Source organism: Vigna unguiculata, chromosome 6, assembly GCF_004118075.2.
Source record: "Vigna unguiculata cultivar IT97K-499-35 chromosome 6, ASM411807v1, whole genome shotgun sequence".
NCBI classification, from domain to species: domain Eukaryota; kingdom Viridiplantae; phylum Streptophyta; class Magnoliopsida; order Fabales; family Fabaceae; genus Vigna; species Vigna unguiculata.
In genome coordinates this window covers 8,758,687-8,830,775 of record NC_040284.1, presented here as the reverse complement: position 1 = coordinate 8,830,775, position 72,089 = coordinate 8,758,687, and the positions used below count along the sequence as shown (strand labels likewise).

The following is a 72,089-nucleotide window of genomic DNA, read 5'->3' as shown; positions in this document are numbered from 1 at the left end:
TATATTGGAGAGAGTCACTACACGTAATTAAGAAAATTTAAATATGATTAGTCCTTTCTTTTATTTTCACCTAACTAGCGACTTTCTAAGATTTGGATTTGATGAATTGTGAATTCATCCAAAGACCTAACATCATTAGTAAATCAAAACCTTTAATCAATAATTTGTATATATTTGTAGATGTTTCTCCTTATATATAACTTATTTGATGTATCTTCACTTAAAAAATGAAACTTTCAATTCCTAATTTGAATTCTTTACTAGATAACTTCTACAAATTATCTTATACCAAAATTAATTTTAATTTGAATTTATGTAAAAGTTCACTTTATTGTTTTTCTACTTTTTTTTCATAATCTATATCAAAAAAATTCAAACATATTCTTAATTTACCATTTAAATAACTCATTAAAACTATTAGATTAAAGGTTGCCAGGGAAAAAACTTACCCATTAACACTTTTAAAAGAGGAAAATGGGAAATAATACCCAATCAATTTCTTAATAAACTAAAATTAATTTATATACAAACATTAAAAAAAAAAAAAACTACTAGAAACTATGTTCTACAAATTAGCTCATAGATAACCTAATTTTAACTTGTAGAAAAACTTACTTCATTTTTTTACTTCTTTATATATATATATATATATATATATATATATATATATATATATATATATATATATATATATATATATATATATATATATATAAAGATTTGTTTAAGCATACCCTATTATGAAAAGTAAGTTTCTTAAATTATTTAGGACTAGTTTAATGCATCATATATTATTGTATAATAGCAATAATGTTGATGGGTGAAAACTTTAGTAAGCAATGTCTAAATAAAGGAGGAGTGTTGGGGTGGAGATGTTGGCATTTGCAAGTGAACCCAAGGAATCTTATCTAAATGCAGATCATTTGTTCGACAAAAGGCCAATTTGATTCTTCACAATGCCATTGGCCATTCACATATACACTCTCTTTTTATGGAACTAACTTTTTTGTTTTCTGTTTTCTGTCTTCTTTTCCTCCATGGGTTATGGAGCAAATGGCACAAACAGGTTTTCATTTCTTTATAAAAAAAATATATATATATATTTTTTCCTTTTGGTGTTGATTGAGAAATGCAAATAGTAGGCATATTAGGGTTTTGGGATTTGACCTAGGAGATGCAATGTTTTGGTGTTTGTCCCCTAAAGTGTGAACAATTGAGCAGTCAAACCCCACTAAGCTTTGAATTTGGGTGCCCCACCTACCTTCTCCATATGAAAAACTCTCTCACTCTCACTTTGTATTGTATGGCCAGATGCCAAAACATTCTCTTTCATCTTCGTTATTGCTTTTTGTACCCCACAATTACTAACTACATCCCCACGATAATAAGGAAAGACTCAAACATCTTTCACCACTGCACATTACATCATTACTGTTTTCGTTACTGCCATTATCACGTCGTTATTGTTGAGGAAGAAGAAGAGAGAAAATGCTACAAAGGAAGAAGAAGAGAGAGAATGAAGAAAAAAAAAAAACTCGTTTTGGAACTTTTTTGGAAACATATTTTATGTGTTTTGAAAAGTTTTTAGACTATCATTACTAGCCCACTACGTTGGTCTAGATACCTGCAGAAGCCCACAATTAATTGCAATAAGGGGAGGCTTTTAAGATCAAATTTTTACAACATGAACCTATGAAGCAATTTACAAGATCAAAATTTAGGTTTCACTTCTGTAAGAGAAACGATATTTTAGTTTAATTTTTATGTGAGAAATGGCATTTTAACGCCCAAAAGTTAAAACACTGAATTAAGAAGAATTTAGAGGTTTAAGTGTGATTAAGTTCAAAATTAAGAACAAATCCTAAAATTAGGAACATAGTTTGTGAAGATACATCTAATTGACTTGAATGTATATAAAAGAAAATTAAGACTCTAGACAAAATAAATTCTTCTAATTAACCCAATTGTTCTTGTAATATAATATAAAAGCACAAATTTCCTTTATAGCATTTTAGTTAAGTGTATGAATATTACACTTAGGGCCGGACATAATTAACTTAACAGTAATGTATTTCAGTTAACTGTATTATTTTGTACTCAAATAAACTGAATTGGTTGTATTAAAAATTGAACTATACTGTTTTCGGTTGGGTTTTTAAAAATTGAACTTAGAGAAATTAACTGTTCTATGACTGAACTGAATTGAGCATTTTAGTTTATCCTTCTTGCTTCACACTTTGCAACTGAATTGAGCATTTTAGTTTATCCTTCTTACTTCACACTTTGCTAATAATATACGATATCGTATTTCCTCATCTCATGTACACTACACACAAAATTTATTGCTCTTTTTTGATTTTTTTTTTCATTTCATATACAATAATAAATAAAAGTATGTAATATTTTTTAGATTATATTATAATAATAGATTTAAGCGACAATTTTATATTATAAGCTACATTTTCATTGATATTAATTATTTCATTTTATAAAAAATAGTATGTATGTAATTTATATTAATTAATGTAATTATCTATGATAAAGAAAATTTAATACTTTCAGCACTTATTTTCTAAATATTTTTTCTGATATCGAACACAAAATACCTGCCTCTTTTAATTATTGTTCCCTCTTTTCCTATTGAAATCAAATGTCTCTTTTAATTATTGTTCGTTCTCCCTTTTCAAATGTGTTTTTCTTATATATCACATAATTACTATTATTCATGGAATAGAGTATAATAGTGAGAGACTTAAATTTTAGAAATAATATTTTAAGTTTTATTTTTATTATTGCTTTAGTACGTAACAAATTCACGTCATATTAACTAAATTTGTATATTATTTAAATTTAAAAATCTTGTAAATACATAAAATACTCTTTACTTATATAAAAATGTTATTTCAAACTATTGTACATGAATAAATATTATAGAAAATACTTTAAGTTAATTCATTATTAATATATTTTTTAAGTTTATTAGCAAAAAAATAAAAAGGATTTGAAGTAAAAATTCAACAATTTAAATTGATGTAATAATTTATTAAGAATTTAAATGATAAAGTACATTTTGGTTCAAAAATAGTATATTTTTGGTTTAAAATTAGTGTGGTGTAGTTCAAAAATGGTTCAAAAATAGTGCAGTTCAATTAAAGAATAATGTAGTTTGTAAAACATTTCAGTTTATAACAGTTTAGTTCAAATTAGAGTGCAGTATAGTTCAGTTCAATTTGTTAGAGAAAAAAAAAACAGTTTAGTTCAGTTTGTCTGAACTGTTTCTCAGTTCAGTGTAATTTAGACGAACTATTTTTTAGTTTAGTGCAGTTTTTAATTATGTTTTGCCCAGTCCTAATTACACCATTGCATAATCGTTAGTAACAATAAAAAAAATTATTAAATTATGAAAAACATTTTTAATATGACTTAGTAACATTATATTAAATGCTAGATATATCCTAACTTAATAATGACCCTTTAGTGAAACTTTTACTTATCAATTAAAAAATTTATAAAATTGTTACTAAATATTTTCAGAAATATTTATTTAATGAAAATATAACATTTTAAAACATGCTACTAACTCCTTTTAGTAATAATTTTTTATAAAAAAAAGTAACACTATACAAATGTTACTACTACAAATCTTTAGTAACATTTTTTCAAATATAGATATTTTCAAATTGTTACTAAAAAAGTTAGGTAATATTTTTTCTATAAAGACATTATAAATGTGTTTCTAAAATAAATATTTGTAACATTTCAAAAAAATGTAACTAAAAACAATACACAAGTAATGTTAAATTTGTTCACTTAGCAATAAGTAAAAAAAAATCCAATTATTATGGAAGCATTCATGAAAGTCCCAAGATAGAATTATTGTCGTCAGTTAGAAGTAAGAATAAATAGTTTGAAATAAAATATTGCACACCAACATGTACACCGTAAGCATTATAATATGCAGCTTCTTTATTTTAGTGTTGCAAGAAATGTCACAAAAATCAATTATTTTATGCAGTTTCTTTATTTTAATAGCAGTGATATAGCAGAGTGGACAACATGTTAGAAAATATTATTCAAATAATACTAATAATAATAAAAATATAAAATGATATAATAATAATTATTAAATCAATAATAATACTAATATATATATATATATATATATATATATATATATATATATATATAAAACAATGAATATTAACAAGAGATCAACGATTATAATAACAATAATAAATAAAAAATAAACAAGGAAATGAGTATAAATATTCTGGGTTGAGGCACGCATAGCGCTATCCTTAGAGAGGAAACATCTCTACTGCATAGGGTTAAATAAATACACAATCATGTATTTTTCAAATCATATGCGTTTCTCTCCCAAGATACAACAACCTATCAGTTTGATCGAGTGCAACGAAGGATCTTCGAACCTTATGAACACCACTGTTTTAAGATAATGTAGAGAAGAAAAGAAGAAGACTTTTAAGAAAAACTTTAGTGTTTATTGTTTCTATTGTTGTTTTGTTGTTGTATCTTTCCCCATGCACCTATGTAACATTCCGGTCGGATATTACTAATTTAAGTAATAAAAAAAAAGAAATATGATGAAAACCTCATTTATTATACTTCGCTTCCCAAAAACGCGGGAAATTTTAAAACATTTATTAATCGGAAGTTATCCAAAAATCCATAATTTATGAAACTCCAATATTGTATCCAAATTCACAAATCAGTAAAACATTGTTTACAAGGTTCATGAAAACAATAATGATAAAATTCCAGTAAAAGTTTTTCCCAACTAACCCTCTCTCCGATGCTATGCTTCATCAACACCACCTGCAACATCATCTGCTCCCGTGTAACGCATTACACGAACATCGCCAAACACAAGCAGATAGGGTGAACTCATAAATAGATAACATATAAGTTAATAAGAAAATCAAGATACACCCATCTATTTTATTTTAGTTAATTCTTGGCCAAGACCTTCATCCCCAAGGCTTTTCAACCTTCACAACACACAAAATAGTTAGTCTCGGATTCAGGGTTTATAATGCTCACACGAACCTGGCTGCTTGTGGTCCTACCTCTACGAACCTCCCCGCTCGTAGTCTTTCTCTATGGATCTACCCGCCCGTAGTCCAACACACGTGATCCACCAGCTACGTACCTCCTCGCATGCAACATCTCTCAAGTGTGAGCACGGAACATACGAACCTACCTCGCTCGTATCCCCACACAAGAGTAATAGGATATGAACCTCCCCGCTCATATCATCACGTGTTCACCACTATCCATGAACCTACCTGCTCATGGCACAACATCCCCTGATCCAAGTTTCACATCACAACATGATAACGAAAACAAGCAAAGCACACTATGCTACACAAGCTACATACTCAAGCTAGTCCTAGGGATTCTAATGCTTCCACGAACCGACCCGTTTGTGTTCCAACTCTACAAACCTCCCCGCTCGTAGTCCAACTCTATGGACCTACCCGCCCGTAGTCCAACACACGTGATCCACCAGCTACGCACCTCCCTGCACGCAGCATCTCTCAAGTGTGAGCACGGAACATACGAACCTACCTCGCTCGTATCCTCACACGAGAGTAATAGGATATGAACTCCCCACTCATATCATCACGTGTTCATCACCAGTCATGAACCTACCCGCTCATGACAAGATCAAGCATATCCCAGACCAGGACCAACACAACAAGTCATGCAAAACATATCACAACACACCTTGCCACTACAACATCGCCTAGCGCAGCCTAAGCGCTGCTAAGCGAAATAGCATCGTAATGACCGCCTGGCGGTTTCACATCACCGTCGGGCACCACAACTCACAAGACATCCCTTTGCATGCTTACAATTTACAGACTCCACATAAAACACCATCAAAGCTATATACTTATTTTGCATGCCCTTGCAATTCTATTACATTTAAAGTATGATTATCATGTTCCCATACTTTCCCAAAACCCGTCATGATCATGCAACACTCGGTCATAGTGATATCATCAATAGTGGCCTTATTCACACACTTATAACATCATACATTCGAGCTAACATATATAGGTTCATATATTCAACATGCCTCAGCAAGCACTACCAAAAACATACTCATCATTCACACATTTATATATTTATATATATACATTCACCAATCAAGGCCATACCACTTGAGAACACTTAATCAACCATTAGTGATCATACTATTAGGGAATTCAAACAACCAAACATGCGTGACGTATATCTCTAGCTATTGTCCTCCAAATCAAATCTCCACCCTTAACAGTGAAGAACTACATGTTATGGACTACCTGTCAAAATTTCACCTAGATTGGACGGTTAACGAACCAGGAAATGCAATTTTACGAAAACTGCGCAAACCAGAAAAAAAAGTTGGCGCCTAGCGCCCAGAAGTGAGGAAGGTGGCGCCTGGCGGGACTCTACTACCGCCGGGCGTTTCCTGTTCCGTGAAAAATATGAAAAACAACGTTTTTCGTAAATTAAAGCGCCACGCATCACTGGTATGGCGCCTGGCGGCCAATTAGGTGCCGCCAGGCGGGTCCTACTGTTCCAGGAACCCCAACATTCTTCTTTGCACATGCGAACCTCAACCCACTCACAACAACTCTGAGTTCAACCAATTTATGACTCTATAAGATACGATCCCATCTTTTAGGATTACAATTCATTCTCTAACACTTCCCATTCCGAATTCATTCACATTTTCCATTTAGATTAGTGTCATTTTCGAAATACGATGTTTAGTCATTCATCGAATTGCCAATGAAATACGATGTTTAGTCATTCATAAAGATTAGAACGCAATTTCTCCCCGATCAGAAACCTCCCAGAACCTGAGAAACATCAAAATTGAGCCAAAAATTGGTTCGCGTCGCCTTGCAGGTCAATCACCACCGCCAAGCCCTTCATAAAAACTGAAAAAATTGGGTAAAACTGGTATGTGTCGCCTGTCGATCGGGAGCTTACCGCCTGGCGGTTCTTCTTCAGGAACCCAGAAATAAGCCACAATGCATGTGCCGCCTAGGGCTATGAATAGTCTGCTAGGCGGTTTTTGGAAATTTCAAGAAACCTAGAAAAACACGAAAAACACAATAGAAATGCATACAATTCATATCAAACATTATACAATTCATGCTCATACATAAAAACTAACGCATAAACTCCCCTTTGTTTCACCACCAAATTGACCCGAAACATGCTGATAATGGTTGCTTTGATCACTTCCCTTCCCAGTGCAGCCCCTAGGTTGCCTATTTTGCAGCTAGGGTTTCTCTCCCCTTTCATATTCTTGCCAAAAGAAAATTAGGCAAAATGAAAGTTTAATTCATTCTTAGCAAGGTTTGAACACATAACCCCTTAATTACAAAGTCAATGCGTAACCAATTCAACCAACACATGTTTCATGGTATTCTTATAATATTAGGATTACATTATCACTACTCACATTCAATCATAACATTAAAATAATGCACATTTTAAAATATCATATAATTAGCATACTTAGGACTTGAACCCAAGTCCTTTCACACAACCAAGTACTTTCAACCACTTGACCTAGTACTATTTCACATCATATCAATTTGCATTAAATATCATAAAGGCTTCTACTACCCGCATTTATTAAATAATTATTTATTTAATTATTCAAATTTCTCGGGTCTTACAACCTATGTGGTATTTATAGGTAAAAAGGGAGACAAAGAAGTAAATTGTAATAAGAATATAGTCGTTAGCCATAAAAAACATTAACCCATAAATTAAAGGTCTATAAAAGCTTCAATAACAGTAGAATTTTTATTTTTATTATTTATTTTTTAAATTATAATAATATATTTCCAATAATCCCCACATAATTTAAAAACTAAAATAAAAAATATATATTATCTTTTAAAACAAAATATTGTAGTTTAGCGTAAGGAACCTTTCGGGTTTGACCCTTACACCTAGTGCTTATAAACTTCCACCCGAGAAAATGCAGAGACTTAATTGCCTTGAGCTACATCCCTTGTGACCGGGTTTCAGTAAATAACACATATAATATCGGTGTTCATTATAGGTTCTAATTAGTGGGTGCATGTTACGGCCTTGTGCATGTATCTTGTTCCATGAGTGTCACTTAGAGACTTGCCTAGGTCTCACAATGGCGGTCCTACCATCACACTCACTAGGTAAACCCTCAAATGGTGGTTTGTGACTCACACCCCTACAATAATTGTCATTGGGTTTATTAAGAGGTATTTTATAAAATAAGCATAATGATGCACATACCTCAATCATTAGGTTTATTAAGAGGTATTTTATAAAATAAGCATAATAATGCACATACCTCAACCTTATTATTGCCACAATTTATAGTACACTTCGCCATAGGAATGAGACATAAAATTTAATCAAACTATTTGGTGTACTTTAGTCAACAAAAACTTTGTTGTTACCCATTGAACTCCATTCCATGGGATCGCCATTCATGTGGAGATGGGTGTCCATTGTTGTAACTAATTTATGGGCTATAGTCTCATTCCCCTCGACGACTTAACTACTTGTTGTTGATGCATCAACCTTTTGATAAGCAGATCTGCAATATTTCTTTTTAACCTGACAAAGTCAATAGAGATAACCATGAGTAATTAAGTATCTAATACATTTGTCTATCATTCTCATATGTAAATTTCATTGACATTTTTACTAAAAACTTTAAATATAACAATTTGATTGTCAGGATGCATTGCAAATAGGAATAATTTATGCTTGCATAGTAGATCATGACAGAACAACAACTTTTTAACATATTCCATGATCGGGCATCTTCATCCAAGGTTAAAACATAACCATAACCAATAGTTGGTTTTGTGACCAAAATCAATATCCAATTTACATTATCCTTCAATCATCTCAAGAAATTGGACATATTACCATAACTAGAAGAAACATAAATAATATTATCATTAGATGGAAAAACAATACTAGAGGTATATATATATATATATATATATATATATATATATATATATATATATATATATATATATATATATATATTCATTCCCTTTATAATATATAACCAAGATTTTTCTATTAACAAGTATGTTACTATTGCAAGACACCCCTACACTTTGAAATATTGTAAATGTGGTTCTTTTTTTCTTTCATAACTCATAACAAGTTTTATCACAATCTTTTGTGCTCAAAATATGGTAAACAGGATATAAAATTTTACTATATAGTTAGGTAAGCTAGAACTTGTAGAATAACATTTACCATATCCAAGCATCTTTTTTCTTTCTTTCGTTGCACCAATCGATTAACACTATATAAAAATGTTGCTTAATGAATTATACCATAAATTTCACACAAAACACTCATTTATAAAGACATGTATCATCACTTCTCTATTTAATTAATTTTGTACCTCAAAATTTCATAATTTGAATGGTCTCTGACCAAATTTCTCAACAATTATAATAATAGCATGTCATATAACATAACTTTCAACATTTGTAATAATCAAAGAAAAACTTATAAATATTTTATTACAAGATAAAGGTGTTTAACTCAAACAAATCATCACAAATATATCATTTATCAACCAAATAACAATGTCTAGAAATAATAATCATATTGCACACAAAAACCACTCCATAACCTTGTTGAACAAAAAGGAAATTTCTAAAGTCAGAAACATGAAAAACTCTTTTTTTTTTAAACAAATTTCTAGAAGACAAGCTTAGTTTTTACTTGACCATCCCTTCAATTTATCATATGGAGATTTCTTCTTTTATCAACATTTACATGATCTTAAACATGATGTAAATTAATTCATTTTAATTTCATGTCATAAATAATATTTTTAAAATCATTAATTTGATAAAGATTATATTTATTATCAGTCATTTTTTTTTCATATAAATATCAAGTCAAACTTCTTCTTTTTTTCCTTTGCAAATGCATAGTTTTATTCAAGTGTTTTCCATAACGCAACAGTAGTTTTAGTAAGACAAATTATTTTATAATTATTTTCATACAAACTACTTTAAATATATACATGATATAGCACATATTTATCAGTGGTAAGAGTATACAATATTAAAGCATAAATTAATATAACAACAAAAATATGAGCTATAAACATCACAACAAATTATTCAATGAGCAGGAAATTCATTTATCCATAATTTCATTTACTGTTACCAATAGAAGTAACCACAATTGTACACATAAATTTTTAGGCTTAGTTGAAACTATTTTAATTATAATCATAACAAACACTTTAGTTGATAAAATGTGTTTTCAGTCTTCAGCTCTATATTGTTTTTAATTTTAGAAATGAATGCAAATGAGTAATCAAAAATAGAAATAACAAGATAAAATTTTCTCTCTAAGAATGTTAAAAAATGATTACTCAAATAATACTAATAATAATAAAATATAAAATGATATAATAATAATTATTAAATCAATAATAATACTAAGACTTATATACAAAACAATGAATATTAATCAGAGATCAACGATTATAATAACAATAATAAATAAAAAATAATCATGGAAAGGAGTAGAAATATCCTAGGTTGAGGCACGCATAGCGCTATCCTTAGAGAGAAAAGGCCTCTACTGCACAGGGCTAAATAAATACACAATCATATGTGTTTCAAATCATATGCGTTTCTCTCCCACGATACAACAACTTGTCAGATCGATCGAGTGCAGCAAAGGATCTCTGAACCTTATGAGCACCACTGTTTTAAGATAATATAGAGAAGAAAAGAAGAACACTTTTAAGAAAAACTTTAGTGTTTATTGTTTCTGTTATTGTTTTGTTGTTGTTTTGTTGTTATATCTTTCCCCATGCACCTATGTGGTATTTATAGGTAAAAAAGGAAGACAAATGAGTAAATTGTAATAAGAATATAACCGTTAGCCATAAAAAACATTAACCCATAAATTAAAGGTCTATAAAAACTTCAGTAATAATAGAATTTTTATTTTTATTATTTATTTTTTAAAATTATAATAAAATATTTCCAACACAACCTACAAAATTACAAATTTAACCGAGACTACTACCATGAAGTTCGAAAATAGAAAATCCAATTATATACTTAAGAGAGGCATTGATGAAAGCATGTGTCACAACCCAGGGTGTCTCAACACACTTAAAGTGTGTTTGGTTTCGCGTTGATATGACGGACAATTAATTTCCAAATACAAAAGCTATGTTTGATTTCAAAATTAGTTTTAAAGTAAAAAATTCACATTAATGTAAAGCAAATAGTATTAGCTAGTTTCAAAGAAATCAATTCGGCCAAAATTAATTTTTCAACGCATTACCAAACACACACTTAGTAGAGGATAGGAGAATAAAAATTTAATATAAAAAAGCAATGAAAAGAAAGCAAATTATCTAACAATGCATTCCATAGAAGACATTCAAACCTTCTTATTCAAACCACTTCTTCATCTTATTTGTCGGTAACAATGTATGTGGACTTATTAGTAATATCTGATTGTGAATACCCCTTGATCAATTTGAAGAATTCCTTTACATTTTCAGTCTTGGGCATATATGGTTTTCTGCCATGGTCATTCGCATCGAGTTCAAAGAAAACTTGTTAGACATTTGCCAAGCCTCATAAAGAGAGTTTTCATTTGTTGTACTGGTCTCATTAATGGCTAGAGGCATCTCATCCATAACTATAGCTAAATCTAAATCAAACACACATAATTGAAACTAGATTTGTTTATACCAATCAATATAGTTTAAACCATTGAACTTGACCACTCATATTCATGGAAGTTGTAAAGAATATATAAGCTCACACACATTAATGCTTTGACAAATTTAAAGGATTCAGACAAATGACTACACTAGTCATGCATTTAAGTTCACCTTTGGCTGACACTTAAACTAACATATAACCATACAAGTCATTCTTTTATGCTCTCACCTTATGCTCTCACCTTTGAGTGACACTTAAACTAACAGATAACCATACAAGTCATTCTTTTATGCTCTCACCTTATGCTCTCACCTTTGAGTGACACTTAAACTCACAAATAACCATACGAGTCATTCATTTAAGTTCACCTTTAGGTAAACACTTGACAAAATTCATATAATTAAGATGCTAAAATAAATATAAATATACTTTCTTAGGCAACCAATCATACTTAAGTTTAGATGTATGTTATATTTGGATATACAAACATATTTCCAAGTATTTAATGTCATTAATTATAAGCAAGGGTCCATCTTTGGATAATCAATAATGCCTTCTAATAAAGAACTTCCATTAACATATAAATCAATCATTCATAATTTAGTATCCGGATAACTAAAATAAAAACATTAATAATTTAAAATCAAATAACTTTAAAATTTTGACCATTTTAATGACTAACAAAATTTATCATGTTTGATTTAAAATAAATGACATCTTGAATTGCTATAAATCATACATAATATTCTAATTAATTTTTACTTCAACACTTTAAGAAAATTAAGCAATCATTCAACATTTATTCATATTGGAAACATAACCAATAGCATCAGTAAACATGAACCCAACTAATTTCATAATCACGTAATTTGCAATTAAGACACTTAATTCACGTCATTAGGAACAATGACATTCAATAAAACAATTCAAAACTTTCACCTAAAAGTGAAAATCACTTTTCAATTCAAAAACTATTCGCAACTGAATACCAACTGCATAATCTATGCCGCAACAGAAAGTACCTCTCAATAATGATAAATCAATTCATAATAGCATGTAGTGAAGCATCATCCAATTCAACTCCGGTGCATTAAGAATATAATCGTAAACCTAAGTTACATATTGAATATAATTGAAAAAGTAGAATAATATAAAATTAAAAATTTATAGATTCATTGTCTTGAAGTTTTGAATCGAGAATGATATCAATACCTTAGAACTAACACAATGCACAACGAATAAACAAGGCACCTTATATGCTATTAAAACGTTCTAGTTTCAATTCACCTTACATGCTATTTGTAACACCCCATTTAAATAATAACGTAATTAAAGGAATGTTGTAAGACCCGTAGAATTTAATTAATTAAATAATTAATTAATTAATAAATATGGGAGGGAAAATAATTATGACATTTAATTATGGTTGGTATGACGTGGAAAATTATTAGCTCAAGTGGTTGAGAGTACTTGATTGTATGAGAGGACTTGGGTTTGAGTCCTATATGCATGATACTTTTTGTGTTATTATTATTATTTCAATCTATGAAAGCATGTTCTGTTATGATATGATGCTTGAATTGTGATGGTTAGCATGAAACATGATTGGTTGAAGTGGTTATGCACTTGAGTGGTAACAAAAGGGTCATCGGTTCAAACCTTGAAAATTCTAAATGGAACGTATGCTTATTTTATTTTTGCTAATGGTGACTTTAAATGGATTTGGAAAGGTTAACAGAAACCATGGGAAATCAGTACGGCCAAGGAGAGGGCTGCACTCACCATTCATGATGAGAGATGAATGGTTATTAAAATTAAATAAGCTTAATTTCGTTTTAATGCTTTGGGTAACCTAAAGTACTAGTTTAAAAGGCAAAAGTTAGAGTTTAGGAAAGCTTTTGGCAAGGCTGAACTTAGATTTAGAAAAACAGAGACAAGGGTGAGTGAGAGGGGTCTGACGTGAGGGAGTTTGGAGGCAGAATTGAGAGAATCCGAGGTTGGCTATTGGTGATCAAGGGAGAGCTTCATCAATTGTTCAAATTTAAGCTAAAGGATCCAGGTTAGGGGAGCTGGTCTCCGATTTTATTATTCGTAATTATAATTGCATGATTAGCATGATAATTGGATGTGTGATTCTGTTAAATTCTGCGTTTTCTGGTTTCTGGGAATTTTCCAGAAACCGCCTGGCGGACTACACATAGCCGCCAGGCGGCTCATGTTATATTAGCGGGTTTCTGGGTTACCACGAGGGACTGCCTGGCGGTGACGCCCTATACCGCCAGGCGACGCAAACTGATAACGATTTCTGGGTTTTTCCTGATGAATTGCCTGGCGGTGATGAATACCCGCCAGGCGACGCGAGTGGAATGGGCTCGGTTTTGGTGTTCTGTGTGTTCTAGAGTGATTATGATCGGGAGAAAATGTAGTTCCAACAAAGGAACGATGAATTGAGTCATTATTTTGTAAGAATCCATAGGGTAGAATGCCAATATGATAAAGTGCTATGAAATCTTTGTTTGATCGAACACTGTGATATCCTGTGGTATGATTGAACGCGGAGTGTTATGAATTGCCGTAGAAACTGATGATTAATGGGACTAGATTTTGGATTACTCTGAATGTGGTTGGAACCTGAATGGAGAATGAAGAGAATTATCAAAGTAGGGTAATTGGCAGGGGCACAGGTTCTGGAAAAGAACCTGGAGTTGGCAGATTTAGTGTACCACCTGGCGACACGCACCTTGCTGCCAGGCGCTGACGCGGAAGTTACCACACTGCGTTGACGAGAAGAGTGCTGAGGGGTTAGAAAATTGGTCTCGGAAGAATTAGTTCATTAAGAGGAAATTGGGGTCGAGAAACTAAGAGGTCATGAGTTGTTTTATTATATTGCGGTCAAGTATGTTGGGATAGGTCATATGAATAATTGAGCACAAGAGTTGTCAATAACCAAAAGAAAACTTAAGTCTGGGTTAATCAGATGGTTTGATTATTGATAGGTGGGTGGATTGGGATAGCGAGTATAAGAATTTAAAATGTTAGGGGCATGGGAGGAAGCGTTGGTTTAGCATATACGCAAGCCTTGAAGAAAGAACCTGTGAGCAAGCTACTAAGTAGTAAACTGTTAGAGCTTAGAGTATTGAACAGAATACTTAAATTGGCATTAGTCACTCTGTTAAGCCTAGGGTTTCAGGCACGACTCATAATAACGTTTTAGAATAGGGATTGTTGGGATTAAGGACATAGATGGTTGGAGTACATTGTTGCTGACTGAATTATTGAGACACAATATGGTAAGGTAATATGGTAAGTTTTACATTTAGTGCTAGAAACTCATTGGTATTGAGATAAATCTGAGACAGAGAACCTAAACCAATAGAGATCACTGTACTGATACAACGGCTGGCGGGAGGTAATGACTCCGCCAGGCGGTAGAGGAGAAATCAAAGAGAGAGTCTGATGGTGCAGCGCCTGGCGGTCGGGCCTGTGGCGCCAGGCGATAACGGTGCAAACAGTGAGCCATGTTACATAGGTGCCTGGCGGTCAGAATAATACCGTCAGGCGGTACCTACAGCGAAGGGAATTTTGTGGCGCTGTGCACCTAGCGTTACGCGACACCCGCCAAGCGGTCTGGAAGCTGGCAGCGCCTGGCGGCACGTGTCCCCCGCCAGGCGATTTATACTGCTGCAACTTTGAGTTTTGATTATGATTTTGTGATCTATAGTGCATCTAGTGATGCTTTAAGGGTGAAATTGCTGGTGTTCCTTGAGTTGTGGCTCAGAACGCATCCCATGAGTTGTGGCTCGGGATGGGGGTTAAGCACGTGGTATTCCTTGAGTTGTGGCTCGGAATAGCATCTCTTGAGTTGTGGCTCGGGATGACGGATGAACACGAGGAACCCTTGAGTTGTGGCTCGGGTTGGCGAGTGTTGCTGGTGTGAGTGTGCTGGTTGTGGCCAGTACGAATGGGTCCAGAGAGATTGCCCTCCTCAGTTGTTGGCTGACGAGTTTGGTAGTCTTGGGACGATACGGACTATGTTCGTATACGGAAACTCTACCTGGCGTTGCGGTGTATAATCCGTAGCATGTTTTTCCCGCACGTGCTCTATCGGTTGTGGCCAATAGGTATGGCAGCAAGTCACCCTGAAGTAATCATCAGACGATGTAGAACACGAATAAACTGATTGGGGGGATCGGATTGCAGGAATAAAAATATAGGGCAATGTGGAAAGTTAAGTTAAGTGTTGTGATATGTATGCATGTTGTTATATATATATATATATATATATATATATATATATATATATATATATATATATATATATATATATATATATATATGTTTATAGCGTTGTATATATGTGATTTATCTGTTAAGCTCACCCTATCTGCGTGTGTGTGGCGATGATCGTGTACGCGGTACACGGGAGCAGATGTTGGTGATGCAGGTGGCTCTGGTGCAGCTTAGTCGCGGAGAGGGGATTGACTTGGGGGAACTCTTACGTTTATCTACTTGTTTTTGAAAACATTTGTAAACCCTGATGGGTGACTTGATAATATTGTGGTTTTGGTTTTGTAATGGATGTTGTAAACTTTATCCGCTCATTTAATAAAGTTTTAAATTTTCCCGCGTTTTGGGAAAATGAGGTATTATTAAACGCACTGTTTTATTTATTTCATTTATTTATTTATAAATCAGTAATATCCTAACGGGATGTTACAAATGTCACGCGAAATAGTATTAGAAACAAAGTCCTAGAGTGTAGACACTACTCCTCACAATTATCCAAGAGAAAACCTAAATAAGAAAATGGCACACTACAATGCCATAACACAGTATAAAATATAAATCAACAACATTTAGAATTTTAAGCCTAAAGACCAGCAGTACACGGGCCATAGCCCTAAAGGAAAGTCCAAGTAAACTTAGATCCAGTCCAAGCAGACTATGCAGCGGAACCTCCATCACCTTGACGATTACGGGGAGTTCTCACCTCTGCTCACATCAACAAGTTGATGATCATTGCAAAAGAAAAGACCACACCACAAAACATACAACAAACAACAGAAGGGTAAGGTAGAGCCAAAATTAGTTTTATCATGCAATCAAATATACTTTCACAGTCCAATATACATACATCATCCGAGCATGTTATGACCTTCCAATCAATACACTAAGACTTGACTCGACTCATCCGGATACATATAATCTGGTCAGATTCAGTGGATGCTTGCACTTGTGGTGGATACCTCTGCTCACCCCCGAGATATGTGTTACAAGTGTTACAACGAATCAATTCCCTCCCACACAAGGTTAACCCTTAATGAATTTCAGGCCTCCTACTACTCTCACCACAGGAGTTAGTCCGCTCTAAGTGAGACTAACTGACTCCTTAGAGTGTCAGGATGCAATCCTTACCAAATTATATAGATGTGGCACCACCAATGACACCCACTAACAAGGGCCATGGAATTACATCCCGACCACTGAAGCACGACCCTGAAATCCCACCTAGAGATTTCAAGGAATTACGCACTGACCACATACCAATCATGTTCAATCAATCAAGTAATGTTTACCATACACAATATCTCATGCCAACCTTTACAACCCATTCTCATTCATAACCAAATGTTGAATCCATACCAACCTATCCTTCCCAAACAGTGAATATATATTTGTATTTCATATAGATACCATGTCTCCTTGATACCAACCAACTCATTTAAATGACATGCCAAGTTCATACCAAACCCATCATCCACAATCCATGAATCACATCACTCATGCATAATCATTTATCACATGCTTTTAATATAACAATTAGATTCAAGCCAGTAATAACCATTCAAGATCAGAGAAATAACCAAACTACAGCGATCTTGCGATCATAACTGCTCTCACTACAGAGCTCTAGTTCAGGATCGGACCGGTCAAAGTCGAAAGCTATGTGTTAAAGATTATCTGTTAAAATATCAGCTTCATCCAACGGTTAACGAAGTAGTAACTTTTATTTTACGAAAAGTGTGCAGTGTTGTCAATAACGCAAATTTAGTGACCTTGTGATAAAAATGGCTCTCACTACAAAGCTCCGATTAAAGATCCGACCGGTCAAAGTCAAGAATTATGTGTTAAGGATCAGCTGTTAAAATATCAGCTCGATCCAACGGTTAACGTAGTAGAAATCTTCATTTTATGAAAAGTGTGTAATGTAGAAAAAAGAGTAGCGCCGCATCAATCAAACATAATCGCACACCATACATCTTTATTCGACCAACAGCCTCATTCGAGCATCACAGCCATACAAACAGACCAAAAATCGGCAAAATAACTTTAAATGCATAAACCCTAGCTTCCCTTACCTGGAAAAAGCTAGCAGAATGTCCCGACACCCAAGCAAGTGAGTACTACCGACCACAGAGCAGATTTACGATCTGTAAAACAGTGAAATAGATTCAAAATGGGTTACCATGGTGAACCCTAGTTAGAATCATGATGACAGAGCTAGGAATGAAAAAGGTACGGTGGAGAATAGACTTTCATGGATTGAAGAATAGGGTTGAGTTAACGCAAAGAAGGGTAAGACCCAAACCCTAGCAGAGCTTCTGTGGAGGGAAAAGGGAAGAGCGAGAACATTGATTTTGGCAAGTGAATGTAGAATGAGGGGCCTTGGCTGCTTTAGGGGCCTTTTCACCCTATGGGCCAGCCCTTAGGCCCATTAGATTAGGGACATCCTTTTAAAATTATGGCAGAATAAAAGAGGGTTTTACATTCTCCCCAACAACAAAAATTTTCGTCCTCGAAAATTCACCGATGGGATAGGAAGAAAACTACGTTTTCCTCACGCCCTTCGACAATCACTGCCTAGACATGACAGGTGTGATGACTCCAACACCTATAGTCACTGGAAACTTTGCCTTTGTGCTATGCGATATGTGTTCAACAATGTAGATTGGTTTAGTCACTACACTCGAACTAACTTCCAACTTGCAACCTTAACAGTGGAATGCTCCTTCATACCTGCCCAACTAACTTGTATCTGATATACTGACTCACCCACCATATGCTCTCCACTACCTCTCAGATCACTGTAAGTCTCAAACTAAAGCATGTTCGTTATCAGTTCTCGTCACCTTGTTCACTCCTTTATGCATCACTCCACTGACTTGATCACGATTGAGTTCTAGCCTACTGCCTCACCATCAACACTCTTGACCACTTTTATGCATAACGACACTCATAACATCTTTCCTCCTTTACTGACTTCCACCAATGGTAACAAGGTCCACAACCAAGTCATTCCATTTCCAAATTAAACTTTCCCCTGTTACAATTACCAAATTCATTTCGGCACCTCACCTTCATTTCTGATCTACTAACTTGTAACCATCCTTCCCCAAAAGCTTTAGAACCATGTCTTTCCTCGACTTGAAATTTCTAGTGTGATTTATGCATATCAACTCTAATATACTTCTCAAACTAAGATTTTTTTTTATGAATTGCTTTTTCCTCAACCTTGTTGAGAGACTCACTAGTTCTAGTCAGATGATTAGACCAATGAAATCTCTTCACATCTTCTCCTCCTAACTCAAACACTTACTCCTCCACCAACTCCTTACTCTCACCTCGTTAAACCCCGATCTTGAGTTCCCTTCTTTGGCTAAGCACCTACCCCTTCTCCCTTACTTTTAAGTTGGTACCCTAACTTGAAATCATAACTCAAATCATCTCCTACTTCTCTTGCCCATTGTTCTCTGAGTAACTCCATAAACTCAAACTTTAAATGATCACTAAACATCCTTACTTAATACTCATAAGAACGACACTTTCACTTCCTCCAAAACCTCTATGGAACTTGCAAAACCCTTTGGACTCACCTTTTTATAGTCTTAACGTCCCATTTTCTCAACATCGTATCCACCCTTTTTAAACCATATGTCCTACTCACTCTAACCTTTGTCAATACCCTCCTTGCACATTCTAAAGACTCTGTTCGCACTTGGAAGCTCGCCGCTAAGCCTTGATCATGCCATTACCCTGTTTGAAATTCCATACCTTCATCATGTTTCCACTCTTTACAACCATAGGCCCGAAAAGCCAATCTTCCATTATCCAACGTTTACCCTTGAACAGTCTATCCTACCACTACCTCTCCTCTAAGGTTCACCAAACTTGCAGTCATCCTTGTGGTTATACTTAGTATAAGCCACTACTTTTCCAACATCTCCTCCACTTCTGTATTTACTTCAAATTCACAGTAGTAACCATTCCATTAGGAACTATTGTCACAGGTTCTTCCTCAGACACCAACGCAGAAGTGAACTCCACCACACCAAGGTCAAAACTCTAGTATTTGTTTCAGAACACGTCTATAATCCGGCTCTTAGTCCAAGCATCAATTTGTAAGGTGCATCTCTGGAGGAGATTATTCGTGCTAACCACTTTAGCATCAACCATCGTAGACACCATGTCAACCACTCAAAACTTTTCTTTCCACTCCCTCCATCATTGTGCTTCGACATCAGTTGGGTTGCCCTTCCTTACGAGAATAACCTTTAAAGGTGTGCCCCTCCTTCTGGTATGTGAAATCTTCCACTTTATACCCAAGGTCAAATGTCCTACTCATGGGAACTACTTTTCCTTGAAACATCCCACTATTAGTTTGAAAAGACTCATCCTCACCTGCTGACTATTAATCCTAGTATGAATCCCTTATGCCACTTCTTCCCTAACCATAAATTGTTCTTTTCCCCACTTAGGAACGTCATCTTTCCTGATTGATCAGTGAACCCTTATCCATCTCAGCCTCTCACTAGAGGTTTGCCATCTTTTCGCACTTCACAATCTCCTCCTATCTTAGCTTTCTGGTTGCCATGCAATCTCTCCACTCTTTACAATCTAAAATTTGCCAATTGTTCCTCTTCCACTACTCTAAGAAGCACTAGGTATGACAATATGACTATATTCAAAGACACTTCTCCTAACACTGTATGCATTTGCATGACTATGAACTTCAACATTGTCGGGATGTAGAATCAGGTTGACTTTCCTCAAACGATGTGGCACTTGCATGCACTGATACCTTTCAGTGCTCTAAATCTTTGAATTCAACTTCTTTTAGAAAACTTGTAGTATTTGTTTTCAAGAGTCTATCCTTAAAGTTCCCTCTGACCAAACGTTATTTTGTGAACTCTAGCATCTCCTCCGGTTTATTAACCCAAAACTTAGCTTTCCTTGCTCAATTATATACATCATACATCAACTTCCTATCTCTGAGGCAAGACGTTGTCTCAGAGACCCCATCCAACACTTGTAAAGGTGAGCAGACCAAGTTGACATTCAATCTACATTCCCCTATCTCCATAGACACTAAACACAAAGCACAAAGGTGCAACAAGGCAAACTACTTCATACAAAGCAACACTCTATCACTTACAGACAACCAACCCTTTTGTCTGTCACCCTTCTTTCCCGAAACCATTAGAATTAAGAAAGGAAAACAACCTTTAATCTAGTCATGAGTGTGCACCCTCATTACTTTATCAAGGCATTTTCTGTTCTTAAAACTTTTGGTTTCATTGACAAACTCGACTAAACATGACTACTTACGCCTACGAGGCATGACAAACCCACAACCTCAGGTCATCCTAAGGACCAACTGCTCTGATACCATAAATGTAACACCCCATTTAATTAATAACATAATTAAAGGAATGTCACGCGGAATAGTATTAGAAACAAAGTCCTGGAGTGTAGACACTACTCCTCACGATTATCCAAGAGAAAACCCGAATAAGAAAAGGGCACATTACGATGCCATAACAAAGTATAAAATATAAATCAACAACATTTATAATTTTAAGCCTAAAGACCAGCAGTACACGGGCCATAGCCCTAAAGGAAAGTCCAAGTAAACTTAGATCTAGTCCAAGCAGACTATACAGCGAAACCTCCATCACCTTGATGATTACTGGGAGTTCTCACCTCTGCTCACATCAACAAGTTGATGATCATTGCAAAAGAAAAGACCACACCAAAAAACATACAACAAACAACAGAAGGGTAAGGTAGAGCCAAAATTAGTTTTATCATGCAATCAAATATACTTTCACAGTCCAATATACATAGATCATCCAAGCATGTTATGACCTTCCAATCAATACACTAAGACTCGACTCGACTCATCCGGATACATATAATATGGTCGGATTCAACGGATGCTTGCACTTGTGGTGGATACCTCTACTCACCCCCGAGCTATGTGTTACAAGTGTTACAATGAATCAATTCCCTCCCACACAAGGTTAACCCTTAATGAATTTCAGGCCTCTTACTACTCTTACCACAGGAGTTAGTCCGCTCTAAGTGAGACTAACTGACTCCTTAGAGTGTCAGGATGCAATCCTTACCAAATTATATAGATGTGGCACCACCAATGACACCCACTAACAAGGGCCATGGAATTACATCCCGACCACTGAAGCACGACCCTGAAATCCCACCTAGAGATTTCAAGGAATTACGCACTGACCACATACCAATCATGTTCAATCAATCAAGTAATGTTTACCATACACAATATCTCATGCCAACCTTTACAACCCATTCTCATTCATAACCAAATGTTGAATCTATACCAACCTATCCTTCCCAAACAGTGAATATATATTTGTATTTCATATAGATACCATGTCTCCTTGATACCAACCAACGCATTTAAATGACATGCCAAGTTCATACCAAACCCATCATCCACAATCCACGAATCACATCACTCATGCATAATCATTTATCACATGCTTTTAATATAACAATTAAATTCAAGCCAGTAATAACCATTCAAGATCAGAGAAACAACCAAACTACAGCGATCTTGCGATAATAACTGCTCTCAATACAGAGCGCTGGTTCAAGATCGGACCGGTCAAAGTCGAAAGCTATGTGTTAAAGATTATCTGTTAAAATATCAGTTCCATCCAATAGTTAACGAAGTAGTAACTTTTATTTTACGAAAAGTGTGCAGTGTTGTCAATAACGCAAATTTAGTGACCTTGTGATAAAAATGGCTCTCACTACAGAGCTCCGATTAAAGATCCGACCGGTCAAAGTCAAGAATTATGTGTTAAGGATCAGCTGTTAAAATATCAGCTCGATCCAACGGTTAACGTAGTAGATATCTTCATTTTACGAAAAGTGTGTAATGTAGAAAAAAAAGTAGTGCCACATCAATCAAACATAATCACACACCGTACATCTTTATTCGACCAACAACCTCATTTAAGCATCACAGCCATACAAACAGACCAAAAATCGACAAAATAATTTTAAATACATAAACCCTGACTTCCCTTAATAAAGTGAGAGACAGAAAATTAATTCAATAACTTTAAATTAATTCAATAACTCTAAAATAATTCAATAACTTTAAAATAATTCTCATAACTTTAATATAATTATATTCTAATAATCACCACATTAAAAACTCAACATTAAATTTATTTTATAAATTAAACTAATTTATTTTATAAATTAAATTAGTCAATATTAAGTTAAATAATTTAACAAGAGACCGGAGAAAAATCCTTAAAGAGAACCCAATTAATATCTATTTGTTTACAATAAATGTAAACATATAACTATGCAATCACGTTACTTTAGCAACTTGTACAGTGAAATATGATATTGTAATGTCGCAAATAAAAGAAAATGATAAAAGGTATATGAAATTGGTGACAGCAGGAATAATGGCAGAGAAACCCATCACAAATTTATATTACAATCCCGATGACTTCTTTTGTTTTAAAAACATTCTTTATTTCACTCACCATTTTTGGCTTTTTTTTTCTTTCCTTCTTTTTGGAGGAAACCGAAAGCAAAAATGTATGCATAAGATTCCGTGTATAATCAATCCATCCGTCAAACTAAACAAAATCAAATCATTGTTCAATCACATCCTGCACACTTTAATATAGGAATTCTTTTTTACTATATTGAATGCTTCATCCATATCTACCATAAAATCGTTAATTTTTATTATAAATATTTTAAAAGCGTATGTTAAGATTATTTTTTAATTGATTGAATGCACAATTTGATCGAAGAATGTGTAAAAATTAACCACTAATAGTAGTTATTAGGAGACACTATGCATCAAAATTGCTTTGGAATTTGTTTTCTTGTTTTCAAAGAAGTTGAGTTCACCGATGAAGTGACTTGAGTTGCTTTTGACTTTTGGTCAGCGATTTTAAAATCATCATTCTTTTGATGTTAATTCTTATCCTGGATCAAAACAGTAATGTAAAATAGTATAATAAGTACAGATTTAATTTGTAAAATAAAATTTATTTTTCTTAAAGACGATTTTATGTACAATGCAAGATGAACACTGATGATACATCATACGTACATGGACACATGATAAAACTAAGGTCTACGACACAAAATTATAGTAATTGTAAATTAAACACAGTGCTATACATGATTAGAGCCTACAATATATATAAAATAAAATAAAGAAAATCATGGATATCCAATAAAACTAACCATGAAGCATGGAACAAATCATCAAGCAAAATTATTTTCTACCAACTAAATTTAACAACTTTCTTTTATAAACTAAAATTATATTCTGACTTCTTATTTTTTTATTTTCTATTTTTTTTTTAAAATTTTAAAATCATTTAAAAGATCTCATCTTATATAGTAAAAGACATCAGAGGGAAATTATCCAAATTTAATTGTGAAAATGTCCGATCATCGATTGATGTTATCTGGGTTCGATCTCTTTCTGCCACTCAGAAGGACCCCAAAGAGCTTCACAGAACTATTTGATTCTTCGGAAGAAGTGAACAAGGACTTATCCACCAGCTTTGGAATTCTCTGTTCAAAGGATGGTGGTGGCGGTTTTACATGGTTTTGTATGAAATATATGATGTCATTGTACAAAGTCTTCATGTGAGCAAGTTCCGACAAGAGCATGAAGTTCTATTAAAGTATAATGCAAATTCTAGAAGAATCTAAAAAAAATATAAGATAGAGTTATTGAAATGTAAAGAATCTTCTAGAGTATTGGAGAAAAGCCTAGGATAGAAAGAAAAATCAAGAACATTCAACTATGTAGAAAAATCTAGAAGTATTTGCATTAGTTCTAGCTAGGAGATTCTAGAATAATCTATAGGACTATAAATACCCATGTATCCTACCATTTTGTAACATCAAGAACAACTAACACAACATCCAATACAACTACTCTCAACTACAAATACACTTCTCCAACTACTACTTTCACACTCTACTATCTACACATTTTCTCTATCCCTTCAACTATCCCTTTCATAACCTTGAATTACTATCAGTGGTACCAGAGCTACGTTCGGTCATCTACTGGGCGTAGATAAACTTTTCAACTACTTCAAAAAAATTAGAACTTCATTCTATACTACTTCCAAAATATTTTCTCAACCTATGGCCACTACCAATCAAACATCATCAATTCCAGTACCTATTTTCACAGGAGAAAATTATGATTTTTGGAGTGTCAAAATGAAGACATTCTTTCGCTCCCAAGATTTATGGGACATTATAGAAGAGGGATTCACTATTCCAGAAGACACTTCCGCTCTTACTGCAGCTCAGAAGAAGGAGTTGAAGGAAAACAAACAGAAGGATTCAAGGGCTTTATTTGCTCTTCAACAAGCAGTTGATGACACAATCTTTCCGAGAATAATAGGTGCCACAAACGCAAAGCAAGCTTGGAACACAATACAAGAAGAGTTTCAAGGAAGTGATGAGGTACGCAATGTTAAACTTCATTCTCTAAGACGAGAGTTTGAATTAATAAGAATGAAAGAATCTGAGACCATTAAAGACTACTATTCTAGAATAAAGGAAATAGTTAGTCAGATGAGAGCCTATGGGGAAACTATTCTTGACAAAAAAATCGTTGAGAAAATTTTAATTTCTATTCCCCAAAAATATGATGCAATCGCAACTGCGATTGAACAAACAAAAGATTTGGCCACATTGTCAGTAACACAACTAATGGGCTCTCTTGAAGCTTATGAACAAAGATTGAAAAGGCATGAAGAAGACTTAGTCGAAAATGCCTTTCAATCAAAACTAAAATTACGGTCTCAAAATAAAGAATATGAAGGAAATAAAAGTAGAGGAGAAATTTCTAGAAATAAAGAAAATTCTAGAAGCTTCCCTATGACTCGTCAAGGAAAATATCCCCCATGTGGCATATGTAAAAAGACAAGTCACATGGAAAAAGATTGTTGGCATCATAGAAAACCTCAATGTCAATACTGCAAGAAATTTGGCCACGTAGAGAAGTATTGTCGTAATAAAAATAAGCATCAAGCAAACTTTGCTGAAGAACATAATCAGGAGCAACGCTTATTTTATGCCAATCAAGAATCTCCTAACGGAGGAGAACGTTGGTACTTGGATAGTGGATGCAGCAATCACATGGCCAAAGATCAAAGCATCTTCAAAGACATTGATAAATCTGTCAATGTCAAAGTTCGACTAGGAAACGGTACCATAGTGGAGTCTCAAGGCAAAGGAACTGTCATGGTGGAGACAAAGAAAGGTACGAAATTCATCAAGGATGTTTTATTGGTTCCCAATCTTAAAGAAAATCTTTTAAGTATTGGTCAAATGATGGAGAATGGATATTCTCTCCACTTTGAGAAAGATACATGCAAAATTTATGACAGTAGAAAGACAGAAATTGGCCAAGTAAAAATGGAGAAGAGAAATAGAAGCTTTCCCATAAGCTTCAAACCTGGAACTAATATTGCCATGAAGGCAGAAGTTGATGACTCGTGGCTTTGGCATAGGAGATTTGGCCACTTCAACACATATGCCTTAAAGCTTCTATATAAGAAAAACATGATGAGAGATCTTCCATGCTTAAAAGAGAATAATGAATCATGCGAAGGATGTCTCCTTGGTAAACAACATCGATTACCATTCTCGACCGACAAAGCATGGAGAGCTAAAGACTTACTAGAGTTGATCCATACTGATGTTTGTGGACCAATGAGGACGCCTTCACATCACAACAACAGGTACTTCATCCTCTTCATTGATGACTTCTCTAGAATGACATGGGTTTATTTCTTAAAGGCAAAGTCAGAAGTCTTTGGAATATTCAAGAAATTCAAGGCCCTTGTTGAGAAGCAAAGTGGAAAACAAATAAAAGTACTTCGAAGTGATCGTGGAAAGGAGTATACATCTCGCGAGTTTGACAAATTCTGCGAAGATGAAGGCATAGAGAGACAACTCACAGTCGCATATACTCCACAACAAAACGGTGTATCAGAAAGAAAAAATCGCACAGTCATGGAGATGGCAAGATCAATGCTAAAAGAGAAAGGTATGCCTAACACTTTTTGGGCTGAAGCAGTCTACACTGCAGTTTACATTTTAAACAGATGTCCAACTAAGGCAGTCATAGACAAGACTCCTATTGAAGCTTGGAGTGGAAGAAAGCCATCAGCCAAACACCTACGAGTATTTGGATCTATCTGCTACATACATGTTCCTGATCAAAGGAGGCACAAGCTTGAAGACAAGACTATACGAGGAATATTCTTGGGATATAGCAAACAATCAAAAGGCTATCGAGTTTACAACCTACAAACAAAAAAGCTCGTCATTAGTCGAGATGTTGAAATTGATGAAAATGCTTCTTGGAATTGGGAAGAAGAAAAAGTTGTTAAAAGCACCACTTTAGTTCCAGTGCAACAATATCAAGGAGAAATTCAAGAAGAGGCAGAAGCTTCAAGTACGCCTTCTCCACCTCCATTAGAAGATTCTTCACTAGAGTCCACTCCAAGACGAGTAAGATCTTTGGTAGACATATACGAAACCTGCAATATGGTCATGATTGAGCCTAACTGTTATGAGGAAGCATCAAAGCAAGAAATATGGGTCAAGGCTATGGAAGAAAAGGTTAAAATGATTGAGAAGAATAACATTTGGGAGCTCGTAAACTGTCCTCAAGGAAAAGACATCATTGGAGTGAAATGGGTATATAAAACAAAGCTCAATCCTGATGGAACTATACAAAAGCATAAGGCCAGATTGGCCGCAAAAGGATACTCACAACAACCAGGAATCGACTACAATGAGACATTTGCTCCAGTCGCACGACTAGATACAATAAGAGCTCTAATAGCCCTAGCAGCACAAAAAGGATGGAACATCTATCAACTAGATGTCAAATCAGCCTTCCTAAATGGAGTGCTCGAAGAAGAGATTTATGTTGAACAACCTCAAGGCTTCATCAATAAAGGTAATGAAGGCAAAGTACTAAGACTAAAGAAAGCCTTATACGGCTTGAAGCAAGCTCCTCGAGCATGGTATAGCAAGATTGATCAATACTTCATCGATCAAGGATTCAGGAGGAGCAAAAGTGAGCCAACACTATATATTAAAGCACAAGGTCAGTATCACCTCATTGTCTCCTTATATGTCGATGATCTTATCTATACAGGAAACAATTTGGAGATGATGAAAGAATTTAAAGAAGACATGATGAAGACATTTGAGATGACCGACCTTGGGTTGATGAACTATTTCCTCGGTATAGAGGTGAAACAACAAGAAGACGACATATTTATCTCTCAAAAGAAATATATTGAAGCCCTATTGAAGAAGTTCAAGATGTATGATTGTAAACCTGTCGCTACTCCATTGGTGGTAAATGAGAAACTACAAAAAGATGATGGAGCACAAGAAACAGATGCATCACGCTACAGAAGTTTGATTGGAAGTCTCTTATATCTCACAGCCACAAGACCAGACATTATGTATGCCACAAGTCTTCTATCAAGATTCATGCAAAAGCCAAGTCAGATTCATTATGGAGTAGGGAAAAGAATTTTAAGATATCTACAAGGCACAAAGGAGTTTGGAATATGGTACAAAACCATGACTAACTCAAGGATCATTGGCTACACCGATAGTGATTGGGCAGGATCAAAAGATGACATGAAGAGCACCTCAGGCTATGCTTTCTCGCTTGGATCGGGAATATTCTCTTGGGCATCAAAGAAGCAAGCAACTGTTGCACAATCAACAGCTGAAGCAGAATATGTGGCTGCTGCTGAAGCAACAAGTCAAGCTATATGGCTTCGAAAGATATTCAAAGATATGGGAGAGAAACAAAGTGGACCTACTACAATCAACTGTGATAATAAATCAGCTATCGCAATGACGAAGAACCCAATACATCACAGTAGAACAAAACACATAGCAATTAAATACCACTTCATCAGAGAAGCGGAAACAAATATGAAGATACGACTTGAGTACTGCCCGACAGAAGATCAAATTGCAGATATCTTCACAAAGGCCTTACCAAGACCAAGATTTGAACTACTACGTGTTATGCTTGGAGTTACCGAATTTGCATCAAGGAGGAGTATTAAAGTATAATGCAAATTCTAGAAGAATCTAAAAAAATATAAGATAGAGTTATTGAAATGTAAAGAATCTTCTAGAGTATTGGAGAAAAGCCTAGGATAGAAAGAAAAATCAAGAACATTCAACTATGTAGAAAAATCTAGAAGTATTTGCATTAGTTCTAGCTAGGAGATTCTAGAATAATCTATGGGACTATAAATACCCATGTATCCTACCATTTTGTAACATCAAGAACAACTAACACAACATCCAATACAACTACTCTCAACTACAAATACACTTCTCCAACTACTACTTTCACACTCTACTATCTACACATTTTCTCTATCCCTTCAACTATCCCTTTCATAACCTTGAATTACTATCAAGTTCTTTCTCCTTAGTCTTTGGTTGTCTTCAGAAAGGGCTATTAGAATGTCTGTGTCTGGTTTTGGAGATGAAAGAGGAGTGTCAAGCCAGCATAGAGTTTCATCTTGTTGAAGAATCTGGGATGGTGGTTGGTCAAGGTAGAGTTGGTGATGTTGCTGAGGTGTTTTTCTCCTCTGTATTTCACACAAAAGGTGCTTAGCTCCTTTTTTGAAGTACTCATTCGCGAACTCCCACCTATCAACAACTACCTTCTTGAAACCCTGCACACAACAACAAAGATTCATATGCTGCTTTTTACTATTCAATGTTCATAGTTAATAGCACCAAGAAGTTATAACGTAGCAACATTGGCATACATTATAATTCATGTATAATCACATTATTACTTCAATATTTGAAAGTTCCATGCGATCCATTTAAAATATATAAGAGTGCAAACCTCACTAAAAAAATTTAATTCACAATCTTTTTCTCGTTTTCTTTTCATCTAATCATTAAACCACCTTATCACTCTTATGTTTATTTATATGTAAATAAAAATTGTTATAAAGTGAATTTTGCACCTATTTATATATAAATTCATGTTTTTGACGTGGGATCTTGAAGTAAAAAGGATAAGTTTTTGGTGAAGTTACTGAGATGGAAAGATATTTAGGTTGAATGAAGTGAAATGAGAGAAAGATGAGGATGCTTACATAGGTATTGAGTTGCCTAACAAAGCTAGAGAAGTTGTTGTGTTTGAAGTAGTTGGGAAGAAGATCTCTGGAAAACTCAGGGGGTCTCCAGACAACAAATGTGGTTTGATGTTCACCCCATGAAACAATGTGGTCTGTGAGAGGGTCATCAACAAGCTCATATGTCTTTGTCAGGAAAGGTGCTGCCACTGTCTTTTGAGACTCAAAACAGAACATCTTCTCCTCAAACCTCTCCACTGTCAAACCCATTCTACTCATACAACTTCACTCTTCTCTCACTAATATATGCATCACCAACTTAATCTCTCACATTATAAATTTATAACCATGCAACTTTATCAAAACAAAAACACATCATCATGTCAAATGGAGAGGAAAGGAAAATATTACTCTCACCTCACCTTTTTTTGATTGCAAAATTTGACATTAGGATTTCTTTTGTGCCTATGTATAAATCCTTCATGGAACTTTATAAATTAAAAGTGTTAAAAATTCATGGAACTTTATATATTAGAACATTCACATTGTATTACTATAATTTTTGTTGAATAATAACACAAATAGATATCCATATATTTATTTTTAAAGACCTAATTAATATATAATTTATATATTTTTTCCTATCCCATCATAAATATACATTTTTTGTTTATTTTGGATGTTTAGGTAACATATTCCTTAAGTAAATAGAAGACTATTTTTTTCATTCTCTGATCATTCTCTCCCTTTATGTTACTAATTAATTTTAAGATGCATATGACCATGTCAGTGAAATGAATTACTTTTTTCTAGAATTTCTATAATAATAAGATCCAATAACAGGTATTAATTACTATTGATTATTCTCTTGGCAGCAGTGTTGGTGGGTTGATGTCTCTTGAAAGAGGACCTACCTAGCTACCTTTTTCTTTGTTTTTTCTTTCTTTTTCAATAGACCTCTAATGGATGTAATAACCATTTTGTCCCTACTCAATGCTTTTATGTTCATGCCAAATTGGCTATATAAAGCACCTTTCCATAATCACAACCCTGAAGAAAATGCAAAAAACCATTCAATTTGAGTTTAAAAAAATGTGTATGCAGAGATCTCTAAAATTCCTAGACCAATAAGACAATGTTTCAGAGTTGTTTTATCCTGCAGAAAGACATGTTTTTTTTTTAATTATTATTTTTCATAGAGAACTGAAACTTGGAAGGGTGTGATTTCTCCAAAATAAACTGAGAAAATTTAAACTTTTGTGCATGTGATTTGGCCCACTATATTATCAATGTCAGATATTGTTCAATTTGTTGGTCCCTCCTCTCTACCCTGTCTTTGCCTGCAAAATAGAACAAAGATAAACTCCACATTATTATATTTTCCAATCTTAAGATTACTCTTCATGTTTTGGCCGGTGTAAGGGATCTAATAACTTCTTCTTTGACCCTGTTTGCTTCATATGGAATTTCAATCATATAAAATCATTTTTCATATTTTTCATTTTAATGAATGCAATATATATAATCATATAAGCATGTCAATATGGAAACTCAATGACAACACAACATTTTATGCTGTGCCAAATCATCATATTATATCAAACGAGATTTGTAACATTTCATTTAATAAATAGACTTACTTAAATGACACGTCACACAATATAATATTACGAGCGAAGGTTCGGAGTATAAACTCACTCCTTAAAGATATCCAAGGATTCATAAAGAAAATCTTGAGGCACACCACGATACCAATACAAGACAGGATACATAATCCAACAGTAATACAATTAAAATTAAAACAAGTCAATACATGGGTCATAGGCTTAAGAGAAAAGCCCATTAAGCGGGATCCAGCCCAATCAAGCTACGCAGCGGAGTCACCATTCCCCTATTGACAACGAGGATTTCTCGCATCTGGTTACATCAACAAGTTGATGATCATCGCAAAAGAGAAAAACCACACATATAGGACATCCAACAAACAACAGAAGGGTAAGCTAGAGCCGAAAAATAGTTTATCATGCAGTTACATACAATTTCATAGTTCAAGATACATATGTCAACCCATCATGTTATGACTTGCAAACAATACACTAAGACTCAGGCACGACTCATCTAGATACATATAACTTAGTCGGATTCAGCGGATGGTTGCACTTGTGGTGGATTTCCTTGCTCTACCAAGCAGCTCACCCCCGAGCTAAGTGTTATGATGTCTCAACCCCTACACACAAGGTTAGCCCTTAATGGGTTTCGGGCCTCCTGCTACTCTCACCACAAGAGTCAGTCCTCTCTATGTGAGACTAACTGACTCCTTATAGTGTCAGGATGCAACCTTACCTTGAATCCTTATTAAATTATATAGATGGGGCACCACCATAAGCTCCCACTAACAGGGGCCGTGGAATTACGTCCCGACCACTGAGGCACCACCATAAAGTCTCACCTAGAGGCTCATGGAATTACGTCCTACCCACAAACGAATCATATTCCACCAATCGAGTAATACTTATCATGCATATAAATCTCATGCCAACCTTTATAACCAATCCTCATTCATATTACATGTTAACTCCATACCAAAATTTATCATTTTTAGCCCATGAATCATTCCATACATACATCATGCCCAAAACATGTTAAACTCACAAGCCACAATCCATAATTCATCTTGCTCATTCAAAATCATTCAATTCATACTTTAAAATATATAATTAGTCCAAACATATGACCAACATCCAAAAAACAAAGAAACCATAGAGCAAACACATTCCTCGCCTAGCTTCTCGCTCAGGCAGAAGGGTCTCGCTTAGGCGAGAGAGTCCCCTCGCTCAAGCGAGCTCCCTTCGCTTAGGCGAGGGCTAGAAAAGGGAAACAGTGGCTTCCTGCACTCTCTCGCTTAGGCGAGCCCTCCTCGCCTGAGCGAGACTGTGCCTCGCTCAAAATAGAGACTCGTCGCTCAAGCGACAGCTCGTGCAGAAAAACCAGAGTGATCCCCTATTAGTCTCGCCTAGGCGAGACGTGCTCGCTTGGGCAAGAAAACCAACGCTCATCACTGTTCTCTCGTGCACAACCCCACGAACATCATTCAAACGTCCAATAATGCATTTCACAAGTTCACAACAACACACAAGACATATCATGGTGAAATGACGGTAACTCAAGTAGAAAAACGTAATAAAAGAGTGAACCCTAGCTTCCCTTACCTGGAATGAGCTAGTACAAGACATCGACACCAAACACGGGGCACAACAGCTCTAGGAATAGGCTTAAAAGCTAGAAAAATAAGGCACAGATCTTAAGATGAGCTTACTACGAAACCCTAACTGGAAAACACAAAAATATGCCAAGGGAGAAGTGGTATGAGTTGGAGAGTAACTTACACAGAGCAAGAATGAGCTTGAGCGAACTTGATGGAGGCTAGGAAATCAAACCCTAGCAGAGAACAGTTTTGAAAGAGAAGAGAAGAGCAAAGCGACTGTTTTCTAAATGTGAGAAGAGAAGAGTAGGGTTAGGACAGTTTAGGGTCCTTGGTCCCTTTTGGGCCCGCCCTAGGTCCAACTGATTGGGACAACTTTTTTTTTAAAAAAAAAAGACAGAAAAATATTGGGCCTTACAAGATTATCATTTATAGGGAGTAATACTGAATTTAGTAATCTAAACATTGAATTCAAATTTCGTAAAACATATATTAAATTTGTATTCACTTATATTATATCATATATATATATATATATATATATATATAGGGACAGATCATTCATAGGGCAGGGATGGACCATGGCCCCCCCAATATTTTGATTTTTATTTAAATTATATGTATGTTTTTGAAATTTTTTTAAATTATATTTATATTTTTGAAATTATTTTAAATTCTATATATCTTTTAAATTTTTAAATTTTTTAAAAATTATATGTAGTATATTTTAGAAATTAATGGAAATTAAATTGTGTGACTTTTTATTTTTTTTATAAAACACAACCTTTAATCTTAACAAAGTTGGTCATGTAGTTTTTTATAGTCTCGATTTGGTTCTGATTTTTGAAAAAGTTGATGCAATTTGGTTATTTTCATTAAATTTTTTGAAGCGAATCAAAAGATTTTTTATACACTTGGGTTATGTTAATTGCACCAACAAAACAAAACATCCTTATTAATCGTTTCAATTTTCAATAGATTGAGACTAAAAAAACATTAGACAACCAACTAGACATTTCTGGACAAATAAAGAAACAAAAAAATCATTAAACCAAATATATATATATATATATATATATATATATATATATATATATATATATATATATATATATATATATATATATATATATATATACACACACACACACGCACACACACACGACTCCAACATCTTATAAGATTCGGTATTAATAGAAATAATAAATAACAAATTTCATTAAAATAAGTTTATGATGACTTTAATATCATCTTAATTTAATCTTATAAAATTAATTTATGGAATAAAATTTATATTTATTTATATATTATATATTATTTTATTTTTTATCAATGTAGGATTTCTAATCGTTATTATAAATACTCTATAATATATATATATATATATATATATATATATATATATATATATATGTGTGTGTAAAAATAAGTGTAAAAGAAACATATTGATATTGATAGCCATCAAACACTTCCTTTTTTATAATATAAACAACGATCTTATTTTAAGTATAAGATGATTTAGTTGGAAAAAGTTTAACAAGGCTAAAGAATATTGGGTGTAATCAGCATTTTCTTTTGAATCTCATCATAACGTCTAAACCTTTTCCTTTACTTTTTCTATTGAAACGCCTTCTATTCTTTATGATGGTTTTGTTTAGGGATTAGGGGATCATTGTGGGATTGTGATATATATTGATGAAGGATCATTGTATCAACATTTTAATCTTTCAAAAGTGTATAGCTAATTATCAGTTCAAAGTCTCCACATTTCAAATAAAAAAGTGAAAAATAAAAGTTCAATAGTTATAAAAACATAAACGCTGAAATGCTTAATTAATTAATTAGTATATGGTTACAACTTACAAGGCTGGAACATTCTGACCTTTATTCATTTTTGTACCATCCAAAGCATGCCCGTGACCTTGAGATGAGAAAAGAATTAGTCCTTTCTATTCTTCAATGATACAATAATGTACTAATATACTACATATTATAAGCGAACCTTCTCTCTTAGGGTTCATAAAAAAATTATGACATGATATAGTAATATCATGATTTCTATTAGAGTAAACTAATTCATCTGAAGATTTTTTTTCTTTCAAAATATATTTATAATTTTTGTTTTTCATTATTATAATAGCCTTTCTTAAAGAGAGAGAAACTTTTATTTACTATTTTACTTAATTTATTTATATATATATATATATATATATATATATATATATATATATTTAATAACTTTTTAGTTTTACAAAAGTAAATAATCTTTAATTGCTTTTGTTCCAATGCATTTCATATATATCTAAAAGTAAAAATTAAAGGTAGTTTATAAATATTCTATTCTTTTAATTCATTTAAAATACGTTTAAAAATTAAAATTTTGTAACCTTAGACTTGAAAAATTGTAACACATCTACAAGTTGATTTATGAAATGATTTAAAATCACTTAATAATTTATCTTAGATTAACATATAAATTTCTTAAAGTTGGCTACCTTGCTAGATGTACCCAAAAAGCAAAATAATCTCATGCAAGACCTTCTAGCTATGGATTCCATTGTTGGAGGGGTCACATACATCACTGTTTTTAATGATCAATCATTTTCTTTCTCTCTATCTTGGCTACTAAACTATAATCTTGAAAATTATGGGAAAAGTTTCATAAAATATAACTGTCCAACCACCTTTCTCTTTCTTTCTCTTTTTAAATGGATCGGTCTTTTCGAGAGCAGGATTTATGTAAGATATAATATTTAATAAGACATGATTCAACTAACATAAATATTTAATATTATTTTTAACTTAAAATTTTAATATAATGTATTTTTAGATTTCCTTTTATATGCATCGAACTATATTATCATTTTTATTCAATTTAAAACTGCAACTCATATATATATATATATATAGATAGAGAGAGGGTTAAATATGTTTTTCTTCCTTAACTTTCAGTAAATTTTAAAATTAGCTCATTTCAAAATTTTAGACCAATTTAGTCCTTCATTTTTTAAAATACATGAATTTAGTCATTTTAATCAAATTTTATTAGATTTATTTGATGTTTCGTATGCATTTCAGGATTATATTTGAGTTGTTTATATTGTTTGACACATTTTTGCTTTAATGTTAAGTCAAATACTATTATGAAACGCGCTTAAAACGTCAAATAAACTTAACAAAATTTGATTAAAAGGACTAAATTCACGTACTCCAAAAGATAAATGACTAAATTAGTCCAAAATTTTAAGATAGACTAATTTCAAAATTCACTGAAAGTTAAGAAATAATATATATATATATATATATATATATATATATATATATATATATATTGTTTTTTTTTTTTTGTGGTCAAAGTATATAGGAAGCCTCTAAAACGCCTGCATCGAAATAAATATTAAATAATGGGAAGATTCTATTCCAAGTAATATACCTTCCTTAGGTTCCATTACTGTGTAGAGAGTAAATATTGATCACATGATCTTTCAGCATCCCCATGTGTGACCCATTGCATGTTAAAGAGAAAGAGAGAGAAATTTGTCTTTCATATATCAGCACAAATCTAAATGCACAACACGTGAAGATCAGCATGTGGCTAGTAAAATAAAAATAAGGTAACCCATTATAATAATGCCTCCAAAACTGTATTCATTAATTCACAAAAAAGGTTTTCTTTTAATAAATGTTAACACCCAAATTAATTGTATGTTCAATTTTTTTTAAATTAAACGATTTTGTTCAATCATTAATATATAATCTATTTATTAACTAAATATTAGTAACTAACAATACCCATTATTTACAACAAGTTTTTACAACTATTATCATATTATTTATATATATATATATATATATATATATATATATATATATATATATAAAATATGATAATGGGGCGGGTTGGGTACGGATAGTAGCTCCCCCGTATCCTACTTGCTCGCTAAATATTTCTCCCGTACCCGTACTCATATCCGTCGGGTATCCGTTATGGGGTATCCACATATTTTTTTCATATCCGCGAGTATCCACGGGTACTCGCAGGTATTTACAAAATTATTTTAAAAACAAATATTTAATCATAAATTTAAATAAAATAAAATAAAATACACCATTATCATAAATTTTAAATAAAGTTCAAATAAAGTTAAGTTCATACAAGTCCAAATAATTATAAAATATAAAATGATGTTCAACACAATGGAAATTCTTTAGTTAGTGCTTTGATCAACAAAATCACTTTCTCAAATTTATTCCTCAAAAATAAACAAAATAAAAAAATAATAAACTTTAATTGTCACGTGCCAAGTATTCTTATTTTGATTCTATCATTTGACAACAAACATACCGTAAAAGTCATTGTCTATATAAGGTTTGATGCATATGGCCAATTTCAAAGAAAGAAAAAAGAAGAATGTCAAGGGGTATACTGGGAAGAAGACAATGTACCAATACTTAAAGTTGGAAGAATGAAGACAAGACAAGATGTACAACTTAAAAAAAATTAGGTCAAAAATGTTTTTTACTAAGATATATATATATATATATATATATATATATATATATATATATATATAAGGGTATTTTTGTGAATTAAAATTTAACGGGTACGGGTATCCACAGGTATGGATATTCTGATACCCGTACCCGCCCCGTTAACATGCGGGTATTAGAAATACCCGTACCCACAGGTAGCGGGTATCCATTTTTAATATCTGTTTCTTATCCGTTGCGGGTTTTATCCGCGGATACTAGCGGGTATCGATATTTTTGATATCCCTATGTGTGTGTGTGTGTGTATATATAATAAGGATGATAAAAATACCAGCGTTAGCGGGTATTTGTGGATAAAATCCAGGGTGGATAGTTAGTATCCGTGGATATAATAAATACCCGTGGGTAAAATTAATTTACATTATGTTTTATTTTTTTATAATTTTATTTAAAAAATTATAAAATATTTATCTTTTTTAAATATTCGCGAGTATGCGACTATCTATGGGTACCCTCAGGTTTTAAGAAAATCTACAAATATTTTTTAACGAATACCCGACAAATAAATGGACGGATAACATGAGAATATCTTTTTTTTTTCAGATCGGGTAGGCACGTGCCCGACCCGATGCCATCGTATATATAATTCATATAACTTTTTATTTGATTCATTCTTGTGAAATTATATCTTGTCAATTTTTAATTATAAAATAAAATATTTATCGATTTATGGAGGATTAATATTTTGTAATTATTTCTTTATTCAAGATTAATGAAATCAAGAATAATAATATGGCAAGTATGAAAAAATATGGATATTAAAATTACTAATCTCTAATAAAAATGTGGGGTTCGTTCCAAATATTTAAAATGGAAGATTTGTTCAACTTTTACTATATAATATTGTACATTGTCTCTATCCATTTTTATTCCTAATCACTTTTTTGGTGGTAGTTTATTATAGGTATGACAAAATCGATAATCAATCCAAATCTAATAACAATGTCTGCCAATATCTTTTAGTGCATACTAAAGTTATGGGAAAAACATGTTCCAACCTTACTTGTTTAGATCAATGAACATCTTTTTCATGTTTTACAAAATCAAAGTGAAGTTTGAAAAGGGTATTACTATTAGATGTATGTATGTGTAATGTGCTATGTTTTTGATGATGTCTAAAATAGATTTACACTGTCAAATTGATACAGCTATGATATCCTAAAAACTGTCAATCTGTTGCCATGTTAGTTGACTAGGTTGTTAATATAGTTAACTACCCATATTCTGGAAATTGAGGTTTGGACACTGTTATAATATAGTTGATTAGCCAACTAATGTAGTCGACTAAGGTCGTGTATGCAGCAGTTATTACATAAAAACAGTTTCTGCACCTCCCGATAATCGACTAGCAAACTAATGTAGTCGACTAGGTTTGTGGCTGTTTGCATCTGTGATACAAAAACAGTTTCTGCAATTATTTTGGGTGTGAACTGGGAAATCAGAAGAAAGACAGAGAAGTGCGAAATAGTTTCTTGGAGCAAATCTTGGAAGGTCCTTTTGAAGATTTCTATCAAAACAATTCATTGTTGACTTGGCAAGATGAAGAGATCTCAATCTTGAAAAGGTGTATTCAATCCAATTTGTAGTTTGTGTTTTGTTTGTGTTTTGATTCAGTTTTGAAACAATTTGTTTCTGTTCTTTTTCTGCCCTCTGCAAGTGCGTGTCTGCCCTGCTGTTGGGTGGTTGTGCAAGTGTGTGGATGCCTTGCATTTGTGTTCCTTATCTTAGAATTTAGATTTATCAATTGTATTTGTAAATCTTGAAATTCTTGTGATATAGTGAATATATCTAGCTGTGGTTTGCTAGATGAACTGGATGTAGATTCGTAAGAATCGAACCAGTATAAAATTTTCTGTGTGCCTTATCTCTTTCTCTCTATATTTTGTCATAGTACAAATGTTCCGTACATCAAGCATCACACTATACCATTTCAATTGATTCAAAAGTAAAAGTTATTATCAAAACAATTTCAATTTGCTAAAACTGGGCAAGATCTGTCAAAACCAATTCACCCCCCCTCTTGGTTGTGAAATATTGGGGCATCAATTCTAACAAGTGGCACCAGAGCTGGTTAGTCGAATACATAGTCGACTAGATCCTGACAGATGGCCAATATTTCACAGACTTTTTCTGAAGGGGCTTCAATAAACAGACCACCCTTATTTTCTGGAGATAACTATCCTTTCTGGAAAATCAGAATGAAAATCTTTTTAGAATCAGTTGATAAAGGTGTGTGGGATGCTATTGTTAATGGTCCATTCATACCTACAAAAATTGAGGAAGGAAAAGCTATACCTAAAGATTTTCTATCTTGGACTCCTGATGAAAATAAACGTGCTCATTATGATGTGAGAGCTAAGAATATAATTTCATCTGCACTAACATTGGATGAATTCTACAAGGTATCAATTTGTCAATCCGCAAAAGAAATGTGGGATGTGTTAGAGGTAACTCATGAAGGCACGGATGAAGTCAAGAGAGCTAGAAAGAACACATTAGTTCAAGAATATGAAATGTTTAGGATGAAGGCTGAGGAAACAATCTATGATGTGCAAAAAAGGTTCACTCATATTGTGAATCATCTCATAGCATTGGGAAAGGTCTTTGAAAAGGAAGAATTGAATATCAAAATTCTGAAAAGTCTGAATAGAGCATGGCAGCCTAAGGTTACTGCAATCTCTGAATCAAGAGATCTCACCACAATGAGTATGGCAACTCTCTTTGGAAAATTAAGAGAGCATGAATTGGAACTTGGACGTTTAAAAGAGGAAGAAGAAGGAGAGAAAATGCAAAGCATTGCATTAAAAGCTGCTGCAAAAACTGATGGAAGAAGCAAAACCAAGGATAAAGAAACTGCTGCAGAAAAAGAGGATGAAGCTTCTGATTCTGAGGCACTAAATCTGATGGTAAAACGTTTTTCAAAGTTTTTAAAGTACAAAAATAAATCAAATGGAAAATCTGCTGCAGGAAATAGAAGATTATCTTCCAAGAAGCAAGAGTCATCTTCTAGCGTTCCAACATGTTATGAGTGTGGTAAATCTGGTCATATCAAACCTGAGTGTCCAATTCTCAAGATCAAAAAGAAGTTGGAAGAAAAAAATGAGGCCACAAGCAAATCCAAGAGAGTGAAGAAAGCATATATTGCTTGGGAGGATAATGACTCCAGTACCTCTAGTGATTCAAGTGAAAGCAATGAAGAAGAAACAAATCTATGCTTGATGGCTGATACAAAATCCTCTGACAGTAGTGTAAGTGATCTTGATCTTGAATCTATTGATGAAAGCTATGAAACTAGGTTCTATCAACTACTTGATGTGTATAATGAGTTGCATGAAGAGGCTAGAAAGCTGCAATACGCTAATAACAGACATAAAGGTGAAAATAGGTGGCTTGAAAATAGATTAAAACAACTTGAAACTGAAAATGAAGAACTGAAAACTGAACTTGAAAATATTGAAAAGCACAAAAGTGAAAATTGTAAAAAGAGTGTGATTAATTGTGAAAATTGTCCTAAGCAACTAGAGAGAATCAAATATCTAATGAGTACCCTAACTAGATTCACCCTAGGAAGAAATTATCTAGATGCTATGCTAGGTTCACAAAGAAGTGTACTGAACAGAGAAGGCATAGGATATGCAGAACACGAAAATCAACTAGGTAATCAACTAGAATCCAGGAAATCCAGTAACATGAGTAAACCATCTTCCACTGTATGTTTTTACTGTTGCAAACATGGTCATACATCAAATAAATGTTACTTTAAAAAGCATGGTGTTCCTGAAGGTAAATATAAATGGATAGTCAAGGATTCAAATGTTTTGTCTAACATGAAAGGACCCAAACCAAATTGGGTACCTACATCATCTCTTTAAACTGTCATGCAGATAAGTCTTGGAGCCAAGGAATCAATGTGGTATTTGGATAGTGGCTGTTCAAGACATATGACAGGTGATGCAAAGAAATTCAGCAAAATATCATACAAAGCAAGTGGTCATGTTACCTATGGTGATAACAATAGAGGTAAAATTCTAGGTGTAGGCAAGGTAACAAGTTCTTCCTCCACTGTTATTGAAAATGTATTATTGGTTGAAGGGTTGAAACATAACTTGCTTAGCATAAGTCAATTGTGTGATAAAGGGCTGAAGGTTATTTTTGAATCAAATCATTGTTTGATATGTTGTGCATCATCAAATGAAGTGGTATTTGTTGGAAAAAGAATTCAAAATATCTACATGGTTGATTTTGAAAATTCGGATTTCAAATCCATCCTTTGCTTATTTGCTAAAAAAGATGATCCATGGGTTTGGCACAAGAGACTTGCACACATTCATATGGCACATCTAAACAAACTAGCTAAAAAGAAATTGGTGAATGGGTTGCCTCACATTAAGTTTGTGCAAGATAGATTGTGTGATGCGTGTCAAAAAGGCAAGCAAATTAAAACCTCTTTCAAATCAAAGCAAACTGTTTCCACATATAATCCATTAGAATTAATCCACATGGACTTGTTTGGTCCCTCTAGAACTAGAAGTTTTGGAGGAAATTACTATGCTTTAGTTCTAGTAGATGACTACTCAAGATACACCTGGACGTTCTTTATTTCTGCTAAGAATGAAACATTCAAAGTCTTTAAAAAGTTTGCCAATGTTATACAAAATGAGATAGACTTGAAAATTAAATCTATTAGAAGTGATCATGGAGGGGAATTTCAAAATGCTCTTTTTGAAACATATTGTGAAGAAAATGGGATCTCGCACAATTTTTCTGCACCTAGAACACCACAGCAAAATGGTGTTGTAGAAAGGAAAAATAGATCATTGGAAGAATTAGCAAGAACCATGTTGAATGAAAATAATCTTCCAAAATATTTTTGGGCTGATGCAGTAAGTACTGCATGTTATGTGCTAAACAGAGTATTGATAAGACCCATTTTGAAATTAACTCCTTATGAACTTTTTAAAGGAAGAAAACCAACCATTTCTCACTTGAAAATTTTTGGATGCAAGTGCTTTGTATTAAATAATGGAAAATCTAACATTGGCAAATTTGATTCAAAGGCTGATGAAGGTATATTCTTGGGTTACTCTCTTACTAGCAAAGCATATAGGGTGTATAACAAAAGAACTTTAACTATTGAGGAATCTATACATGTTGCATTTGATGAATGTTTGGAAACCTATACTAACATGCATAAATCTAGAAAAAGCGATGAATTTCTTGAGACAGGGGGAGATTCAGCAGAAAAGCCTCAAAATGTTCAGATTGAAGAGAAAACTGTTGATACAGCCACAGATAGTCAACTACAAAGTAAACTCGATGATCTGCCAAAAGTATGGACTACTCCAAAGGACATGTCATTCGATAATGTGATAGGAGACATATCAAAAGGAGTGTCTACAAGGAAGCAGCTTAGTCAGGTGTGCTTAAATGTGGCATTTGTATCCCAAATAGAGCCAAAGACAGTAGATGATGCACTCAAAGATGAAAATTGGTATCTTGCAATGCAAGAGGAGCTAAACCAATTCCAAAGAAATGAAGTGTGGGATCTAGTTCCTCGACACCAAAATCAACAAGTTATTGGAACCAAATGGCTGTTTCGAAACAAACTTAATGATAGTGGCTGCATTGTGAGAAATAAAGCAAGACTTGTAGCCAAAGGATATAGTCAAGAAGAAGGAATTGACTATGATGAAACTTATGCACCAGTGGCAAGATTAGAAGCTATAAGAATTCTTCTAGCCATAGCATCAATGCTGGACTTTAAACTCTTTCAAATGGATGTGAAGAGTGCTTTTTTGAATGGATACATAAAGGAAGAAGTATTTGTAGAACAACCTCCTGGATTTCAAGATTTTGCATTTCCAAATCATGTCTACAAACTAAAGAAAGCTCTATATGGTTTAAAGCAAGCTCCAAGATCATGGTATGAAAGACTTAGTCTATTCTTGATCAAGTGTGAATTCCATAGAGGTACTGTTGATTCTACTTTATTTGTCAAAAAATCCAATAATGATCTTTTATTTGTACAAATCTATGTAGATGATATCATTTTTGGATCCACTAATCTTTCTTTGTGCAAGGAATTCTCTAAAAATATGCAACAAGAGTTTGAGATGTCTATGATGGGAGAATTAACCTTCTTTCTTGGACTACAAATCAAGCAAGTTAAGAATGGTATATTCATCCACCAAGCCAAGTATTGTGCAGATTTATTAAAGAAATTCTCTATGGACAGCTGCAAAGAATCTTCCACACCAATGGCCACAAATTGCTATCTAGATAGTGATGAACCAGGTAAGTGTGTTGATCAAACAAAGTATAGAGGTATGATTGGTTCTCTACTTTACTTAACCGCTAGTCATCCGGATATCATGCATAGTGTGTGTGTGTTTGTGCACGGTTTCAATCATGTCCTAAGGAGTCTCACTTAACTACTGTAAAAAGAATTTTGAAATACTTGAAAGGCACTAAAAGTCTAGGCTTATGGTATCCTAGAGGGGCAAATATATCATTGGTAGGATATAGTGACTCTGATTTTGGCGGCTGTAAAGTGGATAGAAAGAGTACTAGTGGAACATGTCATCTATTAGGTTGTTCATTAGTGTCATGGCATTCTAAAAAACAAGCATGTGTTGCGCTTTCTACCACGGAAGCAGAATATATTGCTGCTGGAAGCTGTTGCGCACAATCCATTTGGATCAAACATCACCTAGAAGATTATGGCATTCATTTAGACAGCATTCCTCTTAGATGTGATAGTACTAGTGCTATAAATCTCACGAAAAATCCAATCATGCACTCTAGAACCAAACATATAGAAATACGACATCATTTTATTAGAGATCATGTTGCAAAAGGAGAATGCAAAATTGAATATATTGACACAAATAATCAATTGGCTGACATATTCACTAAACCTTTAGCTAGGGAAAGATTTTATGTACTTCGAAATGAACTCGGGATACTTGATTTAACATGCACCACATAGTTACCTCTTCATATTTTGTATTATGAAGTAAATGGAGTACCTGTATTGTTCCAGACTCATTACTTTTGCATCTGTCATTGTGTTTTCTGCATTAAACAGTCAACTCTGTAGTTAACAATTTTCCACACCGCATCAGGTCTTTATGTTTCTACATTAGGAAGTCAACTCTGTAGTTAACAAATTTTCAATACTGCATCAGGTCTTTATGTTTCTACATTAGGAAGTCAACTCTGTAGTTAACAAATTTTCAATACTGCATCAGGTCTTTATGTTTCTGCATTAGGAAGTCAACTCTGTAGTTAACAATATGCTTTATATGCATCAGACCTGTCACCACTGCACCAGCATTTTCTCTGTTTCTGCATTGTGTAGTCAATTCTTTAGTTCACTATATTTTTTCCCTGCATCAGACTTATCATTCCTACACTAACATAGTCAGCTCGCTAGTTAACTAGTCACGTATTGCTCATATTTCCTGTGACATGTTTTATACGTAGTCAACTACATTAGTATTCTAGTTAACTATGTCTATCACTGTGGTGCCTTGGTAAAATCTTCTCCTTTTCTTTAAAATCCTCAAATCTGTTCAGAACCCTAAAACCCCATCTTTCTCTCATCCTCTTTCCACCACACAACAAACCCTAATCTCTGCATCGAAATCAAATGGCGTCATCCTCTTCGCGTCCCAAACGCATAAAGCGAACCGCGATTAAGATCACGTCTCGCCCCGCCAACCTCGATGGATGGATCAGCGATGATGAGCAGCACGACATCTTTGTCAAGAACTGGAAGGACCGCAATATTATCAATCCGAAGTATATCGACATAGACTTCTTCCGCACCAATGGGTTTCGGTTTCAAGAGCATTTTGCCTATCAAAGCTTGGAGAAATTTGTACAACTTCAAGGTATCTACTATCCTAATCTTCTTAGGGTTTTCTATGCAAACGCCCGTGAGAATAATGGTACAGTGGTATCACGAGTGAAAGGGGTCAATATAATCTTGGATAATACTGTCTGGACCACTGTCGCGGGTTTTCAAATAGGGGGAGAAAAGTCGCATGTAGGTTCCGCAAATCTGCGCAAAATGGAGATATATAAATCCTTGCTACGACATCCATCTAGTGCAAAGAGATGTAACTTCTACAAAACTGGTGGTATGAAGAGGGATGATCGTGTTATGGCATTTATTATAGGTTGGATTCTGGCTCCAAGGGCTGGAAATCATGGGCAACTTCTGATGCATGCCATAAACTCCAGGGTCAAAATCAATTGGTCCGCTCTTGTGAGTGACACCATCATCAAGACCACAAATTTACAAATGTATCCCCTACCTTACGCCTTGTTTCTATCAAGAGTATTTGAGTACTATAATCTTGATTTGGCTGATGAAGTCTCTGTTCCGATCACTCATTCAAGCCTCATTAAACTCAATGCTCTTCATCACATGGGTTTTGTTTTTAATGACACTGAGTGGACATTTAAGGATGATCCTTCTCCATCTGCAGCAACTTCACCGCCTCCGCTATCCACTGATCATTCCACGCACTCTGATGTTCTCCATTCCTTAGCTGCTCTCACTCTGTCTGTTGCCCGTCTGGATGAAAAGGTCACAAAATTGCTGAAATATCATCACATTAATGATGAAGAAGATGATCCAGTTACACAAGACGCTGTCAATACCAGTGATGATGAATCTGCTGCTGCAGAAGACAATCCAAATTCCACTGCTATCGCTGCAAACACTGTCAACGATGCTACAGATGAAGAGACCTACTCCACTGCAGATGATATGTCAGACTAGTATTCGCTCTTGCTGCTGCTTACTTTTTTGGTCCCTAGGGGTTATTCTCTCATCTCTACATATATCTGCTCCACTAGTCTAGGTTGATATGTTATTTCCTTATTTTGCTTATGCCCAAAAAGGGGGAGAACTTCAGTAGTATGAAAATTAACGGCATATATATCTGCATATATCTAAGTCAACATAACATGCTTTCTTGATATATCTGTAGTATGAAAATGAATTAGTGTACTTCTTGAATATAGTGTCTTGTTTTGGCCATCATCAAAAAAGGGGGAGATTATTACTATTAGATGTATGTATGTGTGATGTGCTATGTTTTTGATGATGTCTAAAATAGATTTACACTGTCAAATTGATACAGCTATGATATCCTAAAAACTGTCAATCTGTTGCCATGTTAGTTGACTAGGTTGTTAATATAGTTAACTACCCATATTCTGGAAATTGAGGTTTGGACACTGTTATAATATAGTTGATTAGCCAACTAATGTAGTCGACTAAGGTCGTGTATGCAGCAGTTATTACATAAAAACAGTTTCTGCACCTCCCGATAATCGACTAGCAAACTAATGTAGTCGACTAGGTTTGTGGCTGTTTGCATCTGTGATACAAAAACAGTTTCTGCAATTATTTTGGGTGTGAACTGGGAAATCAGAAGAAAGACAGAGAAGTGCGAAATAGTTTCTTGGAGCAAATCTTGGAAGGTCCTTTTGAAGATTTCTATCAAAACAATTCATTGTTGACTTGGCAAGATGAAGAGATCTCAATCTTGAAAAGGTGTATTCAATCCAATTTGTAGTTTGTGTTTTGTTTGTGTTTTGATTCAGTTTTGAAACAATTTGTTTCTGTTCTTTTTCTGCCCTCTGCAAGTGCGTGTCTGCCCTGCTGTTGGGTGGTTGTGCAAGTGTGTGGATGCCTTGCATTTGTGTTCCTTATCTTAGAATTTAGATTTATCAATTGTATTTGTAAATCTTGAAATTCTTGTGATATAGTGAATATATCTAGCTGTGGTTTGCTAGATGAACTGGATGTAGATTCGTAAGAATCGAACCAGTATAAAATTTTCTGTGTGCCTTATCTCTTTCTCTCTATATTTTGTCATAGTACAAATGTTCTGTACATCAAGCATCACACTATACCATTTCAATTGATTCAAAAGTAAAAGTTATTATCAAAACAATTTCAATTTGCTAAAACTGGGCAAGATCTGTCAAAACCAATTCACCCCCCCTCTTGGTTGTGAAATATTGGGGCATCAATTCTAACAAAGGGTATAGATGTGAGATCAATTGGGAGCAGGTTTGTCTATATATTTGTTGGAAAAAACTCAAACAACGCTCTTCATGGCAAAAAATAAAAATAAAAAAATAAAAATGAATTTCTCACATATGTTTAGCAGCAATGCATGTCTATAAATAATTAATGGAAAGGATAGTGACTATTTTTATTTTACATATTTTCTTACTATTTCATCTTTAAAATTATGATAGTTATTTCATTTTGTTGGTGTTTATGTATTGTATTTGAATAAAATTGAAGAGAGAAAGAATAATTAATTATCTATAGAAAATAAATTAATAGCTAACCATTAAAACTATTTTTATTGCGTTAATTATTTTTTTATTATTATAAAATATGTGAACCTATAGTATAACATAAATTATAATTAGCCAAAACCACCAATTCTTACTTTGATTAGAGATAGAATCTAAATATATAGAACAGCTAGTTGTATGTGGAAAAATACATTAATTATAATTTATTAGACTTGTCAAGCCATTTACAGTCAGATAAGGTATTATTTTACGGGATTCAATTATGATTTCAAAATTTAAAATAATATTGAAATTTATATCACATTCATAAAATTGTTATTTGACGTTCAATAATCAAATTGCATATTAATTGAATATAAAACCTGAAAAAGAGTAATTATAAATAAAAGTCATTCTCAATTCATAGATTAACTTTTTCAAACTGATATGGATTTAAACTTACTGTTCTAACTTAAACCTTTTTTTTTTCTTTTAAATTTCACCTACTACAACGAGTGGTTTCGAGACTAGTGCTTGACCATGTGGAAATACTTTTATTTTGTGACTATTAAGATAGCAATAGAGAGGTCCATTGATTGGACCAAATAGGATCATTTACTTATAAAGACACCTTAAAAGAGGAAAATATATAAGTAATTAGATGCCATGATGTTTTATATATTGAACTAGCTGTTGACTAGTTGACAAAGATGTCCTACCTCAGAAATAGGAATTGGTTTCAAGCATAACCAAAACATTACTTAGATATATATAATAAAATTTCATATTGTTTGTTTATTAAATTAGGGTCGTTTAATAGGAAACTTGTAGTGATTCAAGAGAAGGAACTAGTTACCTCTCAAAAGACTTATTTTAGTATCAAAGTCACGAAGAACAATAAATTTATTGTCTTTTTTCTATCTTATTGGTGTTGTTCCGATAATTAATTCTTGTTGAAATACCCATCACTTTTATAGATAAATAAAAACATGTAGCAAGCAGGAATGACATAAAGTCATAAATAGGGGAGAAAAAACGAATGGGTTAAAGTATAAGCACTGTAGATGCATGATGTTTAAAGAAGTTTGTATAATTTATAGTGCTCCTGTGGGTAACAAATCTTCTCTTTTGGTGACATAAAAGGTTGGATTTTTCCTTTCTCATGGTGGGGTTTTGAGTTCATGTTTCTACCTTAATAAAGGAACATGCATGCATGATCCGTGGCACCATTTCTGCAAATTTGTGGACTGTAGCATCAACAGTTTCATGAAAAAAATCACCTTCTCTGTTCACCCAAATCATGAAAATTCACATGCATAACACAACGTATCAAACTTTAACCTTTTCTGAATTTTATACTCCTTAAAGTAATGGATTTGCTCCTTGGAATTTTGCATATCATTACCCCTCCTCAACTTTTTCTCTTCACACTGTGGTTAAGAAGATCACACTCTATTCTTTATCAAGGGTCCCATGCAACAACATCAACAAAATCAAAACTTTTCATCACATCGTTTTTAGTTACAATTGCTGGTTAGTTTCATATCAATGATTCACATATTTATGCGTCTTTTAATAGCTGGTGGGAATATGTGCTTTTCGTTTATAAGTTTCTATTATAATTATTTATAACATGGACAATAATACTATCATTCTCATTTATGACTCTCATTCTTTACTTTCTGATCTGGTTTAATGTGAGTCATTGATTAATGTATCACTATTTTTTTTTTTTTGAAAGAATCAATGACCTACACAAAACTACATCAAAAAGTAAAGGATGAGAGTCAAAAAATAGGAGTCAAAGTATAATTTTTCTTATAAAAATAATTGTTTCTACTCTATGTGTTTTCCTTAGGAAAGCATCAACATTATTATGTGCTAATATTTTGAACTAGGAATTAAAGAAGCAAGAAAATTCACAAAATAAAAATATATCACTATGACACAACATCAATTTAGCTTTCAAATATTGGTCTTAGTCAAATTGTAACACCATTAACATCAATTTAGCTGACTCTAATGTGATGTAAACAATTATTGTGAATCATTGATTAATTTGTCTCTTTAAATATTTTGATATAGATTTTCTAAGAATAAGTTAGACAATCATAAATTGATTTGTTTTCCCTAATTTCGGATTATAAAATGTTTTGTAATCATGAGTAATAATTATAGTAAATATTCCTAGTACTATTTATAGTTGGAATAAGAATAGTGAAAGACTTCAAGCCATTTTTTTTGACAAGGTTTTAGCCTAAAGCATGATCCTTTTTTTCTTTCTTGAGGCTTTCCTACTTTCGTAGTTCTTGTTCCTGGTTTTGTGGTGTGTGTGGCCTCGCTCATCATTTGATAAGTGTCTCCATAAATACCAAATTAGGCACTTATCAAAGGATTAAACTGTATTTTATCCAAGAAAAAAAAAACCCTTCTTTATTTACATCAATAAACATCTTCCTAAGATAAATGACAAACGTGAAAACTAATGAAATCACACTATGAATGCAGGAGAAAAGTGGAAGAATCAAGCAATAGGCTAAGCCACTATTGAAGGAGCTCAACCATGAAAATTAAGAATGCATACAGGCTCAGGGATTCTCTGGCCGAGCCTAAAAAGTGTTGTTGAACTACACACATGAGCTTGAACTAATTATGAAGTGTTATACATGGAAAAGACAATGAACTAACACATTAAGCTTCAGAATAACAATGTTGAGCACAAACAATAGAGAAAACTCATAGAAGAAGTTCATGTGGTTGAGCCTAGAAAACTTGGCTAAGCACCGCCCACTTTAGTCTATAAAACATGACCTTCCTCTCTGGTTGGATCATCATGTTCATATAGAATAGGCCTAAGAAATATCTAGAGAAAGTACTTAGGGATAGAAAGAGTAAGGATAAAGCAAATTCATGTGTATCAATGAAATTGATCTACATCATGTGTGGCTAAACTCAAGGTGCAAGGTTGGATGTAATTAAACTTCCCCTTTTCTGATTATAGTTGAACTTGTGATGTATCTATTGCTATTCTAGATCATTATACTGTGAATTCTTTTTAATCATCTTTGTTATTCTAAGTGGTTCAAATTGAGTTAGGAAATTGGTTTGAATTGTGATCCAAACAATTTGCCATACATGTACTAGTGCCTAACTAGAAGGTAGAGGGGATGCTAGGGCAAAAAATTCTTGGCATTAAAGCAAAGATTTATTCTGCCAAGAGTAGAGGAATCACCTTGGGTATAAATTTTCCTAGGTTCTACACTATAGGGATGCATCTAGATCTACCTAAAGGAGCACTTCCAAGGTAATGTTTATTGATAGATCTTAGGTAAAGGAGGGGAAATTAAAACAAAATTTGAGGAAGGGATAAAACATTCAACCTTGTCACTAGCTTTTATGATACTTCTCACCAATTTCGTTACTTGGACAGAATGTAACAAAAATCAACGAACGAAATATTGTAGTATAAATATTGGTAAATCCTGGCAAATCTTTGAGGATACGACTCTTGAATATTACTTCAACACACCCATACACTTGCTGGTTTTAACTGTTAAGGAAAGTTCATCAAGTTTTGGCGTTGTTGTTGGGGATTTGTCTAAAAGATTAACCAATATTTAACAGACAAAAAAATATTTTGAAGCAGTTTTAAATTTGCTCTCTAATTGTGATTAAGTTTGCTTTGTATGCCAAGAAAAAGAGTAGAGCAAACCTTACTTTTTGATCCAAAAATTGAAAAAACAACAAGAAGAAATAACTGTAGGAGCAGAAAGCAAAAGAAGGCTGCAAAATTACGGCAGCAACAACAACAGAAAGCTATATCAAATCTAGATATAATTCGTCAAAACCACTCAACTTGCTTGGCAGAGGGAAATCAATAAAGAAGAGTATTGGGGGACAATGCAATGCAACAAGGACCTAGACACTTTTCTAGTATTGTAATGCCTACAAAAGTGGTAGAAATGAAACCAACTATGTTATCTCTCATTACATCCAACCAATTTACAAGATTAGATAACGAGGATTTGTCAACACTCAATTTTGTCCGATTAATAAAAATAATTAACTAAGAATTTTTTTTTTTAAAAAAAATAAAGAGAAAAAACATTATAAAAAAGATCAACATTAATTTGGACGTGTATATATGTACTCCTATTCTTTTTATTTTGTCTTACTTTTATTTATTTATTTTGTTTTGTTTTATTTTATTTTTATGTTATTTTTTCCTTACTTTTTCTTATTTTAATTTCAAGTTTTATTTTATTTTCACACCATTTTGTTTTTCTGCTCTTAAAAAAAAAAGGTAAATAAAAAATATATAAAATATAAAAAAAATAATAATAAAGAAGGTCATTTGACTTGACTCTGCCATGCAAAATATGGCCAGAGTTGTTGGGGGGGTTTTTGGATAGAAGAGGAAGAAAGGTTGGGTATTGGTGGTCACTGTGGCAGCAACCAGAGGAGGCAGTCTGAGCTTAGCAGTGCAGCCATGACTAAAGGGCAACTCCACACATAAGCAAGAAAAAGGGGGAATTGGAGGACAAGTTTTCACAAGACCACGGAACAAAAAAAGGCAACGAAAAAAGGAGAGTTAGGAGAGCTCGCAGAAGCTTGGGAGAACAAAACGAAACTCACAGTGAAAAGAGAAAGGAGCAGAGGCTTGCGAGAGGTAAGTAACGATGTCGTGAGTATGAATTGAAATGTATGTAACTTGTGGTGCATCATTAAATAAGCGAGTATGATGTTCTGTTGTATTATGTTCTTTTGCTTGTTGATTCATGTGCATGTATCTGTGAAAGCCATTGTGATATGTTAACCTCCATCTCCATTTACAATGTACCTGTGTCATCTAAATAACAAAAAAACAAAAAAAACAGAAACCAACCATAGCAACTAACATCAACATCATGTAATACACCCCGTTCACCTTCACATGATAACCCAGAACCCAAAACCAATTTCTTCTTCTTCGTTCTTCCTCCTGCAATCCAAAAAAAAATCAGGCACACTTCACCGCCACTCTTTATTTTCTGATCAATATAGAACAACCCCAAACTCCCTCGTCTTCCCCAATCAGCCGTATCCCCAACCAGCCATATCCAATCGGAACAGAGAAATCAGAAGCAGAAAATAAAGGGAAGAGAAACCCTCACCGGCGGCCTCGCCGCCGGCGATTCGAAGCTCTGAACGAGAGCGCGGTCGCGTGACGGTGGTGCGGTGGCGCGGTGAAGCAGGCGGAGGCGATCTGGGTCGCTCGTCCCCAATGGCGACGGCCCCAGTACGAAACGGAGGTGATGGCAGCGGCACCGGCAGTTCCCTCGACGATGACGGCGAGGTGGTGCGACGCGAAAACGACCATCACGGGCTGGCAGCGAAATGCGCGAGGCCTGGATCAGGAAGAAGGAGCGACCCCTATCCTGCACGCGGGAAGGAGAAACGAGGAAAAGAAGCGTCGACGGCGTGACCTCTCGCCGGTGGCGGGACGCGTGGTGGCGGCACGGACGTCGTGAGTGTCGCCAACGAGCAAGACGCGCGGCGGCGCGGTGGCAGGGCGAGCAGACGCGCGTCCCAGCGGCTGGAGTCGCGTTGATGGTGTCGAGAAGAAGAAGGAGCGTGAGGGAGAGCTCCAGCATTCATTAGGGTTCTCGTTCCTTTTCTTTCAAAAATTGGATCAGCCCCACTTTTGCTCCGTGCACCTCCTACCTTAATATCTGCACCCCCTCTTTGTGTTGCTTTACCGTTTGTACCCTTTCAGCATCTTTACTCTATTTCAGTTTTTACTCTCCACACCTCCATCCGTATTCTTCGCACCCCCTCCATTACCATATGCACTCCCTTTTTTATCTCATACACCTCCACGTTCTTTTTTTATTATTCTTCGTGCACCCCCCTTTTTTGCGACCTTGCATTCCCGCCTATTTTTTTGCTTATAACAATGTCTTGATGTATTTTGATAATATTTGTTATTCTTTAAATAAATTAAAGGAACTTTGTACTCATGCAAAGTAACATTTGTAGAGAAAAATGGTCACGTTAACACACATAGAGAGTATACAAGTTTGGAAAGTCTCACATTATTTAGTGTATATTAATTAAAGAAAAGCAAGAGATTTCCACACCTGACAAATCTTTCTTACTGGTCATAATAACTATTTTTTTTATTTAAAAAATGTCATCGGTCAACTTATTATGACAGATAACTTATACCTATCATAATAAGTCGTCATAGATTCTCCTTTTTCCAGTAAGGAGATATAAAAAAGAAGTGTGTGTTTACATACTTACCTCCATGGGGTTTATAGGTTGCTCATGAAGGCCCATAGTTTAAGGTAGTGACTTCCACGCAACTCCTTCATTGTAGTTCAACATTTTTACAAAAGCTAATGCAAGTGACATTGCTATGCACTTTAATTAACATTTATAGTGTCTATATATTATTTATTTCAAGAGAATTTTGGCCACAATGAATAGAAGAAAAGAAAATATGATGCGTGAATTTTAAATAACTGTTCTATATTCTAATATATTAGAGTGAAATGAAATCATGCATTGGAATAATGGTATAATCAATTTACTAAGTGAATTTTAAATAGGTGTTCTATATTCTAATATATTAGAGTGAAATGAAAGCTTACATTGGTATAATCAATTTACTAAGTGATTATCTTTTAATAAAAGAAATTCTGGTTCATTTCTTAATGATTCTATATATATAGATCTTTTTATCTCTCACTTACAATTTATTGTATGTAAGAAATTTTCAATATTTAAAATTTAGGTTTAGGTTCAACAAATTTTCAACAAAGTTAGTATTACTGGAATAGTTGAATGAATTTATTTAGCAGTATATAAAAGAGCAAAGAGAACATCTATTTGTTTAAATTTGGAATACATTCATTATTTTTAAATATCTATCTAATAATATCACTTTTTTTCACATTATATTAATTTTTAAATATCTTTGTATATAACTTTAAGTAGTAATTATTGAAGTGACTATATTTCTTATTATAAACACGACAAAGGGCACATGATTTTTCTACTTACACTGTTGTAGTTTGTTGTAGTTTGTGGTGAGGATGTCATTTACTGGGTGTGTATAAGGGAGGTGTTTAGTCTATGTTAACAAGAGTTGTGAAGGGTCTTTCTTACTATATGTTGCTTGGTACAATTTTATTTTATTTTTATTCGATTGGATAGAGCACAAAAGACTTTATACATGACACCTATGAGTTTTAAACAAAATGTTTAGTCATGGATTGAAATTTGTAAGTTATGAAAATTTTAAAGTTTTATATTTATGTGTATTCTATGGACTGGTTGACCAGATTCGGAGTGGTCAACTAGTCAAGCCAACAAGAGCCGATTACAAAATTTATTTTGAAAAAGGTTTTTAGAGAAGTTGTCGACTTGTTGGTTAGAGGACACCTTTAATAGATTGAAGACCGCACAACGCTCTTCAAATGATCGAGGATTGAGCGACGTCATCGTGCGACAACACCTTCAGGGTGGTATGTTAACCTTCTTTGTACTGTTCCTCCGAATAAGCGTGCGCTCGTGCGCTGTATAGTCCCTCCCTATTGTTGTTAGTTGAACTGTTCACAAGATTTCATACACTGGTCCTTTATACAAATTATGTGTCGAGACGGTTGACCAACCGAACGACACACCTGAAAACCAGTTAGTCACTTGATTAGCATAAACAAATCAATAACTAAAGTAGGATTGGGCTGTGATTACGTCAACCCTAATCATAGACCTATGGAAAATTCTATAAATACAGGTTAAAAATATGGTCGTTGAAACTTTTGTTTCACATTAACTACAACATTTATTGCTTTGACCAATCAATCGTGCGCTGACTTTAGCATCAAAACACATCTAACATGTATTCCCGAACGATTGACGAACATGAGCACCGAACAGAGAATAAGACATGAAACTTAATCTTAAAAATTGTTTAAGTAGACATTTAACCCCTACATCCAAAATAATGTGTTTTCATTATCTAGCTTTGAGCTTTGACATGGTTCTAATTCTTCAAAATTGGTCTAGTTTTTACATAATGACTGCATTTCAATTGTTTTACTTCCAAATTCAGTCATTTTTCTTTCAAATATTTAAGTTTTTGAGGTTGTAATCCCATGAGTTAAGATTGCACTTTGCTGCTAATGCGTCCTAAACGAACCATCATTATATGAAATACCAAGTGCAAGACATTATTCTTAATTTTCTCTATATCTTATTATTACAAGTTGGCATTTTCAAATAATTTATCACTTTCCGCAGAAAACAGGGTAATGTATTTGGTGGCAGGGATGATTATGTTTTCGAAGATATTTCAAGTACCACATCGGTAAAAGAATAGTGAGAACTGTGGCACTTGTACTACAAAAGAAAAGTGTGTAAGGTTACATCACATACTTACCTGGACGAGATCAATGGGTGATCAAGAAGACCCATGATCTAGAACAGTGACTTCCATTGCACTTTTGGGATGGGTGCTATTCTAAGGTCTGCTCAAGTGGCAGAACCTACGTCGTAATTTGTGGTAGAGGGACCAGCGTTCGCGCGGCCCCTATTTTACAGTCTTAAGTTTAGTCTCCTTTCAGTTATTCTTCGAATCATGTGGTATTGTTTCCTCATGTTACACGTACAGAATGTAAGAATATTGTAAGAAGACTTTTACTCTTCATTCTATCATAGTGTATGTTCAAAGACAAAACTCTCTTCTCTGTTTTTTCTCTGATTTTTCAACCATTACCACTTAGAGTTGATCTTAATCAGTCAATGTTCATGAATTAATTCTTACTGTACGTGTGACACAAATTTGACAATATTAACTAATTTCCATTAACTTTTTTCTTAACATCGACTCTTAGAAATGCTAAGTGGTCATTCTTTTAGTTATATCTTAAAAATTGTTTATTCAAAAAATACTGACTTAAAGTTTTAATAAATTATTTATATATCTATATCTTGTTTTAGTGACATGGTGAGCTTTTAGTAAATTATTTTGAAATAGACATACTAAAGAAAATTAAGGAGAAATGAGAATACACAATATATTTGAATAAGTGAGAAGGGTATTATTTTACATAATACAAAGACTCCCTTGATTAAATAAGTACATGATTGATTCAACCTTTTGTAGATACGATGATTGGAAATTCTCGAGCAAGATGTGTTTGACAAAGGTATTTCCGACAATGATGTCTGAATTCTGGGTGCATAGGTCTCCGTAAGAGTGCTTCGTAGTGACTAATGTCACACATTCATTTGGGTTTCATGGAAACAATAGAAACAAAAGCTTCAGTAGAAACAGAAGGCACTTCATATTATGGAAGCTTTTGATGAGGTTTCTATGTCTCTGAAAGTTTATATATATGCCATCCCTGTATGCTTAATCTTAATATCATGATCTCATGTGTGTGATTTGAAAATTGATGTCAAGATGTAAAGCAATTCATGAGAGCCTTCTTTCTCCTCTGCAACATCATAAATTACATTTGAGTTAGTACAGTTTTGTATTCATCTTGTAGTAGTGTCTTCCATCTTTCATCTTCTTCTACACACCTATCTCCCTTAATCACTTTCACCCCTTTTCAATGTCAAATTAATGAAACATCACTTTATTAAAAAAAAGTCATCAATTTTGTATCTAAGTTGCTCATAAATTATAAAAGGGTAAATTTGTATATTGATTTTCAACTCTTTAAAATTGACATTCCCAATAAATTAACTTATTGTTATATTATTATATTATGAAATTAAATATAAATAATTTTTATTTATTTTATAGGTAGTTTAATAATCAAACAATAGTTAAATTTGTAAAAACATTATCAAATTAAAAACACAGTGTTAACTTTAAAGAAACTAAAATTAATAAAATAATTATTTTAATTTAAAAAATATATTTAAAATGTGTATTCGAAAAACAAATGTTAAGACAAAAAAGAAATTCTCTTTATTTATTTATTTATTTTTAATATTTATTTAAGTTAATATGTTTTATTTTACTATTTATATTTAGGTTAACATTAATTTAGTGGACATGAATATTATTCATGGTTATAAATTTATGTACCTATTAGTTAGAATAAGAACTCTAGATAGTTTTAATCCAAACATTTATGTTTAAACATGGAAAAATATTATAATTCATTTGAGTCTAATTCCCGCCCATGTTCAAGATTTCTCTCTTTCACTTTTTATATGAATTTCCTTCGCTCAAACTTCTTTAATCTAGGTTTATTTCTCTGCACAACTTATTATCTCTTCTTTCATCTATTTTTTACTCATGTCTACCCAAAGCGACCCAGCCCAAGGTTAAATGAAATTTCTTACAATCTAAAAATATGCTGTTAGCAACCTTAGACGTTTTCTTTATGTCATATAATAGTAGGTATGGTCACATAATTCTTTAAATATGTTTTTTTGACTTGATTATGTGCAGAGATTATAATAAAACACCTTTCACCTGAATATTGAACTTGCACCATAATAACACACATAATTCTTTAAATATTGAATTTCCACCGTAATAAAACAATTCATGTCAAAATAAAACATCACTTCATAAAAGGATAACTTTATTTATGAAATTTCAAAAATAAAATTCTCATTAGAGTACAATAGGATAATGTGACAAATAGTAAAATCTTAATTTTGTTTAGTTAACTGCACTCGGTGGAGAAAGATAGTGGGAGAGGAAGTTGGAGGAAGGTGGAGGGAGATGGAGAAAAAAAATTGAAAAGAAAAGAAACTAGAGGAGTTTAAATGTAAACGATGAATCAGCTCTCTTGACATGTGACATTTTTAAATGTTTTTAATAATTTAAAGAAAGAGACCAAATAGATTCTATTAACAAATAAATACCGGACCCATTAAATACAAAAGAAAAAAATATAGGACATAAAAAGATATAAGAGTGAAATTATTGAATAGGCCATTTTTTTAAAAAATATTTTACATGGAGACTAACTTAAATTAATATTTAGATTGAACAATTAACATTAACCAACCTGAAAATACTTTAAAACTTGGTGGCAAATTAGCACTGACTTAGTCAACACTATTTGGAATTGGTATATCAGTTTTCTCGTTGAATGTGTGCATACAATACTATTAACTAATTAGCTTAGCAAAACCCTTACCCTTGATTACATGTTTTAGATGGAGAGGACATAAATATAGTGGTTTAACCATTGTGACAAAAACACCAAATTCTGTCGTATGGTTAAATATAGCAAATCCACTAAATCAAAGCTTTCTCTAAGGAATGATCACAACTTCCTCTTTTCTCTATCAAATATTAATAATCATGTATCATTAAATTATGCTCATGTCTATATACTTAAAAAAATTATTATCTCTAATAATGATTTCATCAAAGTTCTTACTCCTGTTGTTAATCATGATTATAGTCGCAAGCTGATCTGTGTGCTTGAGTTCAAAGTAGTTTCCATGGTTTTGATATTAAAAGAGTCACAAACTAGATTGGAATTTGCTTCTTTCCACATTGAAAGTTGGTTTTAGTGATATTTTTTATTATTGGATTGATGTCATTTTTAGTAGAATTTTCAATCTCTATTAATGGTAACATGGAAGCTTACATGGCTTTTAAGAAAGGTGTGAGCCAAAGGGATCCTATCTCACCCATGGTTGTTGGCTTTATAACATAGGTTCATTGATGATACAAAGGCTAACTAGTGACGCGCGAAGCTGACGTCAATGATTGTCAGTGATGTATAGATAGAGGACGTTGGTGACAGTGACAATGACAATGGTGACAAAGTTAGAGAAGGAGGTGGAGGAAAAGAAGGAGAAGATAAAGGAAGAGGAAGAGGAAAGAGGAAGACAAGTAGGAGGAGGATGAGAGCTCAAAGGATGAAATGACCTAGAGTGACGGTGGTGGCGAGTGCAAAAAGATGATGAAATAAGTAAAAAGAAGAGGAAGAGGAATAAGGAGATCAAATCACGCATTTTAGTGATGAATGTTAACGATCGATTTTTATTGACGGGTATTTACCGACGAATTTGTGGTCGTCGGTATTTACAGACAAATGTTTGTGTCGTTGGTAAACTTTATCGACGACCACTTTATCAATGATTTCTGTCCGTCGATAAATCATGTTTACCGATGGATTTTTGCTATTGCTAATAGATTATGATCGTCGGTAATATATTATTCTCTTGTAGGACCATGATATGTTTAAAGGTATAAAAAACATTGTATTTTCCATCTAGACTACATTTTTGTCTTTTGCAAGACAAATACCCAATTATTACTTTCGATATGATCATGATTTTAGTCAAATTGATAGTTCTAGCTAAATGGTGTTTTTATGCAAGTTTTATATCTTTAAGCTATCTATATGCCTTAAAACATCCTGTTTTTTTGTCATGGATCATTGCCTTTAACATATCTAGGTGTATCTATTTTAAAAAGAGTTATGTACACCATTTTTGTGGCTTAGTACATTAGATTCATATTAAATTTTCTCTTTGAAAGGAAATCTTTTGTCGATTATTAAACATATTAAGCAAGTTCATTTTGTGATATCAAGTTTAATTTGTTTCTTGGAAGAAGGTATGTTTGCTAACTATTGAGGGAGGGTTAGGTTTCGTTTCCATTTATGATCTTAATAGAGCCTGTAATATTAAACGTGCATAACATATGCTAATATCTTAATCAGATTGTGCTCCCATGATGTAACCATGTTTCTTCAATGTTAATCTTCATTTCAAAAGTCACAAGCCTTCTTATTTATAGCCATCTTTAGCTAAGCTTATCGGTGAACTCCGTAATAATATTGGTGGGGTAGAGGCAATTCTTAAATCAAATTTTAGAATACTTGGTTCCTAGACTCTCCTGTAGAAAAATCAATTAAACAATATTCACAATCAACCTAAAGCCACTATGAAGGATTTCACATGAAGGATCTCTGCAAATCCTCACGTGTATCACTCATAAACTACCAATTTTAAATGTGAAGCTATTTGTTTGAGATCCAACATTGACTAGAGATATTGTTAAATTATAGTATATAAGTGTCTACAAACATCACCTTAAAAATTAGTTTTGTGAGGTTGAGTTAGACTTACACTACACTTTCAAATATTATATCAAAATATATCCAAATGATTGTTGAACCTATTTGAACCCCCTCTATTATAATTAAATATGATTAATCTTCGACATGAGGGGTTGTGTTGAATACCCATATTAACTTGAAATATGATAAAAGTATAATATATATAAGAGGGTGAAAACCTAAACTTACAAGCTAGTTTGTGAGGCTAAGTTAGACTTAAAGTCCATTTTCTAATATGGCATTACAACATGTCCAACCTCTCCTTTAATGCTCAAGATGTCTAGTCCTTAATATGGATGTGTTAAAGATACCACATATTGGTTAAAGAAAAGTATAGTATATAAATGGGTGTAAACCTTACATTACAAACCAATTATTGTGAGGTTGAGTTAAGTTTAAAATTTTTAGAGAGAGAAGTCACATATATAATGGTTTAACTATGATGATAAAAACTCCAAATTCTTTCACATGGTTATCAATAGTCCATTAGTTAAATTTATTTTATAAGGATATTTTCTACTTACAACTTTCTCCTTTCTCTATTTAATATAATAAATCATGTTATTAAATTCTTCTATGATCCATATACTTAAAACAATATTATCTTTGATAATTATCTCATTAATATAGTCATTACTCATATGAATAACTATGTTTATGATCACTTATGTGCTTGATTTCAAAGAAATCTTCGTAGTTATGTTTGACTTTAGTAGTAATAATGCCTTAGGTCCATCAAACAACTTCGCAAGGTGTAAACCAATTTTGTCAATAAAGATGATTTCTTCCTATTCTAAATGCCATCTCTATTTCACTGGTACCTAAGGTTTAGAGTGTTGAGTGAATTCAAGATTTCAGACTAATTGTTGTTGCAAACTTTGGTTTTAAAATAATCACTAAAGTTTTGGCTGGTCTCTTATCTTGTATTACTATGAAGAATTGTCCTTCCTTAAAAATGTGGCTTTATAAAAGTATGGATATAGTGGATGACACCAATATCACATCAAAAGTTATTGACATGTTTGATTGACACATTGGTGGAGAAAAAGTAACCATAAAGTTTTATATGAAATTGTTCTCTAAGATGTTGGATTATAATTTTCATCTTTCCAAATTGAAAACCATTGCTTCAAATGATATTTTCTATTCGTGGATTAATGTCATTTAGCTAGACTCTCATTCTTTATTAATGATAACCTAGAAGTTATATGGATTTTAAAAGAAGGTGTTAGGCAGGGGGGTCCTCTTTCACCCATGCATATTTGTTTTCTAAAAGAGGTTTTTAACAAATACATGTCCTACTTGAAAGAACACACATATTCTTCCCATGGATCTAATGTTACAAAAGAACTATATGTTTTGTATGCAAATGACAAATTTGTTTTTTGTAGGACAAATACCAAATTACTACTTCACATATGGTCATGATTTCTGTCAGATCGTTAGTCTTGCTAAATGGAGTTTATATAGAAGTTTATATATTTGAATTTATCCATATGCCTTAAAACATCCTTAATTTTGGTCATGAATAATTTCCTTTAACATGTCTTATGGTACCTTTTTTTAAAGGAGTTATGTGCAAAAACATTTTGTGGCTTAATGAATTGTATTCATGTTAAATGTCCTTGTAAAAGAGGGAGCTCTTGTTTATTATGGACACGTTCAACTAGTTATTTGCTTGGTATCAAGTATAATTCTTTATATCTTACATATTCAACTAGTTTCTATAATAAATGATTTAGAGCGTTCTTTAAAATTGGGTTAGTAATATTAATCATAGTAAGAATGTAATTGTTTCCTAGAAGAAAAGGTGGGTTCGGTTTGATTTCTAATTTTGATCTTAAAAAATTCTATAATATTAAACATTCTTAAGATATACTAAATTCGTACTCGTCATGGACTCTCATGATATGAGCATGTTCTTTTGTAATATCCTCATTTGAAAAGACATAGACTTTCATCTTTGTGATGATAATTATTTAAGTTTACCAATGAACTCTATGATAGTATTTGTTGGGTATTGGAAGACAATTCTCAAAAAAACTATTTATAATGATACTTGGTGCTTGATTTATCCCATAGAGACGAACAACCACAACAATGTAGACCCACCCAATCCAATGATGCTCATGAAAGAATCTGCAATGGACCTAGAGTCATTCCGAAAACACGGGGAATTTTGGATCGGTGAAACCAACAAAAAAAATAAAGATAATTGATTTACATAACTGTGAAAGGGGAGCAAAACCAACAAAGGATGGAAGACAGGTTAGTTATACAAACCTTGAGTAATTTAATATCTGACAATGTGATTTAAAATCTTAATAGATTATAGTGGTTAGAAAATAGGAGATTAGAGGCAAGTAGGCTTTAGGAAACCGAAAATGAATTAGGATTAACGTTCACTAGAGAAGAGGACAATGTATTGAGAAAACTAAAGGAATTGAAATCAAGGGATTATGATTTGCATTATTAGAGGGATGAGGAAGAGGGGTTGCAAAATCATAAATGAACATCCTAAGCCTAAATATAAGAGGAATGAGTGGGAGGGTAAAGTGGAGGAATCTAAACGAATTGATAAATAAGGGTTATGAATGATTTTCTTACAAGGAATTAAATTAGAAAAGATTAGAAAAAAAAAGTTGTTAAGCAGTTTTGAGGGATAAGGTTATAGAGTGGATTGATAATGGAGATGAGAATGGGACAAGGGGATTCTAGCAATGTGGGGATAAAGAGTGCTTTAAGTGTGAAGGTACATTAGAGTCCATGGTTTCTTAGCGGTGTTTGGTATATGGAGAAAGGAAAATGGAGCAAGTGTAGTGATGAACATCTATTCATCATGTCAATTGAATTAAAAAAAAGTGCAATATGGAAAGAAATATTATACATGAGACAACTATATAGTTGTAAATTATGGTGTATGTAGGGATATTCTAATGCGGTAAGGAAACTAGAGGAAAGAAGAGGTATAAGGGTAAAAGGACCTAGTAGTAATGAGATAGTTGAATTCAATAAATTTATAGATAAAATTGGTGAATGATGTAGTAGTTGGGTGTAAATTTACAAGCTATAAACCAAATGGAACCTATAAAGGTCGCTTGGATAGAATCTTAGTATCAAGTCAATGGCTAGAGTAGTGGCTTCATATTAAGCAATATATATTTTGGGTAGGGTGATACCAGACCACTATATACTATTACTTAACTTGGAATAGATTGATTGGGGTCCAAAACCCTTTAGAACACTAGATGTTTGGCACAATGTTACTAGGTTTAGAAACTTTCTAAAAGTAAGTGGAAGAGTTATACAATGTGTGGGCCTGGTTTGTTTGCTCTAAAAGATAAACTAAAAATACTAAAATTGGACCTATAAGTATGGAATAAAGAAGTTTTTGGGTAAACTTAAACAAGCAATACATATAAAGAAAATAAGTGAGCTAGAATAGATGGATGACGAGAGTAATTTATAGGTTGAGAAAGAGACGAAGAGAATTGAAATGGTTTGGTCAATTAAAATTAGTAAGGCTTAAACAAGAAGTGGTTTGGAAACAAAAGTCAGAGTTTAGGGTATAGACAAAGGTGACACCAATTCTAAATATTTCCACTCAGGTGAATTATAGAATGAACAAAAGTTTGATTGAAGGACAATTCAAGTATCTTGGCATAAGTGTTAGGGAAATGCAAGAAAAAAATGTGGAACCAAAAGTGGAAAAAATGAAGAAAAATTTAACTTGGTGGAAAGGAAGACTCTTATCCTTCGCTGGGATAGTATGCATACCTAAAGTTGTCCTCCCATCTATTCTACTATATTATATATCTTTGTGTAAAACGTAAGCTTTCATTAGTGAATAAATCATGAAAGTAAAGAGAAAAATCCTATGGGGTTGGAGAGCAGATGAGAGTAAAATAACATGTGTGTAAAATGGACAACCTTATGTAAACCAAAGGGTGAGGGAGGACTTGGGATTAAAGATATGACGTTGTTCAATGTAGCACTTGGATTAGTGGAAATGGAGATTAGGTATAAAATGGCATTGATTATGAAAGGATATTTTGGAGTCCAAATACGAATCATGAAGAAGCTTGATAGAAGAAAAAGTAAGCAAAGGGAGTTTCGGTGGTGGAGTGATTTGCATAAGGTATACATATAAGGTGAAGATATAACATAGTTTGAGGAGAGTGTGACCTAAAACGTGGGTGTTAGAACTATGATAATGTTTTGGGATGATGTATGGCTTAGGGATAAATCCCTTAGGGATTCATACAATAGATTATATGGAAATTCAAACAAATAAGAACTAAAAATAAGTGAATGTGAGAAGTGGGAAGATGATAGATGGGATGGGACATATGTTGGAAGAGAGAATTATTTGAGTGGAAAAAACCTTACGGAAGAAATTGAAAGGATAAAGTTTGATAAGGTATGAGTTAATATAGGGTGTGGGTTTATGGGGAAGATAAGGTGTATACAATGAATATGACACACACAAATTTGTAGCAGTTTGTAATGGAGAACATTCACAATTCTTTTATAGTTTATGAAGAGTAAAAACCATCCCATCAACACAATATTTTGTATGGCGTGCTATGTCAAATGATGTGCCTACAAAAGCAAGTCTTAGGTGCAAAAGAGGATTACTAAACAATGATGCTTGTGACTTGTCTAGAGACTAAAAGGAAACTTTAAGCCACTTGTTCTTCATCTGTATTAGAACTCAACCATAAACAAAATATAATATGGAAGAGGGGTGTGGATAGTTGTCATGTGAAGTTTTTGGAACCAAAGAGGAACAATATAATCTTTAGGGAGGCTAAACCTCTTGCAAGGGAAATATTTAGCATGGCTCATTTAAAAGTGTGGGCATGAATGAAGCATACAAATATAAAGGTAAACTTTTCATTTTCATGTTGGTGTATGTTCCCTATACAGTGTATTAGATCAATAAGATCAGAATTTTACAGTACCAGAATGTAAAATGAAAGACTTACAATGAATATAATAAGAAGAGAGAAATTGGGTATTATGTTGGAGACTGGTACATAGAGGGTGCAAGAAGAGAATGAAACTTTAGATGACGAAACAGAAAGGAACGATATATGTAGAGAACTTGGTTAATGAAAAATGGGTAGAAGAATGTTGAATCAAGAAACACAATGCTTTATGAAATTTTTGAATTAACACCTAGATGTTATAGTCTAAAGTTTTTGTTCTCTATATAGATATAAACTTAGGGGGAGACTTGAATCATTAATACAATTGTCTAAGATTTGTTATATACAATGATGAGCTAGAAGCTTAAGAAAAGGGAAGCAAGGTTGAATTCAACAATGGTTGTAGAAACACAACCAAGAACATTGAGTCTAATAGAAAGGCATGCCAACTTTGTTCATGTGACCACCACATTCTAAGCATAATAACCTGTAATTTCTTCTGATATTTTTTAATGACTATGTGCATACAAAAGTGCTTTTACAATGGTATATTTATGCAATTTTTATGTAAGATGAAAAGAAGAAACTTAGCTTGTTTTTTATTATCCTTTTAAGGTTGAATTTTGTGATGCAAATTTATTGGATTTCATGAGTGCACAACGTACGCAACCCATGATGACTATAGTGAGCTCTATTGTGATCCAAATCATTTGGATGGTTTGGAAAATGAAGAATTCTCTACATTTTGATAACAAATTTGCCCTCATGGTCAAGGGTTTTCCTACATTAAATTTGAATTTTCTATCAGAGGGAGACTATCTAAAGGTAATGATATGAATGATTTTCTTTTCTTTAAATTCTTTTACATTCTTATTTCTTCCTTTTGCACCGAGGATAATCGAAGCCAATTGGTTTCCTCCTTTAACAAATTGTACTAAAGGGAATACAAATGGTGCTTCTTGTAGTAACTTTAATATTGTCTCTTATGATGATCTCTTTCGTAATAGTCAAGGTAATTTCTCCATTACTTTTCAACCTACATCAATATTTATTATGCTCTAACTATTGAGATTGTGGTCATTACTCTTGTGATGGACAATGTTGATCATCTTAACTAATGTGGGTTATATGACTTGAAGTTAACTCAACTTGTTCTTTTTGCTTTTCGTGCTAGAAATATTATGCCTTGACATCTAATTAGATGGAGAAAGTGTTTATATTTATGCTCGTCCATGATCTTTCATTATGTGTATGCAACTCTTGTGTTGATAAGATAATAATATATAGGATTGATAACTTACTCTTCCGTTGATAGGATAACCAATGATAGGATTGAGAACTTCTTATATTAGAATTTCCAATTTTATAGGTTATGATTTTGTTAGCTGAAAGAAACCCTTCTTATTCTTCATAATTTTGTTATTACTCTTTTCCTTTCTTAAGTATTGATCTAGTTTTTTCATGATTTTTTTTTTCTTTCAATAGATATTTAAAGGGTTAGGTATGTTTTAGTTCCTAAACTCATATGTGAAATTGAAATTCATTCTTGTCTTAAACTCTGATACATTTTGGTCCTTGAACTTTAAAAATGAATTAATATAGTCCTTTTAAAACAATAAAGTTTTTTTTACGTGTTAAATGGTGTTTCAAGTTGACATTTGAGTTGAAATGTGTCAAATAGTATAAACAACTCAAATATCAGTCGAAACATCATTCAACACTTAAAAAAAGTTATCATGGTCAAGTTAAAAGGATTATGTTCATTCATTTGTAAAGTTTGAGGACAAAAATATATCGAAGATTAAGATAAAAATGAATCCTACTTTCTTGTATAAGTTTAGAGACTAAAACATACTTACCCAATATTTAAATATGGCTTTTGACATTAACTTTTCCATTAGAAAAATTCTTAATTACTATATATATATATATATATATATATATATATATATATGTAAAGATGATTAAGTTGGTCAAGTTAACTTGACAAAAATGTGGTGGATTGGACTATATTTTTGAATTCACTAATTTGTCTTTCCAACTTAATACGATAGATAAAATATGTTGACTTCTTATTTTATTTTTTATTTTTTTAGAAAAGAACATTTTATTAATCTTAAGCTTATATTCACGTCATGTAATATTTTAAAACTTTTAATTGTTTCTACAAAATTAAAAAGGTATATTTGTTATTGATATTAGTTTATTTTATAAATTCAACTATTTTAATATTAATACAAAACTTTATATTTAAAATTTAATTTGGTTCATTATATTTATATATTCTACATTTTGTACCTAAATTTTAAAATTTAAGTTGATTTTTCAAAGCAAAAATTTTAATATTTTTTTCTTTATATTTTTCTCATTTTTGTAGCTTTTTAATCCAACCCTAAGGTAACAATGATTTCTAGCCTGTATTGGGTACAAGTTAATAGGTCTTTGACATCTTTTTAGTGAGCTAATCATACTATACTTTGCTTTGTTACCTTTGAACATTCTGCCTTAACTTATACACATATTTCTTCATTTTGTTTTCTTTACCTTTTATTTCTATATTTATGGTTTGTAATTCATTGTAGTGTCCATAAACTTATCATAGTGAGATCAAGAGAATTGTAATTATAACATAGAGAAAAGGAAAAATTATTTTCCATTTGTTACTTTGAAAACATTACACCTATTATTGATCATGTGCATTGATTAAGGGGACATGGATCAAAACTAGGTGTAATATTTGAAAAAAAAAACATAGATAACACAATAATTGAAAGTCAAAGTCTTAAGAACAAAAATTCAAAGAGTAATAATAAACATAAATGATAAACTAACTTTAATAGCAAAGTAATCAAGGATTAAGGACTCACTGTAGAAGGAGAATCTTCCTTATCATGCCCATGACTAGGTCCAGCTCCATGTCCATGTCCATGTCCATGTACATGACCATGAGCATGATCATGACCATGACCATGCCCACGCCCATGGCCATTTCCATGACGATGGTTTCCATTTAGGTTATCCCTTTCATTTCCAGGGCTTAAACGTTTGACTTCAGCTAAATTAGTTTTCTGAGTCTTTTTGTTTTCCCTTGCTTGACCGAACACAATTGAATAATCAGTGGGCACTCCTGGTGCCTTATGTTCCCACCCTCCAAATTGAGGCACAGACATCTTTGTAGGTTTTTTCTGCATAAAATAATGAAAAATAGGATCATCTTAGTAACTTTCTTTCTCAGTTTTTTAAAATGCATATAACAAAGTTCATTGATATGAATTTAGAGAGAGAATAAAGTTATTGAATCCCTTTGAATTGTATTGGTTAATACCCCCTCATCAATGCACATTAACCAATACAAGTTCAGGGTTTCAATCAAACTCTAACATATACAGAGTTATTTATCTACAAACATTTATAAGAAATGAATAATAGACTTCTATTGAATATTAAAATGTTGAATTATAAGTTAATGTGCATAAGCTTTTTTATTAGCTACCTACAATTTAAATTTATGTACAACCTGGGAACATAATTGAGGTTGTGTTTTCTTAGCAGTATATATTGTCTCTAGATCAACTCTCTAATAGGTTTACTCAGAACTGTTGCAATGTTGGTACCTATAAAACGTGTTGCCTAGGATATTTTTTGTAAAAGATTAAAACACTTCAAGTGCTCTTCATTTATTATCCAACTTTGTCTGATAAAAAAAATTATAAAAAAATATACTATTTGTTTTTTTTTATAAGCATAATTTATACAAACAAATTCATGCACACGAAAATTTAATAGGATTCAATCATCATGGCCTTGTATTGGTTAATGCCCCCTTAAATAATCAATGCCCATTAACCAACACAAGCTCAATAGACATAAACAGAAGGTAATGGAAAGAACATAATATATGGTCCTATAAGTTAATATTATTACTGGAAGTTTATGTAGTTTGGTTTAAGTGAACAAGAAAAAAAAAATTAAAATGGGATTCATTTCCCATTCTAAAAGGTTTATTGACCAAGTTTTAATGCGAAAGATTCCCATGTTTTGAGTTTTTTATTGTCTTTCATACTTGACAACATGATAAGATCATACTGAGAAGGAACCTTGCTGCATTGAGAGAAAGTTTGGTTAGACATTTAGTAAAATAAAATAAAAAATAAAAATTACAGATTACCACTATCAGTAATTAGTAATGATGTAGACATAAAACTAAAAGGAAAGTACAGTAGACCCCTGAAAATATTAATTTTTAAAGTAAAAATGACATTTACATATACGTAAATGATACAATGCATTATATCAACAATTGATGAAATAATATGACATTTTTTATATTTTTGCAACTGTCTTTATCATATTGAAAATATATATTCATAAAGCCCATATTAATATTTTAATAATTTTCTGAAATAAAAATATTGTACAAATAATGAAAAAGTTCAACCAAGGTCAAATATGTATTTTTCATAGTTAATTAATATATAGTACCACTTATGTTATATTCATGAACTATATGATACATTTCACTTTTCTTATCTGTCCAAAGATAGGGCACTGTTATAATAAAAATGCTATAAAGTATGAAGAGACCAAGATCTTGGTGCATTAAAATTGTAGAAAATTCTATGTGTCGATTTTCTTTTCTAAACAAAGCAAGCCTTTTCCTTTCCAATATATCGAGAATATTTTAAGATGTCAAAAGATAGAAGCATGATAATAACTAATTCTAAAACAATCGAAGATTAAATTATAAAAATATTTACACCTCTTCTTTTGCCATGGAAAAATACAACATCAAATTCTAAAGTTTGCCAAGGCCATGAGACTAATTGTATGCTTCCTAAGACTTGTATAGGTAAGTAGCTCTCTGCTTTTTCATTCCCTTTCATTTATCTTTCAAGTTTATATATATAATTTTTCCATCCTGATATTGTCATGAGTATGTATATTATTTCTATTTTACAATAAGTACATAAATGCAAATTATTTAAAGATTGAATGAAAAGTAAGAACACAATTATTAAAATAAAAATAAGTAATATTGGATTGATCTTCAAAAAGGACATAAAATAAGAAGAATTGTTCTAAAAATTGGACAATAAAAAGAGAGGGAAGGAAGGAGTAGAAGTTTTCCACTGAAAGAATATCGTGCATGCATTTTTATACACAAAAGTAATGTTGATCCTAAATCTTGTCTATTTATTTTTCCATTAACCACTTATTGTTGCAATAACCATTAATTTCAAATTTCTCATAAAAAATGGAGTCCACTTTCTATTTTTGAAAAAAGAAGTTCTAGGCTCCCACCCCCAATCCACCATAATTCATCGAGAAGCTTACCTCCCTTCCTTCCATGGGTGATTCAAGTTGTGAACTTGACTCTTGGAATTGGGATTTTTAACAAAATATGTTTGCTTATAACACCACCTTTTGAAGATGTCTATGCCCTAGTATGGAGGGTGGGAACTTGCATGTCAATGGGATGTAGAGTTAGGAGTTTCAGATCAATGTTAAAGATGTCCCTTCCACAAAGAGGGTTCAATGGAAATGAGGTATTTGAAGCTTCATGTGTCTTCGTTAACTCTAACAAGAGTAAAAGTAGGGCAAAAAATCATGGTTCACCATTCTTCGCACCTTTCCTTTTCTGTAAATAATTAATTGTTGAATGTTAAACCATTGCTCAAATTTAGGGTAGATATCCTCAATTTAGCTTGATAAAAGATAGTTTTTTTTTTTATCTTTTTAATTCA

General features: G+C 33.0%; 2 protein-coding genes and 1 non-coding gene across 3 annotated transcripts; 1 reads left to right on the top strand and 2 right to left on the bottom strand.

The window, feature by feature from the left end:
• Positions 1-24,448: 24,448 nt before the first annotated feature.
• Positions 24,449-30,024, bottom strand: LOC114187509 (heat stress transcription factor B-4-like). The gene is made up of 2 exons (XM_028075772.1): positions 29,559-30,024; positions 24,449-24,735 (listed from the first exon to the last, which is right to left on the bottom strand). The coding sequence occupies exons 1-2, from the start codon at positions 29,840-29,842 to the stop codon at positions 24,507-24,509; spliced, it is 513 nt and encodes a 170-aa protein (XP_027931573.1). The 5' UTR covers positions 29,843-30,024; the 3' UTR covers positions 24,449-24,506.
• Positions 30,025-56,734: 26,710 nt separating this feature from the next.
• On the top strand, positions 56,735-56,896 carry LOC114189342. Its single transcript, XR_003605645.1, has one exon. It is a non-coding gene; the product is annotated as a U1 spliceosomal RNA (small nuclear RNA).
• Positions 56,897-57,396: 500 nt separating this feature from the next.
• On the bottom strand, positions 57,397-71,855 carry LOC114186553 (protein catecholamines up-like). Its single transcript, XM_028074487.1, has 3 exons — positions 71,680-71,855; positions 69,213-69,530; positions 57,397-57,802 (listed from the first exon to the last, which is right to left on the bottom strand). Exons 1-3 carry the CDS (start codon positions 71,692-71,694, stop codon positions 57,764-57,766), a joined length of 372 nt encoding a protein of 123 aa, XP_027930288.1. The 5' UTR covers positions 71,695-71,855; the 3' UTR covers positions 57,397-57,763.
• Positions 71,856-72,089: the final 234 nt, after the last annotated feature.

Excerpts from the sequence above, each read along its gene's own strand:
- LOC114187509 (XM_028075772.1), bottom strand. The coding sequence starts at position 29,842 with ATGAATCTTTGTTGTTGTGTGCAGGGTTTCAAGAAGGTAGTTGTTGAT. Across the intron at positions 24,736-29,558 it reads CAAAGACTAAGGAGAAAGAA|CTTCATGCTCTTGTCGGAAC; the intron begins CTTGATAGTAAT and ends ACTTTAATAGAA.
- LOC114186553 (XM_028074487.1), bottom strand. Across the intron at positions 57,803-69,212 it reads AGGAAGATTCTCCTTCTACA|AGGAGAAAGAAGGCTCTCAT; the intron begins GTGAGTCCTTAA and ends ATGATGTTGCAG.